The sequence below is a fragment of the Stegodyphus dumicola genome, chromosome 3, assembly GCF_044657685.1.
Source record: "Stegodyphus dumicola isolate Sdum_Otavi_A_Nest chromosome 3, ASM4465768v1".
NCBI lineage: Eukaryota > Metazoa > Arthropoda > Arachnida > Araneae > Eresidae > Stegodyphus > Stegodyphus dumicola.
In genome coordinates, this window is record NC_140770.1 from 112,236,773 (window position 1) to 112,297,720 (window position 60,948).

Consider the following 60,948-nt stretch of genomic DNA (forward strand, 5'->3'; position numbering starts at 1 on the left):
AACCTAAGAAATAAGTTAAAGTTTCATTTAAAACTAGAGGCTTTTTTACCTGAATCTGAATGTATCACATCAGCTTAGTGGTTAAAATCTTCAAACTACTGAGCTGGTGAGATATTTTGTTTGAGAGTTCAATTCTATATTTTGAATAATAGAACATTTAAAAAAAAAAAAGAAAAAAAAAAAAAGAAACTTCTAAAATAGATTATTTTCTTTTTTCGTCCCTAGAGGATGCCATAAGCAATTCCTAAATAAATTTTCTTTTTTCGTCCCTAGAGGACGCCATGACTCCGTTGCCAAATTAAAAAAACTAACTTTAAATGAAAAGCAGGAGGTCTACAACTCAACCAGCAGTCTACCAACAACTCAACTCCACTCGAAACCACGCCTCCTAGTGTGATGACGTTGCCTTTGGCCCCGCCCTCTGTGATGTCATTGACCACGCCCCCTGATCCACTGATCCACCTGCCGCAGAACGCCCATTTTCATGCTACTAGCACATAATTTTATTTTCGTAATAGTGCAAGCCTTTATAAGCATAAAAGGATACACAAGCATCATTTATGGGTACGACATTTGTACCCCACAAATTTGTACAGCTTACATCTTCTTAGACAATGGACGAAGCGGAAGGTAAACTCTGCGTGGCTTAGGCTAGCGACAAGGCGAAGCAAGGGAAGAAGGGGGACAATAAATAAATAAATAAATAAAATAGAGCGAGAGAAGAGACAGACCAGGGTGCGTAGGTTTTTGATCTTACTCCCAATCGAATAAATTAAGAATTTCGAAAGTACAAACTTTGCATGTAAATTAGTACTGCCAAAATAACTGGACAAAATTCTATAATTAAATAAAAGGTAAATTAAAAAAGTATGGCTATTAGATTTTTTTAAATATATATAAGCTCGAAAAAGAGCAATTTAATGCAGCAAAGACTTTTTATTTAGACTACATTTTTGATCACATTAAGAGAATGTTTACATTAAGCAAATTAAATTTCAGATACATTAACAGATTTAATATTCGGATGCTGGGTAAAAATTGCATCTCATTCCAGGAATAATTGCGCAATAGAGATCAGATGATGGATCACTTTTCAAAATTACAGGAAGTAAAGATTATATTGCTTTTCAATTTTCAAAATAAAGACAGGAGCGGAATTAAAGAGCTGTTGTCAATTTAGTATTAGAAAGATCGATATTTTATATTTTACATATATACGATATATATATATATATATATAAATGCAAGAGGAGTAGATGAAATTGATTTCAAATGAAAGCAGGGATTACAAAGAAATTTCAGCTCAAAAATTAGCAAATGAATATCGATTTTTTATTTTTTCTCAAGATAGGGTGTTATTGACTAATATCATTGGCTGGCTGTTAATGATATTAGACTATACCATGCCATTATTCATGGCATGAATTTACCGCTTCCTAAAATATTATTATGGTTTACGTAATACATTTCCCTTGCATAAACGAAATGCGTTGAATTTTAGCTGAAATAAAATAAAGAAAACTGAGAATAATTTGAAAAAGGATAGTTTCCAAAGAAAAGATTAAGATTAAAGGGTCTGAAACTGAATTTAATATTTTCACATTAATTCTCCCCACGCACACACGGTCTGATTTAAAAATTCATGGCAAAAATGTAAAGGCAGATAGAGGAGACTGAAAGAAGCAAATTTTGTAATGGAATGTATGAGTGGAAATAGCGTATTGAGATCGTATAGAGTACTGTTGAATTGTAAGTAAAAGTGTTCTGCAGGCTTTAGTTGTCATTCATGTAGCGAATTTCGAGTGAGAACTTTATTTCGCTTATAAAAATTAGATAATTTTTACGCAATATGTAGTATAAAATATAGCTAATGACAAACATCAAAACTCTTTTTTAACAGCCAGCCATGGTTTTTAGTTATTTTTAGCTGCGTCTAAGGTCGTTATTTAATTAGTCTTACTGTTTAAATTGACATTTTTCTAATTATATATAAACTTTTCTTTGGTGAAAAAGATGGGGAAAAAACTATTTAAACATATGTCTATCTTTTCCAAAAAATAAAACAAATTGTACGATTATTATAAACCCTATCCCTCACTCATGGAAGGAAAAGTCTTGAATTTTTGTTATGATTGACTTTGAAACTTGCCGTCTAACTTCAAAAACTGTCATGCACATGCATTAAATTCAATAAATGTCTCTCCATCCAATTATTTTCTCCCGAGCATATTAACTTCAGTTACATAAATCGTCTAAATTCATGCCAAAAGTTCTATAACTATTCTGTCATTTAAGCTCAGTTTTTATTTTATTACAAATCAAAATAGCCTAAGAATTGGTCATGAACTTTTAGATAATTAAAAATGTAGGGCCTAACTGCTGCCTAGGCTCTACGTCTTAGAAGGATGCAAATCCTTACCGTAACGCCTCATGACTCTGTTTTTATTTGATAAAATGTATGAGAAAAATTATCTGTGTCGGCTTTAGTGAGAACCTGTACTTATAGTTTCTGTGTTAAAAATGGCATGATGAATAACTGACATTTGTTCTGAATGACATTAAGCAAAACCTAAGGTGTCTCATGGGTTACTTCAACTCTGGTTGTAGATAATAATAAGATACAAAAATTACTTCCAAAAACGTTTCTTATACCCTTTTTTCTTACATTAATAGCTCATATCCCTGTGTAGAAAATAACAGTATGTGCAAGTAAAAAAACGTAAGTACAAATGTGGGAAGGAACCAACTCTGATTGGCTACCGTAAAGATTTGAACTTCACGTTCAAGTATTTTTCGAACAGATTAAACGAATTATATATATATACGAATTATATATTAAACGAATTATATATTAAACGAATTATATATTAAACGAATATATATTAAACGAATTATATATATAAACGAATTATAGTATATTTTACGACGTTTGTTTCTTTAATTGTTTAACACTAAGCACTTTGCCAAACTTTGCGATAACGACACAAATCAGGAATCAGATCGCAACAATTTTCTTTACCCTAATTATTAGCTCAAGAAAAAGAACTCAGACATGCAAATGAAACTTTCTCATCGTCTTTAGGTTTTCAGGGATACCTCGCCTTAGCCCCCAGGGTATTAAAAATTAACAGTATGCTCAACCTCTCAACAGGCAGATATGCTGTGCTCCATCTGCCAGTTAAGAGGACAAAGAGAGAACGTTTGTTTGCCTGAAACTCCTGGAACTATAACATGATATCCGTTACTCACTTATATCGTTTAAACAGAATGTAAACAAAATACGTAATAAGCTACTGCCGACATTAGGTAGTCCGTCGGCAGTTGCTTACTTGCGTGAAAAGCTGTGAAAATTTTTGGAGTCTGAGGAGAACTCAAAAAATAATAAAAAACAGAGCAAACTTTTTGCCAACTTTGGTAAGTTGAAATAAAACAATGAGTTGCATTTGTTTAGAGGAGTGAAAGTGCACCTTCTTGTATGCTCCTCCCCATACTCATGATCTTCAATATTATTTTTAATATTCCAAAGTCTTTTAGTTGCACATAGATCTATATTCCTTTATGTTTATAATATTGCTGCAGTGAAATAGAATATTGTCTTAAAATATAAGAAAGCAAATTTAAAAACATTATTTAACTTTTATTTATTAGTTTAGTATTGTTCATAATTATTTATTTAATTTTTTACTGATCACCTAAGTGCGACATCTACCATGAGGTCGTTCCTCTTCACGCTACCATTGCCATAACGTTCTTCTTTCATTGCAACAGATGCATTGCTTTCAGATGTCGAATAATGAACTTATTTCACAGCTGGCACGATAGTTTGTTCTCGCAGTCACTGTTATTAATTGTTAGCAGAAGAGAAAGAAGACCCGACAATTGACAAAATAGACAATCTATCCTAGCAGCTGCTGCATATGTGCAATCAATCTCACTAGTTTGTTGTCAACTGATTTTTATTTGCTGTCATCATCTTCTTTTAAAATATGTTTCGTTTGTATTTTTCGAGATAACACGCACTGTTAAAAGGAAATAAAGCTTTTAAAATGAGGATGTTTTCAAGTGGATATAGAATAGGACTGGTTTTATATTAAAGGAACGTTGCTTATAAAAATGCAGACAATAGATTTAAGCGACAATGATGAATAATTAGTGAAGAAGGATTTTATACAATTTTAAAACTGACACAGAGGAAATGTTTACTAAAAATATAAATAGTTATGACCTAGAAGTGGAAACAGACACTTTGGTATATGTTAAATACAATTGGGAGTATAGTTTACCACTTCTCTAAATAATTAATATTATTATCATATCTATATTTCTTAACATCAGAGAAAATTTAAGATTTCCCCCGCCTGGACACTCTACCAGTAAGCAGTATGATTATACTGCAAGTCATTGATTTGCCCAGAGGATAGGACTGTATACCAGTAACTGTATATAAAGTATTTTGTATACCAGTAAGCAATACTTTAGAAGGAGTATTCAGTTTTCCTGCTGAAACTGCTAAATAATTATTTATGAAGTACATTTTCGGTAGAAAAAGTTAATGCACTGATAGTCTGCTTGTAGAATAAGATATTCTAAAATGTCTTTGTCATGAAGATATTATTAAAAAGTTTACAAATTCCATAATTATCAACAAAACTTTTAAATTTTCTAACACAATATTGATTTTTTTCCATTTTCATTTCATAGATTTATGTAATCTAAAACTAATAATGCAAATCAACAAACATTAAAAAATTGTGATTTTAATAGACATTATTATTTTTTTTTTCTTTAAGAAGACATCAAATTTTCATTTGTATGTCCTTAATCCTAAAAGTTCTTGATGCAGTCCTGAATAAAATCATGCTATCTATTTTGAGGCAGTGAGTCCTAAGTTTCACATAGAGGTCGCTATTTTGAAGAAACGTTTTGAGTACAAATTTGCCGAAGCTACAACTGAATATTTACTAAGTTGTTTCTAAAAGTGTAACCGTCTGTCCTAACGTAGTTGGATGTATCGCACTCTATGTTTTGTAAAACACTGCGTAGAGTAACTAGGTTTATATTGAAGCAAAAGACATGAAGATTGAACAAGGCCCTCGCCGGGACTCGAACCTGAACCTCTCGATTACCTTATAATTCTAATGTTTGTAAGGTGTTAGTTTTCCAAAGTGTTTATTTTGTAAAGTGCACTTGTAATATGTGTTATTGCAAAGTGTATTTCGCCACCTAAAATTGTGGAATCGAAAATAATGTTCTGTGTCAAAATGGCAACAATATCTTGCAGTGTTATTTGATATAATCCTGCAATAACACTGAGGTTTTTCATTCGACTTCGTAAGAACTGTTATAAGTTTTGGACTGTATTTTACTTATCTATTTAAAAATACAGTACATTAAAGAACTGTCCTTCATCTACGAAGGTTTCTTTCAACGCTCTGGGAAGTAGATAACAATTAGATCCAAATTAAAGGAGACTTCTTACATAAATCATTATATAGATTGACGTGATAAAGTTTATTTTTTATGAACTTTGCAATGAATTTCCTAACATGATAGATTCAAAATTAAAAGAGGTTAGCCAACCCCAAACAGGAACCAATACCGACAGCCAAATAACAACAGATAAAATTCGAGACAGATGAAGCACTGTGAAGTAAAATAGATTATACGTAACGTGCCATGGAAATTATAATAATAAATGTAATAATAACATAAATAAAATAACATAATAATTGCAACCGTGTATAAGAGGTATAACACAATAATAAAACAATTAAAGAATTAATCAATTAAAGAAAGAATTCATAGAAGAACAAACTGGAAAAATAAAAATGTGAAAGGAAAAATATACAAAATTATACAAAGAAATTAATCTCCTTTCAGTGAAAAACTCCAATTGAGAACTCATCAGGGGAAAATGAATTAAAGTTTCATAAAAGTCGATTAATATGTTTCGTTCTCCTGGTCCATTTGAGATCAAAAACGGTAAAAAGATTTCATCCAATTTTTATTAAAAATTTTAAAATTCATATAAAAACGGAAACACAAATTAAGAAACACCACGAAAATGCCCATTCACCCGCATTCGACGCCAGTAAATGGCCAAGTAAGATAGGACCGGTGAAGATTGGTAGTTTGATCCAGATTTGAACCTCGACAAACGGATTGACTTTACAGGTGTTTCCATGGTTTTTCCCATGCCTAGGTAAATACAGCTCAATTTCTGGTGGAAAAATCTTCAACGAAATTATCCTTTCTCTTAGGAAGTTTGTTCTAAGGGAAAGGATGACTGGGATAATCAAATAACACAATCCAAACCTAACTGAAATCGAAGTACAATATCGTATAATTTTATCAAGGTGTTTGTTATGTAAAATATAAAAGGGTAACAGGACTTCTAATAAATATTTCAGCTTTTAAATTTTAAAAACTCTTCGTTTAAAATGTTAAAACTTGATTTTGAGCGATTATAATTGTTAAAAATTTGAAAGTTAAAGTTGTTTCCTCATGCTGAAGTTGTCTGTTTCAAAGTGAATTCTGATCTAAATCTTTAAAGCATTTATTATCAATGCAGAAAATAATCGAGACCATAGTTTGAAACTTGAAGGGATTTAATAAAAACAAGAAGTAATGGAAAATGTTCTCAAATGGCTCTCAAATAAACGTGGTTTCGATTATTTGATTATAGGATCTAGGATCGTATCTTTTCTTCTGGCATCAACTTCTAGGAGTTCTAACCAGTAGTTAAACATTTTACCAAAGGCCCTTAGTAATCATAATAAAATAAGAGGTGTATTGAAAAACACACCACACCCGAAGGCGAGATCGAAGTCATGAGATAAACTCAGTAAATAGCAATTTTTAAATGCAATTAAGTGGCATGTCATTAGCAGTGGTCGGTGCAAAATAAGTCCTAAGTTTCATAAAATTGCTGAATAACGTAAAATAAGACTATAGAAATTCAAAAAGGCGAATTTGAAGAGATAATAATGTCCTTATTCTTCAGAAATACAATTCGAATACAGTAATAATTAATTAATCACACAAGAAAATTTATTTCCTTAAAGTTGCAGAGTAAACACCACGTGATGCGAAATGGCCAGTAGCGAGTGAAGGAATCATAATACCGCGAACTAAAATTTTTCACTGTAAGCAAAATCTTTGCTATAAAACACTTTACAGTACTAAATAAATTCTTGGTTAAATAGAAATAATAAGTAAAATAAGTAACTAATATACGTGAAATAAGTAGAATAAAATATATATACTGTACACTACCACCATAATGCTTTATGATGGAGAGTTCGTGGTCTTTTTACTACATGTTCCTCTGTGGGATGTTTGTGAGTTCTTTAATAGCCGGGTATTGCGAGTTTTTCATTTTTTCAAAGAAGTTGTGTGCAGTAGTTAGTATTTGATAGTGAATCGGCAGAATCTTTAAATCCTTATAAATTTGCGCGTTACGCACAAACCAAGGTGCTTTGTTAATGCTTCGAAGAATCTTATTCTGTAAGACGTTTATTTTCTGGCGTTCAGTTTTTCCAGCAGTCGCCCATGCAGGAACCGCATAAAGTAGAATTTGTCTGATGAGAGTGATGTAAAGTTTTCTCTTGATGTTTAGATTTAATTTAGATTTCCTTCCAAGCACGGAGTAAAGAGACATGAATGCTGCATTAAGATGGTATACTGGATATGATCCTTGAAATTTAAAGCTTTGTCGACGTACACTCCTAAGTATTTATATGAGCTTGCTACAGGAACTGGTGAATTATCTATTTTTATATTGTAGTTAACAGGATAGTTTTTCTTGTATCTGCGGTATAAAACAACACAACATTTAGCTGCGTTAAGTTTAATTTTCCAATCTTCACAGTATTTGTTGATTAGATTAGCTTGCATTTGGAGTTTGTCAAGAGCATTTTGTGGATTTCTAGAACTGGTTAAGATAACTGTATCGTCAGCATATTTATAAATACTTGAGTGTAGTGGGCCAGGCATGTCATTTATGAAAATATTTCGGTCGATGACTTCGTAGTTTAATAAGGCACCATTTAGCAAGACGAAACGAACATTTATTAGGAAAATATGATTAAAAGCATAATAGTAACTCAGAGCAGTACGTCGCTTCTACCGCATAGTACAATCTGTTAAAAATCGAGATTAGTCGTGGGTTAAAGAAATGACATAGTCCAGGTCGAACAAATAAAAATATATTGGGATTATCAGGTTACATGGGAACAAGCAACCACAGCTATGCACATCAGACAGGGATAGAATGACAACAAAACTGTTGTTGCCAATTCTCATAAAGTAAATATTGGGACTGGCACATTTACATATATTTTTAACACGCCCCCTTGCCAGTCACACTATTTGCAAGATACTTACATACTTCCACAAAAATTTATCACGCTGTGGTTGTACACATTTACAGGAAAACAATGTAGCTGCTATTACATGCTTAAACACTATTGACTTCTACTTATGAATTACATCATTAAATGAACACATATTAAGTTATACTAGGAAACACAATGTTTACATAAAAGCAATTAAGAAAAATTTGTATCTAGGCTTCTTTCTGAAATTTTAAGTCAAGTCTCTACACAGACACTATCAGTCGTAAACTTCAAAGGAGATCATTTTTACGTACAAGTCCCGGCATAGTTCATGTCACGTAAAAGTCTTTTTGAGGTCTGCTTAGTTAGGAGATCAGCGAGATTGTCGCTGGATCGCACATGATCAAATATAATCACATTTTCCTTCACTAGGTCTCTCAGAAAATGAAATTTAATATCAATGTGCTTACTTCTTTCAGAAGTAACATGGTTCTTTGCTAAGAAGATTGCTCCCTGGTTGTCGACTAGCACTTTTTGAGGTGAAGCAGCTAATTCACTACAGATTTCCTTGATCAAATTTTTAATCCATAGGATTTCCTTGGCAGTGTGACACATTGCCACATACTCTGCTTCTGTCGTCGATAAAGCTGTTGTGGATTGCTTCTTGCTCGACCATGAGATTGGAGCACCTGCGAGTAGCATTATATAACCACTATAAGATTTACGGTCAGTTCTGTCACCTCCCCAGTCAGCGTCTGAGTAGACTTGAAGTGGCTCACCTGTCTTCTGGAATCTCAACTTTCTGTGTCGTGTTCCCTTTAGGTATCTTAGAATGTGCTTCACACCTCTCCAATGTTCTTCCGTGTGTTTTTCATTGAACTGGCTCATATAAGTGGAAGAATAAGCCATGTCTGGGCGAGTACCACAAGTCAAATATAGAATACTTCCTATAGCTTGTCTATAAGGGATTCCCTTGCTGTTTTCTTTGATTTCTTCCCACTGCTGTTCATCTACATTTTTATATTTTATGCTGGGGTCCAGTGGTGTGGATGCACATTTTGCTTCAGTCATTTTAAATGCTTCTAAGATTTCTGATGCATAAGCGATTTGATCTAGTGTGTATGACCCATTTATCTTCTTTGCATATTCGCATGGATAAGATCTGGCTTGCAGGACCTAGGTCCTTGACACTGAACCTTTTCTTAATGCCTTCCTTGAATTCATTTATCTCTGGCATGCTTCCAACTATCAGGAGGTCATCAACATAAACTCCAATTATGATGTTCTTCTCATGGCAAAAGTAAATACAAGGTTCTGCATTTGATCTTTTCAATCCATACTGGATCAGAAAGTCATTCAAGCAAGTATTCCATGCACGTCCTGATTGTCGAAGACCATAGATGCTTTTCGAAGACCATAGATGCTTTTGGCAGACAAGGTGTTCTTTCCCTTTCTCAATGCAGCCTTCTGGCTGTGCCATATATATGTCCTCTTCTAGGATTCCATTAAGGTATGCAGCTGTTACATCCATTTGGTGAACTTCTAGGTTTTTCTCTGCAGCTACGGCAAGCAATAATCTTACAGATTTGAGTTTGATGACTGGTGAGAAGGTGTCTTGAAAGTCCACTCCAGGCATTTCCAGATAGCCTTTTGCTACCAATCTGGCTTTGAACTTTGCTCGGTTCCCAATCTCGTCTTTTTTCTTACGAAACAACCATCTGGATGGTATTACCTTAGCTCCTGGTGGTTTTGTAGTTAGTTCCCAGGTTTGAGCTTGAGTGAGGTTCTGAATTTCTTCCTCCATGGCTTTTAACCACATGTCAGCTTCGGGTGATTTCAGGACATCTTTTAGGGTTACTGGGTCCTTTTCTTCAGATTGTTGTATCTCTTGGGCATCGTACAGATAGAAGTCTTCGAAACGTTTAGGAATTTTGGTTTTTCTTTTTTCACCTCTCTCACTTCCACGGGTAGGATTTCTGGCTGCTACTTCGATTTCAGGGTCTAGGTTATTAGCAACGTCTTGTATTTGAGCAACTGATTGACCTTCATCTTTGTAATCTGGAGTATTTTCAAGCTGTATGTCTGGACATCTTTCGGAATTTCGGTAAATTGGATCTGTATTGGGACATTCGGTTTCATCCAAGTTATTTACATCAGGAGTTATATAATCTAGAGATGAGTCACGAGCTTCTGTTTCAGGTAGGTCCAAAGGATATTCTGATTCAAAGTCTTGAATTTTAAGGGTAGCTTCTTCTGCAGGATTGTCACACTTGCTCAGTTTTAAAGGGAAAACATTTTCTTCAAATATGACATCTCTGCTGACGAAAAAATGTTTCTTCTTCAGATCATACAATTTGTAGCCTTTAACTCCTTTAGGATATCCCACAAAAACACATTCTGTAGCTTTAGGATCAAGCTTGCTTCCTCTTGAGTGTGAGCGAACATGGCTCCAGGCTCTGCATCCAAAAACTCTGAGGTGGTCTGTTTTGCTTCCATACCCTGACCATCGTTCCTCCGGAATATCGCCATCAATTGCCATAGATGGCCGCTTGTTGTGGAGATAGGCCGCAGTGGCCATTGCTTCAGCCCAAAACCTGTGATCTGCTCCGGACTCAATAAGCAAGCACCTCGTTGTGTTTATGAATGTTTGGTTCAGTCTTTCAGCCAGACCATTTTGTTGAGGCGTGTCGGGTACAGTTAGTTGTCTTTGGATCCCATGCGCAGCAAGGTACTTGTCAAACTTTCCACTTATATATTCCCCACCATTGTCACTTCTCAAGAATTTGATTTTTCTGTTTTGGAGATTTTCTACCATGCAACGGTACTCCTCAAATTTTTCTAGTACGTCACTTTTGGCTTTCATAGGGAATGCCGTGGTATAGTGAGAAAATTCATCCGTGAAAGTCACAAAGTAATTTGAGCCTCCAAAGGAAGGGGGAGAAATTTTGCCAACAACATCTGAATGTATAACTTCTAGGATGTCTTTAGCTTTTGTACTAGCGGCTTTTGGAAATTTCTTCCTTTTCATTTTTCCCTGAATACAAACTTGGCAAAGTTCATTTGCTAATACTGTTGATTTCAGGTTTCTGTCGATGGGGACAATATTGTTTGTTGTACAAGAATGTGGATGACCAAGTCTACGATGCAGCAAGTCGGCACTTTCAGTTTTCGTAGCGTAGGCAGTTGCCATTTTTTCTTCGATTATGTATAGTCTTCCTTTTTTCTCACCAGATAAAAGAGTATCTCCATTCTTATCAATCACTTTGGCTTTTCCTTCAGCAAATGCTATTTTTAAGCCTCTTTCTTCAACTCTACCAATGGATAATAGTTTTCCTCCTAGTTCTGGAACATATAGGACATTTTCAATAGTGATGTTTTTTTCTCCGTCTTCTTCTCCAACAGAAAATGAAATATTTCCAATTCCAGTGACCTTTATTCTTTCTGAATTAGCAACTTCAACTTCAGATGTGTACTTCTTAAGGACTGAGAATTTTCCTTTATCAGAGGTCATGTGTTCTGTAGCTCCGCTGTCTAAAATCCACAAATTACTTTTTCTTGATTTTTCTTCATTTGCCAGAAGTACAATGTTTGTCTTGAGGTCAACTGCAGTTTTGGCGCTGTTTTGTTTCTGATATTTGGCCTCTTCACAATTTTTAGATATGTGCCCCCACTGGCCACAGCTGAAGCATTTAGTATTTCTTCCTCTGTTAGTTTCTTCTTCATTTGGCTTTTTAGCTGCATACTTCTTCATGGGTTTTCCAAATGCAGGCTTCTTCTGGTTAGTGGCAAAACTTTTAGTGTGAAGAGCTTGTTCTTCATGATACACTTTGGCTGAACTCTCATTTCTGACTATACGTTTCTCTTCTACGAGTAACCTTGGTTTCACAATTGTAGTTGTCAGATTTGCTTCATCTTTTCCCAAACTTAGGATAAGCGATTCATAACTTCTAGGCAGTCCCAACAGCATCACTAGGGCCACTTCTCTATCTGTGAATGCATATCCACCATTAGCTAATTTTCTATGTAAGTCCATTAATCTTGCTAGATAGGATTGGACAGACTCATTTGGCTTCATATTTATGTTAAAAAATTCTCTCATAAGCTGCAGTACGTGAAGCAAACCGAATTTTGTATGCATTTCTTTTAAACAGTTCCAGGCGTCTCTGGCTCTAATACAATCTCCGATATCATCTAGAAATGTATCTTCAACTATGAGGAATAATAGGGTAAGAGCTTCGTCATTCTTTTTCCTCTCCGCTTCATTCATTTCAATTCCATATCCGGGTTCCACTGCTTCCCAACATCTCTTCTGCACCAGCACGGCACGCGAACGTATACACCATGTGTGATAATTATCGCCGTTTAGTTTCGGCATTTTATAATCTTCAGATGTCATTTTTTAAGTAAGTATATCGAGCTAAATTAACCAAAACAATTTTTATTTACTTCGTTAAAGAATGGTTATCCAGCTCACTTCAGATTCACAACGTGGTTAGGCTTCGGCGATCGGCGCGGTTAGGCTTCGGTGCGATCTTCAATCCTGGATCATAATGGCATTTCCTTTTGAGCTTTTCGTGCTGATAACGTGTTAAAAATCGAAATTAGTCGTGGGTTAAAGAAATGACATAGTCCAGGTCGAACAAATAAAAATATATTGGGAATATCAGGTTACATGGGAACAAGCAACCACAGCTATGCACACCAGACAGGGATAGAATGACAACAAAACTGTTGTTGCCAATTCTCATAAAGTAAATATTGGGACTGGCACATTTACATATATTTTTAACACAATCTACAACCTTCCTCTTCCGATGCTAACATGCAACTCCCTTCTAATACATTAACCCTTCTTGGAGAAGAGCTACATGCGTCAAGCACGCTCTGTTGATCGCCAAACAGTCGCCAGATATCACACCCCCGTCGTAAGATTGAAGATTTTTGTTGATATTATTTACAAATCAATCAGCAATCTGGAAACTAAAATCTAGCAACTGTTTGGGATCAACGAAAAAAAAAAAAAAACTACATATACATTTATACATTCTTTAACCATAATTTTCAAATCTCATCTACTAAAGACATTTGCAATGTAATACCTACAATTACACATCAATTTACTACATAAACACATATAAACATAGATAACACATTTTTAACTTCATTTGTTTCGAACATTATTATTATTGTAACAATTTATCAATTCTTAACTCAAAGAAACCAAGTTCATATTTTTTCTTTTATAAACATGTTAGAATATACAATAGTATTATTCCAATGATGACAGTAAAATTATTAAGTTGCTTATATATATATAAAATTATATTCCTAACGTTCTCTTTAGCAAAGCAGACTAGGGCTATCCTTGAAGGGCTTATTAAAAAAAGTGGTTGATATTTTCTTTACTCGTGAGAAAAATCATAAAAACTTAATACGGCAAAAAGAGATTTGGAAGAGCCAGGAGAGAACTATATTAGTCGTAAGTACAGAATACGTATATGAATATTACATACACAGTCACTAGTCAGTGTGAACATGATTTAATTTACATAAAACCAAATGTAATATTTAATGACTGTCTTACAGAGATACTAATTTTAAAATGATAGTAATTGAAAACATAAGTAAAATTTAAAGACATAAAGTCGCCGGAAGAAAAGAATTAAATGATATATTTCTTAATGAGAAGTCCCACATCGGTTTCATTACTGAAGATAATTACATCATCAGTAATGTTGCGATAGAAGGTAAGAAAAGCATCTGGCATATACTTTAAACTTTTCTGGTTTTAGAATATGTCTTAATTTTGGTACGTTTCTCAATTTCACTAACAGCTGTTTTATAGATTCTTTCTTTGATTAATAGCAATATATTTTCCACGTTCTCTGGTTTTGGTATTTCATTTTTAACTGTTTTTCTTCAATGTATTTTTCTCAATTTTTTTTATGTTATTGTGAATATTTTGGGTCTTTTTTTTTTTTTTTTTTTTTTTTTTTTTAAAGCTAAATAGGGTCTTTCATCAATGAAGGTTTAAGTTCATTTCGGGCCCTGGGCGCAGAAAATCTACTGGTCCCCTTGGCACTGGCCCAAGGAGGGGGCTCTTGAATCCGCTAACAAATGAAACAAAATTTTAATGTTTAATTTTTACTGTAAAGTATATATAAAAATAAAAAACAAGACAGTATTCTTATAAAAAATATCAAAAATAAAAACATTAACAGGTGCGGATTATTTTCGCAAAATCATATACTATTTTTCTAAAGAATTTTTATCTTCAACTGTCGAAATTTATAACCAGAAATTCTGGTTGCATCCAGCTTATCCGGGCGCCTCCAGGCCTTGGACCCTGCGCTCCCGCCCAAGCTCCCAATGGATAAACCTGCACTGTCTTCCATATAATACACATTTAGCATAGTGTTTTTTCTTTTATTACTGGATAACTTCCAATGAAAACGCACATATGTTACAAGTTTAGTAAGGTTATAATAGGTGAAATGTGTTATACCTTTATTGTTCCCAATTATGACATCTTCTAGCTTTCTTTTCGGTCTATAACTTTAAAGCATATCATTAGATACACATGATACTTCTGTGATTAGCAACACATTTACCTTTTACATTTATTGAATTCTACTGAAGGGGGAAAAAAGGGGGAAAGTCGGTTGCTTTTCTACCTTGGAATTAAGTGAATTGTTTAGCGTAGACAACAGGTATATTGTTTTCTTTAAAGGCCTTCTGCTATTTTCCTCTCTTAGAAGTATTTTATACATTTTTATGTTTTTAATTTTCTGTCGATTTATATGCCTGGAATGGTATTTTTCATTTTGAAACTTATCAGCAAATTTAGTCTTCTATAGAGTAGAGTAGAGTCCAATGCATAAATGCACACTTTCAGAGATGAGTTAACCATTAAAAGCAAAATAAGCACGGACATAAAGTAGAAAGAAGGTGGCATTACAAAATGGTGCTTAAGGATTAGGAAAGAGGGCACACCAAAAATTTCTTATTGATAATTTTAAAGGGTTTTATGATGCAGTTATATCAAGACCGAGAAAAAGAACGGGGAAAAACTGGCGTAATGTATGTGGAGGCAACAAAAGCTTTAGTGTCTTTTAAGATATCTAAAAATTCAATTCAACCTTGTTTACATTTTAAACTTTCCCCTTCCGCTTGGTGTCCGTTAGTGATACCAAGTTTCTAAATTTTAAGACAGTTGTGTTACCAGTTTTGAACGTGGAAGGGATAAATTCCAGAATTTCTGCAAGTTTAAATTTAAAATTTCCTAATATTTATAAAATCAGCTACCTTTATACTATTATGTTAGTGATAAACACCATTACGTTTCTAGTACTTTATCTTGATCTTCACTAAGTCACACTATGTTACGAATACGATTATTTATAATTATAATAGTATATTTTAGAGAGTGTGTATTTCAAGGGAAGAATCGGAAACCGTGATTTTTATGCTAAGTAATTTATCCTGTGAAATTAACTCGTGAAACTGAAAGAGAATAAAATAACATATTTAATAATTGTACATAATATTTTTTAATTAAATTATTATTAATTTCCGTTTATAGATGTGACTATGCTAGCCAGTTTCTTTTGAACTTATCAGTCAGTTTTTGTACTTTTTCCTTAGAAAACCTATTTTTCTTGTAGATCGGATATAGTGAACCGAATGTTTGATCTCTTGAAGTCAGTTATAATAGAGTTTGACAGTATTTAAAAAATAATTAAAAGAAAATATAACTATTTGTGGGAGTTCAAAAATAGCATTCTTTCCCAGTGCCAAAGAAAACAAGCATGGAAGGCTTGATTGCGCCACGGAAATTCGGCGTCTCACAGATATATAAGTTTTTAATTTAATTTGATAATTATGACACTGTAAAAAATAATGCGCGAAAAATTAAAACAGAAAAAATGCAACAATACAAACCCTACATTTCCGGAAAAACCTTCCTAGTCTCCAGAAATCAATTTTTTTCTAGCTGGATCGGGCCACAAATCATTCATCTCGCGTGTCCATGGCTTTTTGAAGAGAACTCTTCCTAAATAGACTCATATCTAAACACGGTGACATCTCATAGTCTGCAAGATCCCAAATTTGTCCAAATCTGACTTTTTTCTTTTGGGTATTTCTAAAGAGAACGGTGTACATTGATAGAGCTCAAACCCAAACCAGAATTAAAACGAATATCAGGTAAGAAATGGATTCAACTTGACCTATTTTATCAAGTGATGGAAAATTTTCAGTCAAGTTTAGAAGAAGGATTTTACCCAGAAATCGCTCTCACTTCAGCGACTTTATTTTCAAAATGTAAAAAGACATACTTTACCCAACTCAAATAGGGGGAAAAAAAAAAAAAATCCGCATGAAAACAATTGCGTACTTTTAAAATTTCCCGCTTTACTAGCGGACCCTGTGTATTTTACACCGCTTTGTGAAAAAAAAAAAAAAAAAAAGCGAGTTGCAATGGTGACTGTTTAGTAGTTAACTTTGAAAAGTCACATATGCTGCATCGTCCAATCCTGAAGTGGAGCGTTTTGAGAGTAGGTGAAAAATATCATGTTTTAGTAATCTCTGGTATAATTTGAAAGAGAGCAAAATCAGTTAAAATTAGCTATAGATAATTTAAAAAATTACTAAATAGGAAGCCTTCGGATTAAAAATTTAGCAACATTCTTAAATTTGGTAAGTAACAAAATAATGTTTCTTTGACATTTAGCTATTTTTATTATTCCAATTAAGTTTAACTGTCTGTATCAGGAACTAATTTCTAACACTAATAATTTTAAATGAATAGGATGATTTCAAAGTTAACAAAGTTAACTTCTGGCTGATTCAGATCCTGCTGGCAAAATAAGCCGTATAACTTCTATAACACGTTGTGTAAGTAACTTGAAACACATTTTCTAATACCAGAAGAAAAGCGTGCATTCGAGAGCGCGGGAAACAGCATATGGAAATTCTGCAAAAACGCAAAATAATCCTATATCACATTTTATCATCATCTTAAAGATATTTTTGTTGCTGTTTATCGACAGGAGGTAATTTTTATCAATGCGTAACAAATAGATTCTGTACATATTTATAGGAATATTCTGAGTTCAAGATTTAAAGACATTTCTTAAAAGCTACACATGTACCCTGCTTTTCTCTTATTTTTGAAAATTAGTTCTTATTCACTTTACTTTCAGTATACTGAAGACGCTACGTATAAAACATTTATCATGATCTAAATAATGTACTCCTAATGTAAATTTAATTAAATGATGTATATTTCTGAGCTTCGATGCTAAATTTCTACAGAAAATATTTAAATATTTCTACCATGCAAAGCTATAAAAAAATTCTGAGAGAATATGAATCAGAACATGTAGACGAACTTGAGATGTGTTTGATATCTTATAAACAATGAATAACTTTCTCTGGGATTTACAGTGTAAATATCCTGAAAACAAAATTCGATACAGTTGTGTATAAATGTATTATCCCAGGTAAATTGATTTTACTTAATATGCAAGTTTAAGACCCTTGATATAACCTTTTAGATGTTTTACCTTCTAAAATCACAATTAGCCCTATATTTGCCTAAAATCTGCGCAAATGCAATGACCCTCTTTAACTACCTAAAACGACCTCATTTGTAAGTGAACAACACTTCTAAAAACCTAAATAACTTACTGAAAAACTAAATAAAACAGATACTAAATAAATTAAATTAATAAACTAAATAAAATAGCTACTAAACATCACCTCTATAAGATAACCACGTTCACAAAAATCGAAATCATATGAAGCGCTTATGGTCGTCTTACAGAAGGTCTTATATATTCTAAAACTGCAATTTTTATTATGTTTTAACTCTTACTTTTACACATTATTTCTTAAAAATGCATAGTTATTAAATGTAAGAGCTAACCGCCTTCCGCCCAGTACCTGTCTCATAATTAGAGTTTTACATTATCTGCAAACGCATATACAGAAAGGGGGCTATCGTTAAATAGAATATTTGAAAAAGTTTTTTTTTTTTTTTTTTTTTTCTGTTGATAGGTGATCCATACTATTAGTTTAGCGTACTATTTTTTAAATCTTAGTTTAAAATTAATAAATGGATTGAAAACAAATAAATTATTTTCAAAATCTTAATTAATGATTGAAGAAAAGAGCCTAAGGCTTCTAGAGACATTAGGTCATTTTGAAGTACAAGACATGAAAAATAAGCAATGCCCTCACAGGCACGCGAACCACGGACCTCTCGAATACGCACCGAGTGTACTGGCCATTACACCACGAAGGCATGCTAAGAAGGCGGGAGAAATACCTTATATACCTCTCTTTTAAAGGGCGACTGAGGATTAGGGGACCCATTCGCCAAATCCTCCTCCTCCACCTTATATAGTTCGGGCATCACTGTATAGAGACATCAGGTTATTTCGAAAGCAGGAGAGATGAAAAATGAGCAATGCCCTCACCGGGACTCGAGCCCAAAACCTCTCAAATACGCGCCGACCGTGCTGACCACTACACCACGAAAACACGATAAGAAATGGGAGAAATACTTTATAGGTTATCTACTTGAGAGAAGAGAACCTTCGCATATGGCTTTTTAACTATTAGGTTCTTTTAATACATGAAAGCATACCAAGGTTATCGCTTACGTGAAAGGCTGCTATCCTGGAGGACACTCAAAAGGAAACTAGTTCGTATTCACTTTATACGTGAAGAAAGCGAAGGAAAACACCCCACACAGCCCGCCTTTTTACGTATTTTCAAACTCTGTTGATGAACAGTTAGCGACCTTAATAACTCGGCCACGAGTGGTATTGGTTTATGATACGCATGTATTATAGGTATGCAAGCCTGTGGCCCGATTCAGCCATTAGTCGCTCATTAAACTCTTGCTTAAAAATCCACGACCTTGGAAGTTCGATGAGACGAAAGCTCCAAAGAATAGGAGATTGATGAAAAGTGGAAACTTTTGTCTCCATGCAGTAATGACGTTGCGAGGTTGTTCCAGGGATAATATTTCAAATATATAAATATATAAAACTAATGAAAATAGACTAGTTAATTGAATCTGTTTCGTGTTTTTGTTATGCATGTTTATGTTCCGTGTTTATGTTGTGTACGCTGCTAATAAAGGTTATCAGGTTCAATGTTTCTTCTAACCCTCTTCGGAAACATACAATGACCTGACTAGAACAGAGAGCTTACTAAAGCTATGTTCACTAATTGTAGTAAGTAGACAGGATACAGACGAAGGATACACAAAACCCTTTATTTTTTCTTTATATACAGTGACTTCCGTACTTCGGAATACAATGACCCTCCACTCGGGGTCTAACTTAAAAGATATCAAAATAAAACTAAACTCTAATTTAACTTTAGAATAAGATTGGCCTTATAATAACAGGAAGCGTATGTAGCACAGAGACTGTGAACACTACAATACGTTTAATTTATCAAGAGGATTAAAACCTTTGGCCTGGAAGGCAAAGTAGCAACTGCGTAACTTCTAAGGTAAGCGGCCTGCTTCGAACTCACGGCTTCCTCTCTTCTGCTTGGCAAAAAGGCCACACTTAAATACTTGGCGTTCGCCAGACAACTTTGCATAAACTCCTTCACGCTTATAATTCTGGCCGGAAGTAGAAAATAAGAAGTGATAGTAAAGATTTAAAATAAAATAAACGTTAGTAAAACTTAAGATCCTTACAAGGTAACCTCGTGTATTTAAATTTATCGAGAGACTAAATATACTTCTGGCTTCGACTGAAACGAAATACAATAAAAATCATGAAGTGTCCTTAAAAAGAGATACCTGTACCACGCACTTCGACGAAATTAAATCAAAATAATTCTGAAACCTAAATCAAAAAATTATTAATGCCTAATTCGAAGAAAAGTAAGGAATGCAGATTTCGAAGATTTAGCCAGATATTGGAGATAAATTATGAATAGTCTTAGCAGAAAATGCAATGTCTTTAGGACAAAAATATATATTATATAGTATTTCCAAAACATATTCATACATGCAAATTTGAGGAAAAGTATATTAAAACAGTAAAATGGTAAATGCAAAGATGATATCAAAAAACATGATTAATTATTTATCTGCTTTCAAATTTGTTATACACTTTTCACAACTGCTAAGAATTACAGCCTTAAAAGGCAAAATATCAAAATTGACAAAACTTTTAAGCAGGTATGCAACAACTCTGAAATTGATAGTATTATCTTATGAAAAATGAAAATACTATCAATTTTCAAACGCACCGCATATCTGAAATTAAACGAACTGCTTTTGAATACTGTGTGCAGTTAATTGAATATGTTCGTATGATTGAACCTAGAAATAAAATAACCTAAAAAACGAGATTCTATAAAACAAACATATTTATTAGACTATACAATAAGGTAACGTAACATAAAATAAAGGAAACAAAAGGAGATGTGGTCCGCAGTTTCATGCAATTTACAGTAAATCCAGTACCGGACTTTCTAGAATAGAAGCAATGCAGCCGTAAGAGTGGCTATTTATAATAATAGATAGCAGCTTAGCTAAGGATTAGTTGCAAAGATTGCTTAGGATTAGTTGCAAAGAGAAATGCAAGCATCGCTCCCAAGTAGCGCATCAACAGGCTATATACCTGCGGCATTTCACCATTACTCCCAACCTCACAAACTAGATGCTTAACATTTAGACAAGAAGATTAGCTTCTTTAACACGGCTTAAAAAGTCCGAATTTTAGCCACGCGAAGAAACCTATCCTGGATATACCTCTACATTTGTGCTCAACGGCGATGTAGCTGGAGAAAATTGAGCTTTTGACAGAAAGATATCTCCAGTTTTCGGCCGATAATTTGTCCATTTTGATCTTGATTGTTGGTATTCAATGCGCTATCTCTTCCATAATCTCTGCTTTATTTTTTGCATCAGATTCCACCTGGAACGAAAGCTCCAGGTATACCAATTCTTAAACGCCGGCGCAGCTATATTCAGAAACGTCTTTAATAACTTTTCCTATAAGGATATGAAAAGGTGTTAGTACATCTAAATTTGATACTCCTAAAGAAATGGGAATTAGAAGCCTAAAATTTAAAACATCCTCTGTTTCTGCAAGTAAAGTTGTAGAGATATTAGGTATTTTTTGAAAGCAGAAGTGATGAAAAATGAGCAATGTCCTTGCCGGGAATAAAACCACGGACCTCTCGAATTCGCGTCGAGGGTGCTGACCACTACCCCACGAAGGCATGCTAAGAAGTCGGGAGAAACAATTTATATACTCGGTTTTAGGGGACCCAATCGCCAAATCCTGGTAGTGAACAACCATCATTCACCATCTTTTAGTTCGGGTGCCACTGTAGAGATATTAGGTTATTTCGAAACAAGACAGATGAAAAATGAGCAATGCCTTCGCCGGGAGTTGAACCACCGACCTCTCGGATTCGAGTTGAGCGTGCTGACCACTACACCATGAAGGCATGTTAAGAAGGCGAGAGAAATACTTTATAAATTAACTAGCTCTTTAAATGTGAAAAGTCTCTCCTATAACTCTTCCGAAGTGAAACTTTATTCATTGAAATCCACTTCCCCATGTACCAAGTGTGGAGAGGGGGGAAGAATCGTATGCCACTGAAGCATGGGTGTAGCCAGGGAGATGCAGGGAAGTGCACTTGCATACCCTCCCCCCCCAAACGAATGCAACTATTTTTTTTTTATTTCAACTAACAAGTTAGCGAAAAAATGTTCTCTGTTTCTTATATTAATCTTTAAGAATGTCTGTCTTTTTAAAATCCCTTTGAATCTTTAGTATCCCTTTATTCTCTTTGAATCCCCTGTCTTCTTTAGAATCTCTTAGCGGAACGACTTGAATCTTTTCACAGTCGGTCATGCAAATAAGGACCACCAAGTGTCGGGACATCCTTTTGCTTACCTTACCCATATAAATAAGTAGCGGATGTCTGATTGTAATTCAAAGAGTTTTCTTAAACAAGCTTTCCCTCTTTGTCTTAATTTACCTTAAAATATGAAACTTGCATTTCCTTACATTTAATTACATATCGTTGCGATCTTCATCAATCATTTGAATATAAATAACTATTGAAAGATTTTAAATGCATGTATTATGGCCATTTTGCCCTTCTGTTTCTTTATACGCAGGCAGGCTATCCATTTCGTTCACAGCTAGAATTTATTTACATTTGTAACAGTATTATAATGAAAAAAGTATCAATTTTAGAATGTATGAAATGCTTTTTTAAATATTTTGATTGAAAGTTGTCTAAGTATCATTCGCTTAAATGCGGGAGATAACTTATATAGACCTTTTATTGTAAAATTTTATTTACCTCTACAAGTAACCCTCGTATAACACGGTAGATAGGTTCCTAGAAAAGGCCGTGTTGTGTGAAACCGTGTTGTATGAGACCCAGAGCCAGTATAAAAAGGGGAGGGGGTTACGTTCCGAAAACTTATTACAAACAAATATTTTCTTGAATAATATATAAACAACTTAATTTTTATTAAAAATATGTATGTATGTACAACAACAACAAAAATTACAAATTTTAATTTAATGCTCTTTAAGTTAATAGATTTCTTCGTTGTCATTGCTCAGTATAATCAACAGAGAATGTTTTTTCGGTGGAATGAGATCGCTTTCACTTTCAGAATTTCTTTCTTCATTTAAAGTTCTTGCATTTTCTTCCCTTTTTAAAAAATCTGTACGTTTACTTTGCTTACTAGTTCTTACCGGGTCATTTTAAATTTCTGGCTATAGAGCTAGTTTTTTTTTTTTTTTTTTTTTTTTTTTTTTGAGGAGTTTTGAAGCTTCTTTTTGAATTTTTGGCTTATTTCAGCGGAAAGGTCTGCACTCAAGAGAAATAACTCGAGATTTTTTAATCTTAAATTGTTAACTACACAATCTTCATCATTGGTAGTGTCCTCAGAAGCGATTTGATTTTCTGAGGATTCACGCACGTTTTCTATTTCAACTGAAGAGGGTTATATCTTTTTCTAACATGCATTTAACGTTGGTATTTTCAGTTCTTTCGGCAACAAAGATACGATGTCGATTCAGTTCTTGATTGAAAATGTCTTCCAAGCTTCCATTACATTAATTGATTTTGAATCGGTTACATCTAAAATCTAATGTAATGCTCTTCTTATGTAATATTTTTTTTAAGTAAAAATAATACCTTGATCCAATAGTTGGAGTTACGAAGTAGTGTTAGGTGGTAAGAACACTATTTTGACAATGGGATGATTCAAATCTTGTGGGTGACATGGAGTATTATTTAATAGTAATAAGCGCCTTGAAGCTCAACTTTTTCTGCCTTAAATAACGTTCAGCGTCTAGCACAAAACAATTTAAAAACAAATCTTTAAATATATTCCCAGCTACCCAAGCTCTTGGATTTGCTTTCTAACAAGCTTCCATTACATTAATTTACCTATACCGGTAAGGTGATTTTATTTACATCTTTAAGTACACGAAGATTTAAAGATCTGTAAACTGACAAGGGTTTTGTCATAAAGTCCAAAGTCATACTGCACAAGATGGGCCCACCAGTGGCCGAGCGGTAAAGTCGTTGAACACTGGTAGTTCGGTCCGAGGTTCGAATCCCGCGAACGGTCCGGCTGCATGGGCGCTTTCATGGTTTTCCCCATGTGTAACGTGTATACGAGCCTGTTTCCCTTAGAAAGTCCTCCATGAAGGCATTCCTCCCCTTAGGCAGATAGCCCTCGTGTGCTTTGCCATAACTCAACACGCCGCCATACCGCACAAAAGTAGCGTTAGACAATTTTTTAGACACCTTAAATCAGGATGCAGTTTTTTTTTCTTTTTTCGATATAAAGTTACTACTGGGCTACTGGGCATTTTTTCCCACCAAAGCCTAGTTTTGTCGGCATCGAAAACGTGATTTGCTGTGAAACCTTCTTCAATAATATTTAAAATTTAAATAAATATAATAAAGTTTTTTCAGGAAACAGCCTAGCAGCTTCATAATCAGCCGATGCAGATTCTCCTTGAATTCTTATGCTATGAATTGCAAAATGCTTTTTGAAATTTTAGAACCAACCTTTACTTACCAGAAAATCTGGGTTGACAGAGGGTTCTCCGTGTTCTTTGAAGTGTTTGAAAATTTTGAGTGCTTTTTATTTAATGATATTACCATTCAACGAAATTCTTTGTTGACAGCTATCATCAATCCAAATGCTGAATGCCTTTTCCATCTTCTCAATTAGTGCCGTCCCGGGGACAAACTACATGTTTTGCGGTTGTCGATGATGCTGTAGCAACTGCACGTCTTATTTCTTTTTCATATTTCTTAATAATCCAGACTGTTTCTTCATTCCCATTAAAACTTTTGCTAATGCCTTTAAACCTAAGGATAATTATTCCTTTTAATCAGCGTACTACTGAAATATGTGATATCACGTTTGTTTCGAAGTTCTTTTCCGTGTATCTGATGTCGTAAGTTTGCATTCATTCGAACTCTGATTTAGAAACTTGATTTCCTCTTCACTTAAATTCTGGGTTTGCCAGCAATGAAAGATTAATTTTTTTACTTAAAAACACATAATTTTCGTCTACTGAAAAATAACTAAAAAGTTCGAGCATTTTTCAAAAGCCGTTAAAACTCGTTATTTGAGCTATAAATTCCGAAAACCTTCAATTACAAAGTTTTTTTTTTTTTTTTTTTTTTTCATCAAGACCGAGGCCATAACAAACAAACTACTTCCCTCACCACTTATCAACGTGAGCGAGCCACATACAAACGTATGATTATCAACGCCAAGATACAATCATAGATACGATTCTGTACAGAATCAAGAGAACTCTATGGCATCCACCATAAGATTGCCACTGTTAAACTCTTCAAGCCCGTCCAAACCTACATTCTTCATTCCCAGCAGCACTCTCAAGAATTCACTGCAACATTGCTACAAGCAATACTTGACACAGTCCTTTACCAAAACACCGTCTAACCAGCTCCAAGCACACACACCCAGGTAACATTATCCAAGAATGAAGGCACCTGGCCCGGATCGCATCGACTACAGTATCATTAAAGTAGCAATGACCGCGTCCCTCACTTTCTTCACAAACTACTTCAGCAAGCTCCTGGCAATACATACCTTCCCCAGAGTGTTTAAAATCGACCAAGCAGTCCTGTTTCTCAAGAAAAACCGAGAACCTACAGACCCAGGCTCGTATCGCCCCATTTGCCTGCTCTCAGCGCTAGGGAACATTTACGAAAAGCTCCTCATGAACCGTATAAGGTACCACATCCATCAAATCAATTACCTTAGCCCAAGACAATATGGTTTCCGATCAGGTACCTCCACCCTGCACGCACTTCACGACACACAGGAAGCAATAATGGCCAACAGAAACAGCGGGCACCCTACAGCCATTATCAGCATCAACCTCAAGAGCACCTTCGATACTCTATGGTGGGCGGTCATCAAGAAAGCCCTGAGAGATGCCACATGCCCAAAAATATTTACAGGAATATCTAAAGAATTATCTGCCCCCGCTTTTGATATCTGGGACTGTTCTAGTTAATGGTGGACGTGGTGCTGTACTGATTAACCAGCATGGTAGAGGCACAGTGCAGACGTCCCCCGTCACTTGTACTTGGGGTGCTCTCCATCAAAAATAAGGAGCGGAACTGAACTAAATCGCACTATCACCTGTAAGGCGCTCAAGGCTGTTGCCAGGCGTAAACGTGCGGTCCTTGCCATGAGGAATTTCGTGTTCTTGGGCTGACTAGAGGTCAGACAAGTGAGCATTAGCAACAAAAACAACAGGCAACTGTTTCCCGACTTCCTTAATTAAAAATCTCTAGCTTCTAATGCATTACATAACTGCCTGCAAATATCAAAAGCTCTTTAGCACATTTCTAACGAAATAAAATGTCATCCATGTAAAAGTCATTTTTTATTATCTCGGAGATACCCGGCAATCTCTATTAGTTTCAAGCATCCCGTTGCCAAAAATGAAGAAGAAGATATACCGTAAGTTGAGTGTTTAATCGATATTCCTATGTTTTTTTCCCGAGCTGTTTCGGACTCCAGCAGTCAAGCGGTAAGGTCTCTTAACACTGATAGTTCAGTCCGAGCCAGGATTCCTCGTCGAACTCGGGCAAACGGACTGGCTGCATGCGCATTTTCGCGGTTTTCCCCAAGTGTAACGTGGATACGAGTCAGTTTTCCTTAGATAGTTCTCCATGAAAGCATTCCTTCCCTCAGGCATATAACCTTCGTGTGCTTTGTTATAATCAAATACACCAAAAGAAACTAAAATCAAGTTGTTTCGCTATACAGTTCTTTGGAAGTTTCTGCCTTTTTCCGAAATAAAAATCTGCTAGTACACTTTGGTGATATCAGTCGTAAATGTTACAGCATGTGTTCTGAAACTTGCAGGCACAGACACTACACCATGCTGGATATTTTGAGCTAAACATAATATAGAATTCAGGAATTTTCCGCTAGCATTTTACACGAAGCATCGAACACCACATGCAATTTTGTTGTACCGCTATCCGGCTTAATTATAGAATGATGTGGAAGGTAACACACATTTTTAGAAAACCCAATTCGTGATTTAACTAGATCTAGTCACTCAAATCTTCACATTCTGCTTTAAATTCTTTATAACCCTTTTCCAAGCTAGGATTTTGCTTAAATTTGCGTTGCATGGCAGATGGACCTGTATCTGTTGCTCCTCTTGTATCTCTTAGTTTTTCAGTGCAATCTCGAAATGGAAGCTTGACAACGAATCTACCTTTAGAGTTGACATGGTAATTTCTTGAAAATACTTTTCAGAATAATCCTCTTCATCTCTTAACCCAGTAACCCTTCGAGCCAATTTTGCAGTTTCCAAAAACCGCTTCAGGGCTCCGTGAATGTTTAGCTCAGGATGAAAGCTATGTAATGAAACAGATGCTTAATTATCATGAGCTGATATTTAAATAATTCCTGCGAGAATCCAGCCGAAATACGTACTTTGAGCTGTTATTGAATCTTTAATTATGTCTGGCAATGAAAGTGAAAAAAATAATCACCGCCAACAATAAGATCAATTAGTTTTTCCTTATCAAACTCAGGACCAGCTAAAGTAATAGAACCTATGAATAGCATAGCATTGAGTTCAATATTGCGTATTGATCGATGGAAGGGGAGAGGTTAACTTATTTAACATTTAAGCCTCAATTACAAAATTCTTCTCAGAATTAAATTTTGGAATTATGGACAGTTTAATTATACCTGTAACAGTACCGGCATGCCTGGGTGCTAAACCCTTCACATAAAATTGAGCATCAGTTCTTCGCAGGGCCAAGCTTTGTGTACAAGACTCTAAAAGGAAACTAGATTCGTACCGCTTCCTCAAAGAATAGAACAACTATGGTGTTTGGCAAACAAGTCGATTACGGGAATGATATTTGTGCGAAGGAATACTTGTGCGAATACTACTTTCAGATTCTTTCCACTAGAATAAAATGCCACATTAGAATTTATATCACCAGAGTCTGAGATCGCAACTGGATCCTCTTCAGCTGTTACCAAAGCTGTCTACTTCATTAAATATTATGCATTTAAATGCAATATTATGCATGAAAGACTGAGTACCATTACAGCATTTACACTTAATTTCTTTATATTTGTAAACTATATTTCTCATTGCATTTGGATTGGAAACAGCTTTAGAAATACTTTGGTGTTTCTCCAAGGTTTCCTTTTACTTTCAAGATTACAAATTTACAATGAAGCATATCTTTTAATCAAAAATCCTCGAAAGCGATCCCATGCATGAAAGTCCTTATTAATTATATTTTGAGACCATATTTTCAGATATTTCATAGTATAAGGGTCAACCTTTTGTAAAAACATAAGTATTAATTACGGCTCTCTTTCCGAAGCGTTTGTATGCTGGGAATCTAAACCGCACATTACTTCGTCAGAAATATCCGCTAACAGCCTTAAGATTAAACGGCTAGCTCGATTTATGGATGGTTGATACAAGAAGGTTTTCAATAACAATATGACTATTTGCTTTTTGACATTATACTGCTTAAACAGCTTATCCCAATCTCCCTCATAAGTATCTTCCGAAACAGTAATGTGTTTAATCGATTTCGCTGAATTTTCAAGAAACAAACCTCTATGATAATAAAAATTCTGAATTTTAAATAGTGATTGATTATTAGGAACTGTTGACACATGAAGAGGATAAATATTTAATCGCGACATCTTTACATCGTTTTTTTTATTAGCGTTTTTACTTCCTTGTACGAAGTAAAAAGGAAGTATTGTAATCGTAAAAAGTTTCAGGCAGCATATTTCAACAAAAATATCCATTTTGACCGCTATCGAATGCAGTTTAACGATGTTTTTGCGTGATATCTGTACGTAAAGACAGAATAAAATACTCTTTTCCTTCAAAAAAAATATAAAACTGCTTTAAAATTAATTCTGACGAGAATTTTTCGTGGCGTCTGTACGAACGTACATACGTTCGTGCGTGCGTACGTACGTATCTCGCATAACTCAGAAACGAGTAGTCTCAGAACGTTGAAATTTTGTATATAGGACTGTTATAACATGTAGATGTGCACCTCGTATTTTGGTTGCAATCGGCCGCACCAAACGTATATAAATATATTTATATATATATCCACTCTATTACCCGGCTCAGTGATCTCAGTTTCTTTACTCTTATATGTTGGTAAATTGTACATTTTTTGCTTTAAAAATGATTGTATTATGTTGTTTTTATCTTCCGGTTAAGGTTTTTATGCCTTTAGTAAATCTGTGTGCAATATTTTTAGAATTATCAACAATTTTAAAGTTGTCTAAGTGTCGCTAAGCCTTTTTTTAATGGCTGCCATTGATATTTACATTTGAAACAGGAGACTAGTGGATTTGTTGCCAATCTAGAGAAACTTAGCTTCACAACAACAAAGATAACGCTTTCATTTACTATTGCCAATTAAATCATGCTTAATTCTTTCTGGAATTTTTTCGAGGAAATAAGTGTTTAAGATTTACTTCGTAATTTTTAATATAGATATTTTGAGTTTTTATGTATTTTTGCCTTCTCGCGAAGTGAGAACTGAATTAATTAAATGAGAAATACTCAATCGTCTGTAAAAACTGTTTCTTTTTTTGTTTTGTTTGCTTAATTTCTTTTATACATCATTCTAGCTTTATTATAGTATTTGAATAGAACATGTGGCAACGATTAGATAATTCTATTCTTTAAATGATATAAATTTTGTGCATTATGAGTTATAATATGAACAAAATATATAAGTTAACTGTTATATAATTATTGGATTATACAACAGTTAACTTAGTTTCCGGTATATAATTATTATATAAGTTAACTGTTATATAATTATTAATACTGTTAAGTGAATCTAGCGCGAGTTTCGCTATGGTAAACAAATACTAGAGTGAATTTTAAAGAATGCATTTATACTATTGTGGTTTATGCGCTGTCGGCGAAGTAGATTTAATTCAATTCAATAAGTTTAAATGAAATGCAAGAAAAAATGCGTATAATTTAATATTCCAATTTAATATTCCAATACAAGGAAATCATGTGGTGTACACATCAGATTTTTTTCTATAGGCCTCCTTGTTTTCCTCTCTCTATTACTTATGGGCCATAGTTTTTAATTTTACTTGTCCCATCTTTTCTTTCTGGCCTTTCGAACTCGTGTAAAAATGTACGAAGTTCCTTTTTACTCTCCTCTATAATACAAAATACGCATCCAGAAATAAGTTTCAAAAGTAGCTAGTTAGCTGATACATATGTAGAGCATATGGGCAGGAATGTGATATATTAAACATATGAAATCGGATTTAAAAGTAATTTCCCTCCGTTTTTGCAATAAACGCACATTACTCGACTTTTAATGCTATTCAGATATAAAAAATGTACTCAGATATATATGTTCTGCTTTACCACTCAGCAATACTTGAGCGAATTTTGTGGCATGGGCTATGCTTTCACATCATTTTGAGTTTATTAACTTTCTTTAGAATATGGTCACTTTTATCTGGTTGCAATCAATATAACGGAACCAAATTAGCAATCAGATACCATACAAATATTAACACGTTTTAATCCCGCTTTTCCCCATATATTTTCCTTTTCTGCCTAGCGCCTATTCCTCATATGATATTTACATTCGTTGGTATAATGAAATGTTTCCCATATCCTTAAAGGAGCCAAGTTGGCGCAACCAAGGCTGTTCTCCGGAATTTACTCCTATATACTTTTCCTTCGCACCTAAGCTTGAACTTTCGCCCATCAGCGCAAAAAGACTTAGCGCGTGCAAAACCAGACATCTGTCTACTTTGTATGTTTGTCTGCAACGGCTAGCGGCTATTTCAAAATCTGATTTGATTTGTTTTGCTTTTGATATGATGTTTGGAATACATTCAAACCAAATAAAACCTGCTGTGCCATGAACTTGGGAAACTCGTATGCAGTATGCTCTGTATGCAATATTAAATTGTTGAATGACTGAAAAATTTAATTTCGTACATCAAGTCATCATATTGCAAGGTACGTAAACTGTTCACACTTCTAACGTCACTGTGCAAAATATCATTGCTGTAAATTATTTTTTTGTGTAAAGACGTTATGGATGCCAATAACGTTGTAACAGCGTTCCTAGAATCAGCCAACAAATACGCTTTGTCTCAAACGGATGATAATATTAAACATTTACAACGGAATTTGCAAATACTAGTTTGCTTGACAGCTGATAAATCTCATCATAATTTTTTTAAAATTCGTTCTCCCATCGCTTCCCAATGCATAACGCATATTGTAAATGTATTTCTGGATGGTAATACAAAGAGCTGTTTGATATCACGTTCTGTATCTGTGCTTCAAAATTTATCAAAGGATGTTTATTTAAATAGAACTTTGCAGACTACATTTCATCTGCATTCTGCAATATCCATATTTTTGCAAAATTATGGTATTAATGTTAAAGATGCATTAGTTTTACAGTGTTTTCATTTACTCGAAAATGTTACTTATGGTGTTAAAATCGATTACATAGAAAGTCAGTTTGAAAATTTAATTGGTGTCCTTTTAAAATCTTTGGAAGATGAATCATCACAACTCAGGAAAACTTGTATACATATTTTATCAAATGTATGTCGTCAGAATACAAGAGTTCAGAACTATATCTGTAGTATACCTGATATCAAACAAGTGATAAAAAGGCTTGTTACCATGCTTGATAATGAAGAACATAGTATTATATTGTATGCCTTATCAATACTCGCAACTTTGACTCCTCACATTTCTATTGGAAATAAGTTATGGACTGAGGAGCATCTAATGATGACCTTTGATCTTATCATCAAAGTTTTATTTAGTATGGATGAAAAATGTGCCACTGCCGCCTTAGACCTTTTTCTTGACTTAATGGAGGTGCCAAAATATCAGCAATGTTTTATCCAGTCTCTGAAATTCACAAGATGCCTGAAAAAAATTTCTAAGGCTTTATATGCTGATGCCACTCCTCATACCGTTTTATATTTAAAACTTCTTCTTTCTTTAATTAAATTATCTGAGAGTTCGGAAAAATTATTTTCCATTTTGTGTTTTCCTGATACCATTGATGGCAAGTCTGGACGAATTTTAGTAATCCATCCAAAATTGGGCAAATGGTGTGTTGAAAGTAATAATGTGGATCAGACTATGTTGAAAATTTCTTTACAGCTGTTACAATTTATAATTAATTTTTATTTAGACAAGAATTTTGAATGTATTGAAGGTAGTGTGAAAAGTATATTGAAGGATATTTTAGAAAGAATGTGTGTGCCTTTAGTTGGAGATTTTTATTCATTTGAAGAAGAATTACAGACTAAACTTGTGACTTTTGAAATTATGCTTTCACTGTGTCAAAAGACTGATTTCAAAAATTTTATTTCTGAGCATTTAAACATCCATGTTCTTGAAGAAATGGCTGAAATATTACTAAGTAAACAAACCATAGATGATTGTGATTCTCGAGATTTGGGTACAGATCTGTTTCTGGTTATTGTTGAAATTATTTCTTTATTTTCAAATCCAGACTCTAATCAGTTTCTTTGCAGACTTTATAATAATATAAACGTGATGCAATTACTTGCATGTGCATTAACTTCAAACAGTGCTCAACGTATTAATAGAGGCTTATTATTATTATCATTAAGCAATGGTAAATGTCCATTGAATATCCTTAGTGAACGTTTGCTTGTTCGAAATTCAAGTGTTCAGCGCAGTGGTAATCGAAATTCTGATGTAACAGATTCACCCTCCTTTCCAAGTGAAAATTTACAGCCATCTGTAAAGAACTCAAATAATAGTGATAAAGAAAAAGTTTTTGATTCATTAATAAAGAAAATGGAAAAAGGATTTAAGATTAAAGAATTAAAATCATCTGAAATAATGGAAATATATGAATATAAAATTGCTATGTTAACGTTGAGGGAGCAAGAACTGCAGAGCTATGTAGATGCTAAATCTGCATCATTATTAGAAGCTGACAGAGTTATTACTCAGTATAAATGTCGCCAAGCTGATGCAGAAGCAGAAGCTTTGAAATTGAGAAGTATGTTAAAAGACTATGAAAAGCTGAATGAAATATCTGTTGAAAAACTCACACAAATTGAACAAAGGAAAAAAGACCTTGAAACAGAACTAGAAACGGCATTTTATGAAATTAAAGTTTTACAGGCAAATTTGACTGAACAGAAAGAACTAATGGACGTTCAGATGGCTAGAGTATGCGATCAAAAGAGAGTAATTGAAGAAGAAAAAATAAAATTATTTGAACAGATAGCTCTCAAAGATCAAGAAAAAAAATTATTCATAAGTCAACTTCAGCAAGTAAGAGAAGAACTGAAAAGTAAAAATGAAGCATATGAAGATTTAAAAGAATCTCATGAAGACTTACAAAAGTTGTTAGAAGAGTCAAAGAAGTCTTTAGAAAAGCTGAAGCAAAATTCTGAGCAAAAGCAGTCAAGCTTGCAGAAAACCATTGATGCTGCTCAAGAAGCAATTAGTCAACTAGAAGAAAAAAATGAGACCTTAAGAAAGGACATGGTTAAAAAAGAAGAAGACTTTTCTAACAGAATCTTAGATCTAGAAGATGAAAAAGAAAAATTTACTGAAATGATAAAACTAAAAAATGCAAAACTTGAAGATCTAAACGAAGCTGTTAAAAAATTAAACGAATCAATAAATGTTAAAAACATAGCACTACAGGAATTGGAAATTCATTCTGAAAAACTTAGAAGTACATTGAAAGAAACAGATAACCAGAGAGTTAAATTAGAGAATGACATCAAAATTTTGGAAGTACTTTGCAAGCAGTATGAATCATCTTTGGAAGAAAAAGATTCTCGAATCAATGATATGACAAATGAACTAGAATTATTACAAAAAAATTATGAAGATGTAATGCAAGAGAAAGACTCAGAAATTAATGATTTAAAAGCTGAACTTGAAAAGCATAAGCAAATAACAGGAATGATTCATCAGTTAACTAGTGGAAAAATTTGCCCTCCAAAATCTGAAGGAAAGTAATGCCATTTTAATCTTTTTTTTTATATTTTCCTTTTAGTTTAAAAGAACTAATATAGGGACTGCATTTGAAAAATTCTTTTTATATTTTTAGAAAAAAAATTGTTATTCTCTTTAAAAGAAAACTACTATGCTTGTAATATTTATGTTTTCCTCAAGCACATCAATAAAATTATTTTTTATAAAATATATAAATACATAAAATTATTTTAAATAATGATCAGGATTAAAATTTTTGCTTCTTAAAAAAAGGAACTGTGATTAACAAAATATGAAGTTCAAATATGAAATTTTTTTTTAAATTTAATTTTTAGTTTGATAAAGAAAGAACTGATGATGTAATTTAATATAAATAATAAGATGTCTTAGCTAAAAAAATGGTTAACTGTTTAGAATTTGAGAAATTTCAAAATACTGTTGTATTTATTTATTTGGAAGAATAAATATTTAACACAAGTATCTCAGAGCTTTCAGCTGTAAATTAGGTGATTTTTAGGAAAAAAGTATGAGAATTTTATTTTTTTCTATGAGAATAGCCATTATATTCAGAATTACTTTATCTTCAAAATTAAGCATCTGTTAAGGTCTGTTTTGCAAGACAAACTTACAAAAGTAATCAAAGATTACAAATTTTTAGCACTTTTTAAAGTTTTGTTTTATACTTAAAATTATAGATGATGTAAGTCAAAATATCTTATGTTTACTAAATGTCTAGTATCGAAATAACTACTGATGCAGTAAAAATAATTAACATTTTTCTGTTAAATCCATTACATAACTCTTTATTGCCGAGTCAAGTAAATGCTGTCAAACATGATGCCTATCATTTAGGTTAAAATAACACGTTGAATAATGATTATTGGATAAGTTAAAAAACAAGAATCAGCATAATCTTTGCATATTTTTCAGACTAGTTATGATAGTTTGACCACAAAACCATCTTCTTCAGCTGCCTAAATGCAAATGAACGTCTCTAGTGATATCTATCAGTTTAATTTAATCTTTTCTATCAATTCTTTATTATGTCATTATTCTATTCTAGTTTTTGATCTTATTAGCGTATGTTAAATGCATTAATAAGAAAATTTTTTAATCCTTTATGAATTTTTTTTTTTTCCATGAAAAATGGACATCATTTGCTGCAAATACTTATACATTTGCAATTTTGATTGTTGTCCATATATCTTACAAATATTGCAAAGAAATTAATTTTGAAACATTTTGTTTATGATCACTGTTATTGCTTTTTTAATTTAATTCCTACTACTGCTTTAAATTTCTGTTATACTTTGAAAAAAGTATTTTATTTTCAGTTAGCATGTAAAATCCTGTTTTGGCAAAATCTGTAGACATGATTATACCTTGAGAAACTATGTATGAGTGAATGGAGAAGCTGCATTTGTCAGATATTGCCACTGTGCAGATCATATAAACTGCTAGAGAATATTGCCATTCAGCAAAGCATAAGATCTTTAGAGCTTTTGTATTTAATCAAGTCCATAGCAGCCAAATGGTAAAGTCACCAAACACTGGCAGTTCTTGGATAGAGTGGTAGAAGTGGGGATCAAGTCCTGGCAAATGAGCTGGCTACATGGCTGGTTTTCCTGGTCTTTCCGAGGTGTTACGTGGAAACATAGATATGAGCCAGTTTTGCTTAAAACATCCTCCACAATCGCATCCCTCCCTATAGGCAAACAGCCCTCGAGTTGCTTTGCCTTAATCTATTAACCTTTTAACTGTCATGCCCGAGATTATCTCGGGCACAGCACTGGTTTTCGAAAATGTCACGCCCGAGTATTTCTTGGGGTAATTTTTTTTTTTTTTTTGAGTGCATCGTATTGTCATACCCGAATATATATCGGGAGATGTTTATTTCGGCTACATTTGGTTTTTCCAATAAAAAAATTTGACAATTTGTGTATCCAAATTATCAAAATAACTTGACAGTTAAAGGGTTAACTACTATGATCCCCATTTGGAGATTTGTCTTAGTGGAAATTTGGTAACTTTAATTAGGTTGGCGGTTAGAGTAGATTTAAGGGTGCCCCTTGTATTATCGCAAAGTTGTTTCATTTATGGTAATCTGAGTAGTTGAATCTTATGGAAACCCTATTATGACATAATTGGTTGCATGATTGTGGTGAATTTGAATGATGGGAAAAGATTTGTAAGGGCTTGTGGTGTGTGTGTGTTGGTTAGGAAGTGTGTTGCTATTTTGTGGTTTAAATAGTAAAATGGCTGAATGTTGTAAGATTAATTTGAAGTTTCTGTATGATTTAGAACGAAAGGATCAAAGAGCATTAATTGACCGGTGTGTAAATAAAGGTTACTTAGTAGTCATTATAAGGTTCCTGCTTGTTGGAAGGAAATGCGTATGGTCGAACTTTGGAGCATATTTTTTACTCTTTGTGAATTTATGTGGCAATACCAGTATACAGATTCTAATTCAGATAATTTTAGGAAATTTTTGGATGCTGCTAAGAAATTTTGTTTGACTGAAGACAGGGAAACTTCTAAATGAGGTAAGTGGATATTTCCTTTGTGTAGTGCTAAGATGAATTTCCTTTTTTATATTATTTGATTGTTTGATTTAAAATATAGTTTATTGACATTATATATTTTGGTTGGCTGCTCCTTTAACTTTTTAATGCTATATAGGACTTATTAACTGATTTTTTTAATTGCATGGAAGTACTTACCTTCAGATATAAAATTATTTTTAATTCTTTATTTTGTATCATTTAAATTCCAGCAAGTAAACAGATTTTTAATATTTGTCCCTTGAGACATTTATTACAACCTATGTATCTTCAAAATCTGCCATTTAATTGCATTCTTCCTAAATTTTATTTATGGTAATTTGTCTTTTAAAATAATATGTATTTTCTGGAATAATTAATAAGAGGGTGATTGGTTAATACAATCTAACTTGTCATATTTGAGAACTCGTTTATTTTGCATTTTGAGAATATGCTTTTTCTAAAATTTATTGTTAATGAATAGTCTTGATAGAGCTCATTATTATAATGCTAATGCAGGTGGATTCTTTTTAATTGCCTCATGCTCAGGTTGATTCACAGAGTTATTAAAGATTTTCAGATAATGAACAGTACTCAAAGCCATAAGGAAGAAAAGTGTGCTGATTACATTTAGTATGCAATCTCATCTAGAGATTACTCACCAAATACTAATATTTCTGACTGGGACAGCATTTCATAAATCTTATGATGGTTTTCATATACTATACAGTTATTCTGTGGGCTGATCTACCATTCATTAAATGAAACCAAGCTTCATCTGACCACCATGTTATGTTTAACAGTAGTTCGTTATTTTTGTTAAGATGCACATAATATGCCATTCTCCTCTGTGAATCTAACAGCTTTAATTATTTTATGACAGTAGTACAGTAAAATTGCAACTTTGCCACTTTCTGATTGATTGAGTAACACAAACTAGTTTCTTGAGAGTATCTGTGTAAGGATTTCTTTGAGGATTAGTGTAAGTGTTTTACATCCACTACTGTTTGATCTAATATTGGTGATTTGCTGCTTGCATTATAGTATAAGCCAACCTCTGAACTTTTTTATGAGATCTTCAATAGGCTGCTTTGTTGAGGGCTAGAAATATACACTTCTATTGTGAACACCATTCTTTTTCAGGATGATGGATGTTTATTTTCACTCCACATAGTGCTAGTTGATGGCAGCTGTCAGTAGTTACCCTAATAATAACAAGATGTCTTTCATTCCTTTGGCACAAAATTCATACATTAAGACAGAGCTTGGGAACTTTTTTATTATTAAGAACATAATATAAATTCAAAAGTTATAGGGAGCACATAAAAAAACTTTATAATGTTAAATATTTTATTTAAAAAAATGTAATTATGCACTTAAATTATAAATGCAAAACAAACAATGACAAATAGACTGAATATTGCAAACCATCTGCTAATTTGTTATATAATTGTGAGTGTGATTAAAATTATGTATACTCAAACAGTTATCTAAATTAGAATCGATATTTTGTTTTTAGATACAAAATATTTGAAAACGGGTATGTTCCTATTTTCTTAAAACAGGATATTTATTTTTATACACTAAATCACAAAGCATGTTAATGTTATCATTATGATGTGATTTTAAAACAATATTAATTCCGCAGATTTATTTCTAATTCTATTTCATCTGTATTTCTAATCTCAAAAGATTTGCTAAGCAGCATATACATTATCAGAAGACACTTTAAATGGGTTAACAAAAAATATTACAACAGATTCTAATTTTGTAAAATCAGGAAGAAGATTCTCCATAATTTTCATATATGATGTAGCATTAAATGTTTTGTTGACCAAACTACCAGTAATATGTTTCACATTTGGAAAATGCATAAGCAAATTTGTTAGTAAATGTTATTTCAGGAATGCTAATTTAGATCTAAATATGTTTACTACACTAATCATATCAGCAATTTTCTGCTTCTTTCCTTGCAACTTTATATTTAATTCAACTTGGCTGAAATATCAGATAAAAATCACAAATTGATTAATAGTAATAATCACACCCTTGATTAAAGAAATTCTTTTATTTGTGGCAAAAGGTTGATTAAAACTTTTAAGTAATTTACCTAGAGCTGGATTAAGACCTTTACATGGCCTAAACACTTAATACTCCTACACATATTTACAATTTAATGCCTATTATCTGAAAATTCTAGTTTCAATAAATTGCAAATAACAGTAATTAGGTGAGGTATGTTATGACCTAGGCAGTTAAAAGGGGGAAACATGAATGATAATAGAACTGAGAAATGTGATAATGAACATTAACAATACAAAATGAATTATGATGGAAATAAAAGAATAAAAATTAAGTGTCACTTCAAATGATCTTGGATACTGATTTTTAAATGATGTTCAGATCCATATTATCTATTTAAGGAAAAGTAAACAAAGAAAATTGAAATGACTGTTAGTATAATGAGCTAAATTCATGATATACTTATGCCTTTAAATATTTATAAGCAACTATGAAGTAGTTAGAATGGTAGAAAAGCTGTTATCTCGTTTGATTTCTATGCCCAGAAATAGTAATTCACAGTATGACTACATACAAAAACAATTTTCTTTAAAAAGTTGGAAAGAGGTATTAAAAATTTCATATTAAATAATAATAAAAAACATTATCTCAATGATGAGAGAATACATTCCCATTCAGCAATAAATTATTTTCAGATATTTTTACTGATAACTTAAAAATTACATTTTATAAAATATGGTATGTATTTAAGAAAATATTGATATTATTGTAAGACATCACTGAGACTGAGCTGCATTGGTCAGAAATAAATTTTACATTGTTTATTCCATTTTGCTTATATGAACTGATGTCGTCCTAGTAAACTCAGACTATCATCTTCCTGTAATTCAGTATACTAAAGCAAAATTTTGAAATGAAGCAAAATTTGGATGGAAAATTGTGCTTATTTTGATACATTTTGTTAATTTTTATCCCCTCTAAATGCATATTTGATAATTTCCTTTAAAATTATTTCATAACGCACCTGCTTCTGTACTTAGAGGATAATAAAGCTTGCAACTTGCCTTATAGCATAGTTATTCTTTTGCAATTTTTAGTATATAAATATTTGTATACTAAAGTATATTTTAGTATATACATATGCATTGGCCGCAAACACCATCTTATGCCGAGGTGTGTCATATGAATTTTCATTTAAAGACTCTGATGATGGGTGTAGCACATATGAATTTTTAAGTAGAACATTTAACTAGTATTTTATTTTCCTCCGCTAGATGTAGCCTTATGACTATTATAATTAAGGTGACCAATCGTCCTCCTTTAGAAACGACAGTCTTCCTTTGGTAGTCTCTGTCCTTCCCCAAGAAGTGTCCTCCCAACTGTCCTCCTTTTCAATATTTTACAACTAATCTGTTTATCTCTGTATTATTTAAAGATGCCGCGTCGAAATGTTATGCGTCAATCGTCATGTGATGGTGCAGTTCGAAAAAACATGATTATAAAATGCATATACAGCACATTCTGGACATATCAAAACTTCACGCAGCCACACTTGTCTCGTACCCTCACACTTTGAGCCCACTTTACTTTGTTTATTTTAACGTGTCTATAATATTATAGTTTGCGTTTACATCTGACACAAATATAAATTTCTTTCTTTCCCTGTATAATTATTATACTCAGGTAAGTGTTTTACTAAGTAGAATTCACGTTTTATTTGTTCATTAATATAATTTTATTATACAACTCTGTTTTCAACACAAGTATAAAATAATTTAGAAGAGGAAAAACAGTTAGCTGTAATGGAGGGAACATTTTCATTTCATACAATAATTCATAATCAAAGTTCTCGTAGTATGGATTGTACAACGAAATTATTGAAAAAGTTTCACAATCCTAAATTTTCATGTGCCAGAACAAAGTGTGAGGCTATTATTAAATCAGTATTCAAAAATTAATGCGATAATATATTTGCAGGAGACTTGAAAAATGTAGCATTTGTAATGGTTTTATCTGATGCATCAAATCGTATCCAATAGTAGTAAGATATTATAATGTTAACTAGGACATTCATGTAAATGTTTTTAATTTAGAGTCCATTGAAAGTGAAACTGCTGAAATTTTGGCTAACCACCTATACAGAGTAATAAATGAAAACAATTTGAAATATTAAAAATTTGTTGTCCTCCTTTTCATTGTAAAAAAATTGGTCACCTTCACCACATGGAAATCAAACGAGATAACAGCTTTTCTACCATTCTAACTACTTCATAGTTGCCTATAAATATTTAAAGGCATAAGTATATCATGAATTTAGCTCATTATACTAACAGTCATTTCAATTTTCTTTGTTTACTTTTCCTTAAATAGGTAAAAAAATTGGTCACCTTATTTTATAATAGAATTTATTAAGACTGGATAAATTTGGTTCTTTGTGTTGGAATGAAAGGGTTAATTGTGGGGATGAGTGATGTAAATAAACAGAGCTGGCTATTAACTATGTCAGCTGATATAAGCACATGCATGTATTCCCGAGTCATTAGTTTATTTTTGTTTTTGTTTCTGGTGATATGTGGGTAGATGATCTATGGTTTTAAATGTTTTATTCATTTCTCTTAAGAGTCTGGATTAAGATAAATATTTCATTTTTCATGTAGTGAAATACTTTTTATACTTCAAATGGGTATACAAAAACATTATTTAAGAGAACATATGATGAATGAGTCATTTTCTAACAGTAATGATAATAATATTTCTAAATTTGGAAAGTGATAGCTGATAGTTATGGTAATTCTAATACCAACGCACAATCAGATACAGAAATCATAGCATGCATGCTTTCCGAACAGCAACCCAGGAGGCAGATTTTGCTTTAGGACAATTCAAGATTTTGTAGGAGCATCAAATATTAGTAATGGAAGTGCTATCAAAGAATTGATTTTGTTATTGTTATTTAATGATCTTATAAATAAATTGTGAAAGAAACAACTAGTTTTGCACTAAGTCATCTTAGAGTTGCCCTACCTTCTTCAGAGTAGACGGAAATTTTCATACTTGACACCAGAGCAAATGAAAGTTTTTTTTTTTTTTTTTTTTTTTTTTTTGATGGGACTGATTGGAAAGCCTAATTCACTTTTTGGAATATTGCTTTTTTATTGTTTCTATGCTGGTTTTTTTTTATGAAAGAAATTTTTATTTTTATTAATATCGTAGAAAAATATGCTTTTGTGCTATTTTTCCCACATGTATTTATTTAAGCAAAGTCAGAAATGTTATTGTTCTAGAATTGATTTTATAAAATTTTTAAGAAAAATAATAATGATAAAGTTTTAAACTTAATAGTGATAACTACTTGAGTGTTCCTCTATTGTGTCAAAAATGAGAGCAATTGGACCACAAAATTAATTTCTATGATTTTTTTTTCAAAGTTCAACTTAGCAATAAACTTGCCTATTCTCACAAGACAATGAATGCATTCTGTTAGTGCAGTGCCTCAGATCGATTCGGTGACTGACACATCTGCCAGGAAAGACATTGCATTTTAGCGGACAGTTCCTTAATCCCCAAACTCTCAAATATGTTCCTGTTAAGCCAAGCACTCCAATTATAACGAACAAAAGTATTGGGCCTATAACAGACTTGACTGTTTATGACTTTTAATAATTGCAAATAATGATTTCCTAAATATTTAGCTTTAAATGTTAATGATGTTATGATGGTTATTTTAATTTTCATGAACTCTTGCATCATAAATCTAGTTAACAGAAGATGTTTCTAACAACTTGGTACAGATCTTGTGTCAGGCTTAATTATTTGTAAAAGGAATTATTTGAAACTATTTGTAAAGAAGAGGGTGGTTAAATGATTCTAATAATACTTCTGACTATTGAAATTTATTAATAAGAGTTCATGTGATTTAAAACATACCTCATTTATAATTTTTATAAAAAAATTTTAATGTTATACATTTAGATCTCAATGATTTAGATTGCCATTTTCCCCTCGTTGATGCTTTTATGTAACATTCCTAATATTTCATAATGACATACAGATAAGTTTAACTCATGTGCCAAAAATGTAAATCTATGAGACCTGCACAAAAATGAAGAAAGACCTTTACAAATAAACGAACTGAACTAAAACTCATCTTATGGGGCTAATTACTTGCTCATATTTGTGATGACAATATTTTAATAACAATACTGTATTCTAAACGTAAAAGTTTTATATGCAGTAATATCCTGATTATCCAACATAAGTGAAACTTTGTTAGAGTCGAATGACACAGACTACCAAAATACATCTGCTGAACAAAGGGTATTTAGAATTTCACTCATGTAAATTTGTCCTTGAGTTTAGCAGTACACATATTCGCTCACTGCATTAACATTTTCAGCATTGACCAAACGGAGATAATACACCTTCATTATAAATCATACTTTAGTATTATTTCGAAGTTAAGTTTTTTGAATATAACAAAAGCACACAAGTCTGAGGCTAGGGATAGCTTTGTGGAGAAATTTCTTTGGAAAACTGGTTTATATTCATTGTGCACATGAACAAAACAAACCATGCAGCCAGCCCATTTGCCTGAATTCGAACCCGGTTGAACTACCAGTATATTGAGATCTTAAAGCACTCGACCACTAGTGGGGTCATTACTTTTTGGGTGAATTAATTGCAAATATTTTTATGGCTAACAATTGAAATTTCTTTTTTTAACTATATAGTTTATTTTCTTTTTCCTTATATTTTCCTAAGGAAAACTATTTTCACCTCTGATTCAGTTGGGAAAGTGCACTGGATATATTTGAAACAGCAAGCTTGAGCTCCAACTTGTTTCCCGTAGTTAGCTTCATCAGTCTGCTTAAACTTCTACAAGCAAAGAATATAGACATTTATCACTGTATAGCTCAAATAATGAGCCATTTCATTATTAATAATGAGCCATTTTATTATTCCTTTCAATGCAATACTAAAAATGAAAAATTCATTTTCGTCATATTATGCTCTTTTATTTTAAAAAAGGAAAAAAGTGCTAGTCAAACATCTTGTAAAATTTTTGTTTTGTATGGAAAAAATACTGTTTTTGTTGACATATTTCGAAAGCGGGTTGAAAAGCTTGCAAATTTGAGTCTTGAAGGTGATGCCTACTCTGACTACCACCCTTTGTAAACAATGACCTATCAAGAGAAACAAATAGCTGAAAATCCAAATTATACAATTCTGAAACTATCTGACAAAATAAATACACAGTACATGGTCATTTGAAGAAAACTGGATATGTAAGCTGTTGTGATGTACGTGTGCTGCATAACAGAGCAGTATATGCCTACTTTTGTATGTATACTGTATAATAATGTTATTAAAAGAAAAATCAAGAGGTAAGCCAGAAGAGTCTCTTTTAATAACATCAAGAGGGGGGGCTGCATCCCGAAAAAAGTATTGCTTTGTATATGGTGGGACTACAGAGGAACTGCTGATGCCAAACCAGAGAATAAATTCAGAAAAATACTGTTCCCAAATAGCAGTTTTAAAAGGAGAAATCGAAGCAAAACGTCCAGAACTGACCAATCTTCAAGGTGTTGTCTTCCATCGTAACAATGTTGAGCCATACACTTTGATAAATGTTAGACAAAGACTATTTGAGTATATCTGGGATGTTTTGTCTCACCTTACATATTCATCAAACCTTGCCCTCTCGGATTTTCATCTCTTCAGAAGACTCTGAAATTCTCTAAACGGCCTGGAGTTCACTTCTTTGGAGACTGACAAACAGCTCGTCGATAACTTTTAAAAAATGGAATTTTCGGTCTTCCTGAGAAATGGCAAAATGTGACTGAATAAAATAATACTTATATGATTCAATGAAAGTTTCTTATGCTTTTGTAGTACCTTTCATTTGTAATTATCTTCAAGAAGCCGCATAACTTTTTGGATGACCTAATTTGATGACTGGGCAAAATGTGCCATTCGACATGTTTTGACGAAGTTATAAAGAAGGATCACGGGACATAAATTAGAAAAATAAAAAGAATTTTTGTTATTAGTTACCTTTGTATAAATATACATAATAAGGGTTAAATGGGAGTTTTTTTCCTTTTATAAAGCTGCAGTAGTGTAGGAATAGAATTATCAGCTTACAGAAGTTATTTTACTTTGGTATATAAATATGAAAACTGTCAAAGAATTATAAACTACATAAAAGTATTTTTTAAGTAAGATGTGTTAACAAATATCATTTAAAGTTTTTTGCATGCTTGATACTGAGTGTGGGTGCAGGCTTCCATCATTGGTTGCGAAGAATCCGACACCGCTTATGTTTATGATGTTGGTCTGCATGCTTCGTAACGTGAGATTAAAATTTTGCAGAAAATCGAGTAACCCATTGAGTGCGAAATACATTTACACAGTTCCTAATAGCAATAAACATTAAAAAAAATGCGGATATTAATCCTAGATAAGTGAAGTGTATGATGGCAATGCAATGGGTGCTAACGAATTACAAGGCGGCAGCGTTTTTTTTAAAAGGGTAAGCAAAAACTTATTGTTCACATGAAGAAAAATAGATAATTTATATGTTAATTCAGAAAAAAAAAAAAATTATTTTGAAAATTCGTTATTTGTTTTGCTTTTAGTTGCAAAACTAAAAAATAACATTTATATAATAAGAAATTTTAAGGAGTTAAAAATTCCAGTGTGCATTTTTATTATTTAACTTTGCATTGTTATTGGAGATATTACTTTGTGAAAAAAATTACATCACAGCAAGGCTTACAAAATGTTAGGTATTTAGATTATCTAGCTGAGAAATTTTGAGTGGATTTTCTGTGTACTTAATATATAATTCAAAGTTTCATCAATTAACCCATTAACTCATACTCAGTAAAAAAAGTTTATTTGATAGTCGCAAAAACAAATTCACATATTGGTAATGATTAATAGAAACAACAAAATTTTTATTGATTGTTTTTTTAATATTAAAAATATGATGCGTACATTACAATACCCCTAGACCTGTACGCCTTGATTTATTTTTGATGACACTGTAGAAAACTGTTCTTATCCTTTAAACAGAGACAAACATTGCGAACTGCGCATTGCCATTTTGTGCAATGGGGTTCAGCTTAACCACATTGCAAAGATGCTTCTTGTTCACGAATCTCAAACAGAAGGAAACATCTCCGACACATGTGCTGAAGTTTTCACATATCCCCCCAAAAAAAAGATTTATTTATTTATTGTTTTATTTTTATTTTGCTGTAGAAATATTTCATTTATAAGTAGTGATTGTCATTTGTGATAAAGAACGATATATACGAATTTCTAGCTGTCACATCAACAAAATGTCAAAATATACAAAGGCACTAAGTTGAGAAAATAACTTACCAGCCATTGCACAAACCCTATTGAAATTTTATTGCACAAATTTCACAAAAAGCGAGGTTACATGTCACACCAAGAAAATGCCGATATTGATGAAACGCTGCTTTTGATCTTGAAATTCTGCTACATGCCAAAAGATGCTGTCTTACACTATTTATGAAAAGGGTAAGCAAACACTTATTGTTCACATGAAGAAAAATAGATAATTTATATGTTAATTCTGAAATTTCTTGGGCAACCATATATTTTGCCAAATTGCCAAAATATGTGGTTGCCCAAGAAAACTCCAACTTAAATTCTATAAAATTCTGAATAGGTGATTTCAGTGTTAGACCACTGGAAGCGAAAGGTTTAACTTGGATTCATCTTAGGCAAAGTGAAAAAAAAGACAGCAAATATAAATTATTGTGCAAAAAAGAAAGCATAAAAAAGACAGCAAATATAAATTATTGTGAAAAAAGGAAAGCATTTAACTTTTTTTCTTAGTTAAAAAAAAATTACAAAATATCCAAAAATTTACACAGTATAATGAGCGATTTCAAAATGAAGGTTCAATGACCTCAGTACAAATGTTAAATTGATTTAGTAATAATTTATTTACTGACATCTCTCATTGGAAAATTAAACAATGAGATTTCATTGCATTAACTTGCTGTTTAGCAATTTTATACCTAACAAGAAATTTATTGCCAACAGATAGTATTTTCTAATATCTGCTTAAATTTTAAGTTACCTGCAATGAATTAAAACAAATTTAAATAAAAATCTACAGGAAGAGAAAGACTATAACAAGTCAAATAATGAAATAAACAAGAAAGCGAAAAGAATAGGGGGGCTTTCAAATTAGAAATTTAACAAAGGGTTCAAATTTAACATAGTTGAAAGCTTCTTAAAGCTTACCACTCATAGCAAAATGCCTACATAAAGCAACTTATTATGACTCACATATACATGGATGCTCTGTATGGAAGAAAGGGAGAATTCTAGAATATAATGCAATAAAGAAATATAATGATAGGCAAATATGACGACCACTCCTATACAATAACCATCTCTAAATGTTACCTGTATTTCTCAGAACATAAATAAACATTAATATAAAAGTATAATAAACTTAACAATATACAAAATATGATAATACTTTAATCAAACAAACCTAAAAAAATTTACGTCTCTCAACAAACACCGATTGTCAGCTCAAAGTTTAGGAATTACTGAAATACCTTATAGTAATATAATATATATTACCTGATCCTGTATTTCACTTTTTAGTGGTAAATAATCTTCCACGTACTTTATATACTGATTTTATACAAATAAAATCTATAACATAACAGGTATTCATACAATATATGCACTGGTGGACAAAATTAAGAGATGGAACACATTTTCCCAAATATCTGGAGAAATACTGGATAGAAATAAATGAAATTAGATAGGGATCTAACTTATTGTATGAAACAATATGTACAAAATAACAATGAAAATGCCAATCATTAACGGCCAAGAGTGTAATGTTGTTCAAACTTGAAGTTGAAAGAAGGCAGTGGAAATGTGGTTAGTATGGTGTGTGGTCGTCTCTTGCAAACAGAACAGTAGCTATGCTGTTAACAAGAGAGTTCAGGAGTGCCTGTGGCAAATCACACCCACTTCTCCACCAGAGCAGTTTCCAACTCATGAATGGTTCTCAGGGGGGAGTTGTTAGCGTATTGCAATAGTTCTCTCAGAAGCATCCGAAGCATGTTCAATGGGACTAGGGACTAGAGCCACGAGATTTGGCTGGCCAATCCATTCCATGAATATCCTTGCTTTCCAGATAATCATCAACCAGGTGGGCCTATGTGGTCGTGCATTGTTGTCCATAAAAATGAACTCAGGATCAACATCTTCCCTAAAAAGTCACACATAGGGCTCTGGGATCTCCTGCCTCTCCCTTTGGGCATTCACAGAACCAGTGTCAAACACGTGGAGCGGTATTTGGGTATTTTGCATGATCCCTATCCAGACCGTCACTCCTCCACCACCGTAATGGCCCCTTTCCATGATGCTTCTGGGATGGTATCGGGTCCCAGGTCCTCTCTATATCAGTAATCACCGAAAATGAGGTTGTAGACTGTAGAATAATTTGAAAGGAAAAAAGACTAGAGGGCGCGAATGCTCGCATTGTTGTGAATGAATAAAGTTTATTTATGTTGAAGGCGACGATCTAAGAATACGCTCTTTACACATAGTGAATTAAAATATTGTTAAAATTAGTAAACTACTGAACCACCATCATCTGATTTAGAAACGTGCAATATTAAATGGTGCAGCGGCCGAGAATCGAACCCGGCCCGCCCGCGTGCAGGCAAGCATTCTACCACTGAACCACCATGTACTCCGATAATGCTAAGACTTTTAAAAGAGCTGACAAAGAACTAAAACATATTTTCAAAAGTTTGAGTGACTTATCTGTGAAAGAATTTTTTTCTGCTAGAGGCATAAATTGGAAATTTATTATTGAGAGAGGTCCATATTGGGGAGGGTTTTGGGAGCGTATGGTACGAACCATAAAATCCACTTTACGCAAAATTATTGGTTGATCATCCCTTATTGTGAAAGAGCTTGAAACAGTGCTCATTGAAATCGAGGCAATGATTAATTGTAGACAAATTACCTACGTGTTTAGCGATCCCGATGAACCTTCTCCATTAACGCCCTCTTATTTTCTGGTTGGTAGATGATTACTATCTCTGCCTGCTAATAAAATAACATCCCAGAAATCTTTGAACAATAGGTAAAATTTTGGAATTAATGCCAGGCAGAGATGGTAAAATAAGATCTTGCATAATTAAAACACCTACTGGTACCTTAAAAAGGCCTATATAATTTTTATATAATATGGAACTTAACTAATGTTTGTATTTTTAGGTTTGATTCTCCTGACGCTGATAGGTATCATTTAATGTTTTGTGAAATTTATGTGCTTATAATTATGTACGCATGTTTATTATATTTAACCATTTCTCTAGGATTGATTGTCGAAATATTAATTGAATATTCTAGAATATATTATTGAAAGATGAACTCTCCACCGAGTTCAGGTGGGGAGTGTAGAATAATTTGAAAGGAAAAAAGGCTAGAGGGTGCTGATGCTCGCATTGTTGTGAGTGAATAAAGTTTGATTATGTTGAAGGCGGCGGCTTAAGAATACGCTCTGTACACACAGTGAATTAAAATATTGTTAAAAATTAGTAAACCACTGAACTACCATCATCTGATTTAGAAACGTGCACTATTAAATAGACTGAGTATAGACTCATTCATGAAGAGAAACATTTGCCCACTGAACCTTTGTCCAGTGTTGATGTAGTATGCACCATTGTAAACCGTCTCTTCTGTGGAATGGAGTAAGTGGGATGCAAATAGCGGGCTTTGTGCCATACAGTCTTGTCTCATGGAGTTTTCTAACAACTTTCTTAGCTGAAACTGATGCTCCTGTGGCAGTAGCTAGGTCACAAGACAGTTGGGTGCTGTAGACGTCCTCTGGCGCTTGGCAGAAAGTACCAAATACTGGTTTTAGTTAATCTCTGGGGCTCTCAGGCGATCTTGTACTTGTCTTTTGGACACTGCCCCGCTGATTTTAAACTGATTCCACAAATTAGAAATGACACTTGGTGTTACATGTAGTTCTTGTGAAATCTCAGCTCGGGATTGCCCTGCCTCAAGCCTACCCACGATTCTCCATCTCGTACCTTTGTCTAAGCGATGATGTGTACTCATTTCACCCAAAAAAAAACAGCAAGATTATTCAAGAAAGATAATAAAAATCAATATTGTGTTGCAAAACGGAATGAACTGAGTAGATGGATGGGATTTTTATATCTCCTGCTGGCGTAGCGATGCACACAGGAACACATAAACTCATCTCAGCGACACAGTGATATTATATGGCAATCAAATACGTAGGCTTTGTCTGGTATTTAAGGAGGAATGTGGGAAAATGTTTTCCATTGCTTAATTTTGTCGACTAGTATAGTTCTCGATGCAAAAAAGCTTAATTATTAACTTTTATACTGTAAAAATTCCATCTTTGTGAATAAGTATGAATGTAATCACACTCATGTATACGTAATAATAAGTATTTGTTTATTAAATAACATATTTAACAAAAGTAAATTTCTATGGAAAAAACTATGCAAGTAAAATTCAATACGTGCTAAGCGTTTCCTGTATTTACACCACCATATGAAAATAGTTCTATTGATACCAATAAATGGAAAACATTAAATCCCAAACAAAACAGTAGAAAGTTCTGTTGACATTGATGGTGTTTGCATGTGTATCAATTGATACCAGTAAGAAAAACCTACAGAGATCAACAGAACTCTCTAGAATTCTATGGATACCAGTAGAAAGCTTTACTGGTGTCTATGGGGAATTTTGATACCAGTAAGAAAAACAGTAGAGATCAATAGAAAACAGTAAAAGTCAGTAGAAACCCATAGAATACTATGGGTACTTATAAGACGTTTTACTAGTTTCTATAGAATACTTGCCCATCAGCGGCCGAGCGGTAAAGTCACTGAACACTGGTAGTTCGGTCCAAGGTTCGAATCCCGCGAACGGGCTGTCTACATGGGTGTTTCCGTGGTTTCCCCATGTGTAATGTATGGTTTCCTTTAGAAAATACTCCACGAAGGGCATCCCTTCCCTTAGGCAGATAGCTCTCGAGGCATAGCCATAAAAGCACAAACCCAAACCAATGGAATATTTTAGCAGGGATATTTTCAGTAAAATTACAAAATACAAATGCTGGGAAGACTTTCCTTAATTATATTTTGAAATACTGAGTTTACATAATAAATGTTTCCTTAAATTTAGCCCAGTATAATGTGGAATTTATTATTTGTGCATTAGTGTGCGAAACTTAACTTTTCTGATTTTAGCCGTAATTCCGCAAAAATTTTACTGGCAGACATAAAATTCATGCTGCAGAGGTACAATATAGTCCTTATAAGACGAGGAAAGTCTTGTAGCGAAAAAAAGAATGAATTGGACGCATACAGTACGAAACGAAGAATTAGCTGTCCGGCCTGTTAGTCATGTCGCTTGGATAGTTGGTGTGTGATTTTTAAAATGCTTGTTTCTTAGTGCATATTTAATTTTGTGTTGTGAAACTACTTTCAAAGGATTCCTTAGGCATTCCGGTTTAAGAAAAGGTATTACTTTGTATTGGATGCTGGATATTTACGAAGATTGAGGAAGTTTAAATTTTGAAGCTTTCGACGTGGCTTATTAGCATATGTAAATACTTTTGAAAGCTATTTTGGCCTTTTAAGCTCGTACGAACTGGGATTTCTTGATGTGTCTTTATTATATGAGCTTCAATCTATCTTTAAGTAAATTTATGCACGTTTTTGAACGATATTTTTAAAGATTTGGATACTTTTAGATCTATCACTTGAAGTTAGGCTTAGCACAGCGGCCAAATGTTTACATTTTGACTTTCTTGTTTTGCACCAGTACTCTTTAGTCTTTTCGCCAAGTGAAAAAGTTGTTTTGTATTTTATTAATTACTAGGATATATTTAATGATTTTTTGGTGTAACAGCGTTGGTCGAATAATTAGAATTGCTTTATTTCCTTGCAGAACTTTAATTTTATATTGTGTTTTGAGGAATTTTGAATAATTTATAGTGTAATTTATTGTAATTTAAAAATATTTAAGGATATTTGTGAATTTTATATTAGAAATTTAATGCGATATTGGAATTGAATAATTTTGTTGGAATTTGTTTATTTTTAACTTATTTTAGAGTTGATTGTGTTATGTAAATGTATGTGTTAGGTTTATTTGTCTCCTTCCGTGGTGCGTTAGTAAAACTAAACGAATTTAAATATGTCTTCTTTGGAAAATAAGGAAAGTTTTAATAAGAGTATCATTGATACAGATCAGGATATGGATAAAACAGAGGTATTGACAGTAATACCAAGGTCTTTTTGATACAATTGATGTGATGAAAGAGAAACGCATAGCAAAAAATATAATTCATGATCTGTCATCTGGATTGACATTTATAGCTCGATGGGTAGAGCGTTTCTGCTCCAATGAACTCAATTTAGATAAAACTAGGCAAAGAGAAGATGGTATTAGTGAGATACTGAATGAGATTAGAGAAATAAAGAATAGGTTAGATTCCAAAGATGACAACGCTCATATTAATAACTAAAATAAGAACATGGTTGATGAAAATGTTGTTGAGGTGAATAATCAGAGTCCAGAGAGGAAAACACGAAGAGAGAAAAATCGAGATAATGAACTTTTGTTGAGAGCAATAGATAAACAGAAAGATGTTTATGAGGAGATCACTCAACAACTTGATCCTAGTAAATTGGGCATTGGGGTTGTATATGCCTTTACTAAGAGGAATGATGATGATGTTGTTAAGTTAAAAGATAAATATGAGGTGGCAATTCTTGAGTGTGCAATTTCTAAGGAGGATAAACTTAAGAATGTTGTAAAAACCAGAAAATATAAATACATCAAACCTAAGATAATTATGTATAACATTGGAGATTGTGTAGAAGATGAAGATCTATTAAAAAGAATAAAAGAAGATTGCAGTTGTACGGGTGATTGTGCGAGAGCACTTTTTAGAATTCCGGCATCTGAAAAGGCTGTGACACATCGAGTTTTTGCTGTTTCCTCGGAATGCCAGGGTTACATTTTGGAGGACGGACGTGTTTCCCTGGGATGGAAATCGTATGTTGCTAAACTATACTTGAATCCTAGAAGATGTTCCAAATGCTTGCGTTTTGGCCGCACAAGAAAATTTTGCAAATTTGAGTTGAGATGTGCTGGCTGCTCCCTTTCACATGAAAAGAAAGAATGTAAAAGTGAGGAGAGAAATTGTGGTAACTGTTTGGAACATAATGATCGTTTTGGGACCAAATATGACTGTGCACATGATGCCTTTTCGCGTACATGCTCTGTGTTTAAAGAATATGTTAAATATCTTAGGGATCATTTAGATATATGATTGTTTTTTTAATGAGCACTACGGCGGGGACTTTTATTTGTATATTTATTTTTGTATTTTAAATACTTTTGTCCATATAAAGTCGAAAATTTTTGTGAATTGTTTAGTAGATCTGAAGATTTAGTTGCCCTCACCTCCGGTAAGTATTTTAGAAGGTCCTTGTTTTATCTAATTATTGTTTTAACTGATATTGTTTAACTGTATATAGAAATTCATTGAATGAGATTGTGTTTTTTTAAAAAAAATTTGGAAAATTGATTTTATTTATTATATATATTTGATTTTGGTTATACTATTTTACCGAAAATTGTGATCTTGTATATACATATTTTGAATGGGATTGATTTTATATATACTTATTTTAACTGGATTTAAAAAAATATTTTTACACTTGATTTTAATCTTGTATATAGTTTTAGATATATGTTTTTAAAGAGATTGATTTTGTATTTTAATGTAAATATGAAGATTTTAAATATCAATTTGAATAATTGTGCCGCCGCAGCTTGCCAGCTCTCTGCTAATCATAATCTATTACAAGAGCCAATACCGGTTATAACACTGCAGGAGCCCTACTGTATTAAAGGAAAATTGGTAAATATTAATAGTGACTGGAGAGCGATCAATATAGAGAATGGAAGGACGGTTATTATTATTGCTAATAAGGATATTGATTATACCGTGGATGTGAAACAGGACTGTATAGTGGCAGTGACTATTTATCTTGATCAATTACGATTGGCCTTGATATCTGTATATTTTTCACCTGCTGAAGATTTGGATGTTCATCTTTGTCAATTGGAGATTGTTTTGAATTCATATAATCATGACTATGTTTTAATTGGAAATTTTAATTCAAAGAATTTTAACTTGGGGTGGGGCAGGTGAACTTGATCAAAGGGGTGTTTTAATATATGATTTTATAATACAAAATAATTTAAAACTTTTAAATATTAAAGATTTTGCCCCTACATTCACATCTTCGGTGGGAGTTGGTTGGACAGACTTAGCATTAAGTTCACCAGGAATAGATATTAATGATACAGACTTTACAGTTTTGGATATTGATTCCCTGAGCGATCATAGATTTATACTTGTTGAGATTGATGGTGTTCAGGTTGTACAGAATACAAAGAAAAGATATTCAAGAGATATTAATAGAATTATAAATTTTACTAAAAGAGGTGGTAGAAATATAATTGAAATGGAGAAAACAATTAGTGTGGTTGTGACAAAAAAACAACTAAATAAAATTGTTTTGGAGATCGAAGAGAAAATTGTAAAGAATATGGATAGATATTTAATGATTAAAAAGGATGTAAATTTGGGAAAAAATACTACCTGGTGGACTGATAAATTGAATATACAGAGGAGAGTTCTGAGAGCTTTGAGGAAGAGCTTTCAAGTAAGGAATATAACAGTTGAAGTACGATTACAACGAAAAATTGAATATAAAAGAAGATTGGCCTTATATAAGAAATTGATTAAGAAAACAAAAAGGAAGTACAGAGAGAATAAATTTATTGAGAGTAGAGTATATTATGATAGGTTTTACAAAATTGCTACTAATAAAACTAGACGTTGTATTACATTGAATAAAGATAATAATGATCGATTTACTAAAATTGAGGATTATCATGATGATATTATCAAGAACACATTGAAATTGGAGTCTAATGAAATAAATGTTGAGGAAGAGGATGTTAATATGGAAGATGATAATATAGTAGAGGAAGATTTTACTTATGAAGAAATATTTAATGTTGTAAATTCTATGCGGGCGGGTTCTGCCCCAGGTTTGGATAATATTAATACGGTGATTGTTAAAAAATTATTTGAATTTTATCCCTCGTTCTTCATCAGTTTATACAATAAGTGTTTACAGTTAACTGTTTTCCCTGACTGTTGAAAAGTCGGGAGGATTGTACTCATCCCAAAATCCGAAGATAAATATCGACCAATATGTTTGTTGAAAGATATTAGATAAATTAATTACTAAACGGATAAATTATATGTTGGAATTTAAGATGGTTATTAGTACTAAACAATATGGCTTTCGAAAGGGAAAATCCACGGATATAGCTTTGTACCACACTATGCAAATGGTGAGGGAAAAAAGAACACAATATCATGTTGCACTTATCTCTTTTGATGTACAGGGAGCGTTTGACTCCATCATATGGTCGTCACTGCTCTCCACACTAAAAGATGCTGGAATTACAAGCCAAATGTTTTATTTGATTAAGGATTATTTGAGAAACCGAGTTATCGTTTTTCAAGGAGAAAATGGGAAATTCCAACTTGAATATACAATTAAAAAAGGTTGTCCTCAGGGCTCGTGCAGTGCTCCCCTGTTCTGGAGCCTCATGATTAATCATATACTTGTTGATTTACCTAATACCGAAATTATTTGCTTTGCTGATGATGTTCTTGTAATTGTTTATGATCAATCATTAGAAAAGATAGAAAAAAGATTTTTTTTGGTGGAGGAACTTTTTGTCAATTGGAGTGAAAGACAGAGAATACAATTCAATCCAGACAAGACAAATGCGATTTTATTTCCAAGAGGAGGTGTGCAAATAAGACCTCCTAGATTAAAATTCAAAGGTAGAAATATAAAATTTAAAGAAGAAATTAAATATTTAGGAATAGTACTAGATAGAAAAATGAATTTTATTTCGCATTTTAAAGAAATACAGAGAAATATTGAAAGAATTTTCACATATTATATAAGTACCTTCACAGCAAATACTTTGATCAGTAAAAGTAAAATATTGGAAGAAATATATATGAACGTTATTTTACCCAAGATTACGTATGGTATTGGTGCATGGGGTCTTCGGGCGAGGGAATTAATAAGACTTAGAACGAAATTGGACTCTTTGCAGAGATGCTGGCTACTAGCTATTACAAGGGCCTTTCGAACTATCTCGATGGAAGTTCTATGCATTATAGCCGGTGTGCCCCCTCTCTCGATTTTTTATCAATATTACTATGATAAATTTTTATGTGAGCAATGGCCTAAAAGATTTTAATGTATATGATGATTTTAAAATTTATACAGATTATATTAAATATCCAATTTTTATTGATATTAACCCGAGAAATGTGTTTGGTGTTGGTTTTGATTATGAAGAACCAAATATGGGTGAAATAGAAATTTATACAGATGGCTCTGGGTTTGAGGGGGACGTCGGTGTAGCTTATACTGTTTACTTTCATGGCTTAGAAATAGATTCTATAAAATTGAAAATGAATGATACTAATTTTGTATACCAGGCTGAAGTAGCTGCTATAAGCGATAAGCAACGGAGGACGTGGGGACTGTCCTTTTACCAAAAGGTTAATCGGTATAGCACCACGTCCACCTATATCTAGAGCCTAAAGAGGAATCACAAGACGCCACGCACCAGAATCGTTGATCTGGGTAGATAAAAATTTAACAAAGAGACATTATATACATATTTATTCGGATGCACTTTCTGTCTTAACGGCGCTCTCCAGCCCGGAGCCAAAAAATAATTTGATAGAAGAAATACATTATATCGCAAGGCCAATGAGAGACATTATATAAAATTACATTGGATAAAAGCTCATATTGGTCACCTAGGTAATGAGAGGGCGGATACACTGACTAAAGAGGCTGCCCTGGGAGATGGTTTAGATTACAATATTATAAATCCGGCAAGAAGGAAAATGATTATAAAAATGAAAGACTACTATTATAAACAATGGAATCAAATGTGTGAAAATTCAACAAGACGAAAGTCTTATTTAAAAAATATTAAAATATATAGGAAAATGAAAACCTATACAGGTATAGATGTGAATCAACTTATCACAGGTCATGGAAGATTTCCACAATATTTAAAGCGATTCCACGTCCAGGGCAACGATAGATGCCTCAAATGTGATCTTATTGGAGATGCGGAACATTTCGTTGAGATATGTACTCTTACCCGGGGGGGATGAGGGCAAAATATGGAATAACAGGATTAGATATAACACAAATGAAATATGATAAATTATTGAAATTTTCACAAGATGTTATGGCTGTGATAAATGAAAATAAAAGTATTGTGGGCATTGGTAGTTAGGAGAATTAAAATTGGATGTTATGAGTTTTAAAAGAGATTTTAAAAGGCTTGCAACCATTTGAACCAGTTTTTTTTAGTTTGTTATGTTTCATTTTTCTACCTTTTTCGTTGCTCGGGGCCCGGGCCTGGTTTCGCGGGAGCATTTGATATTTTATGGCTTTAAAAATTAAGAATTTTTAAATTAAGAATTGTGTGTTTCTTTTTGGGGCACGGCTGGCTCGGTGGCTGCCTCGTTTTGTGTTAGACGGGCCTTCCCTAAGGCTCCTCTAAACCAGGCTGAATCACCAACTTTTCTCTCTTGGCGAGGGAGGGAACGCGCTACCAATTTTGGCGCGTTTATCGCACACGCTGGCTGAATGTCTGCTGTTTTTTTTTTAAAGATTTATTTTATAGACGCGCGGCATTCAGCGCACATAAACTTTTCGGATAATTAATTAATTCTCGAATAGTATATAGACGTTTTCACTTAAATAAAAATTTCGCGTATATTTTGTAAACATATTCAAAATAACTTATTCTTTAGATGTTTCAGTTTCGTTAGCAGACTAAAATAAATAAGATATGAATAAAAACTTTCAATAGTGTCAAATGGGGAAATAGTTAAAGCGTAGAGTGTGCAAATAAATTTATCTTAATGACATTTTAACAAAAATTTCCATAAAAACACTGTAAATTCATACTAAAAAAATAACTTAAGAATATGTTGTCATTTTAGTCTGAGGTATATGGAAATAATTGTGCAAGACTCTGAAGAAACACTTTCTTTTAAATGTGTGAAATATTTCATAACATATATGGAAGAAGAAAGTACAGCATTCTGTGTTTTGGATGACTTTCACCAAATGTAATATAAATACGAACTAGAAACCGTAATAAAAAGTCCTTCCTCTCCAATCAGATCACCTTTGTGTTGCATTGTATTTGTAATACTTCTAAAAATCCAATTTTTACCTAAATTAAAAAACAGTTATTCCATAAAAGATAATAAATTTGAACGTATATAGAATGAATTTTGTAATTTGAGTTATGTTACAAAATAATTCATAGTTTATATATTTTATACTAATAATTTAGATAAAACCTGTCCAATTTAAGAATGTGTGTTAACCACATTCTTAAATTGTAAAAGGACGACTTAACCACATGTAATTCATTTCAAAGCATAAAAGAAAGCTTATTTTTTATTTTACACAGCAACAGCATTTTCATGCAGTCAAGTTTTTTTAATTGTTAGTTATTATACATAATACTTAATTTTTAACACATTCTTATTAGAAAGCATAACTAAGAAACTTCTTTTTAAAGCCCCACAGTAATTGCAAAGAATGTCGTTAAATTTACAAAAGTATTGAAGATATATTGAACAGCATTATAACAAGAAACTACTGTACAAAATATGTAAATTTAACATAACTTCTTTTTTAGTATTTGCATAATTTCCTCCAAATGAACCTTAATGGGAAGTTATCTTGCAAAAATTTAAAAGTATTAAAATGGCCTCTATTTAAGATGTAACTGCATTTATAATTATTTTGTAATTGTGAATAGATTATATTATTGCAATTAGATTATGCACTTACAACATAATTGCATAAAGTAATGAAATTAAGAGTTCACAGATACAATGTAATATAATTACAAAGCAATTATCTAAATTGTAATTATAATCACTTATTTAATACCACAATATTATTACAATCACAATGTAATTTAAATTGGGTACTATATTTGTATACCCTCCACTCAAAAGGAGGTACTGATAAGCCTGGAAGTTATTATCAACAAAAAGCCTGTTCAGGACAGTTTGATGACAATTTCCACCGGGCGAAAAGTACATTCTTAAGCCCAGGCAAATCATGACAATAAAAATCATTTAGTCTCATGATTCACTATATTTCAAACCCTAAATTTGAATTCTGCACCAAATTATTTACCTATATTTTAATATACTTTATGAATTATTAGAAGCGATATGGCAAATATCTTCTAAAAATAACTGTAAAATATTTGTATCCATTAATTGATTCAGGTACACACTTTTATTATTTAAGTATATCAAAATAACAGTTTCATGTTCCTGAAATACAAAAGTTATGAAAAAAGTTAAAGTAATATTCTTAGAAGCATATGATATTAGTCACCAGCTGCAAAACAGTTAATTTTTTGCCCTAAATACAAGTTTATTACACAGTAGTCATACGTGTAACTTAATAACATGGTATATAAAAAATTAATGATAATAAGTTTATCAGAAATGAATTAATTCTGCAAATAAACTTTCTGCATTTGAAAATTTTCTACACCTGAGGGGAGGGAGAGATCTAGTAAAATTAGATTTATTATAACTTCAGTTGGACCAAATACCTTCTCTCTCTATATATATATGCATCACTAAAGAAATAAATAAAATTATCATGCTTAAAAAACAGATGTACCATACCAGTTTTTTTCCCCTTGTTACCCTTTACATTGAGAAATAACAAACAGTACAACTCTGAAAAATACTATCTTTGAAATTTTATTTAAATGAAGAAACACACACCATCTTTTTATTTAAGCATTACACTTCAAAAACAGATACACATACCAATTTATTTTCACTAGCCTTTATACTAATAACATGCCATATAAAAATGAAAAGAATTATCCTTGAAATTTAGATAAAATGAAGTAACACAATGAAAAATTTATGCACACGGACATCTTTTTTCTATTGCATGTTGTCTGACATGATCCACAAGTGCCTAAAAATGTACCCAAGGAAACACATTTCAATATTAACAAAAAATTGTTTACAGATTAAAATTCATTCATTTCATACCAGTATTATAAAGATCATGCATGAAACAAATCTGCTTTCCCATACTTTTAAGTAAAACTGAACTGAAATTTTATACTGGAAAATATGCTATATTTCTATATATTAGAAACAAGAAAATAATACCATAATAATATACTCATAGCCTAGCAGAAAGTAACATATATAACATCAAACACAGAAATTTATATACTCGTAGCCTAGGAAAAAGTAATACATATTACATAAAACACATAAATTATTTAATATAAAACATACATACCTTCTAAAATTATTTTACTTTTTGTTTCTTATTGGCCGATGCTGATGAATATGAAACGTTATGGGCTCTTTTGTTGATAAGATGCTGTGTAAGGCCTTTCCATCTAGTAATAAAAAAATTATCAATAATTACTTTCTTAAGATTACAGCATTCTGGCATGGCCACATGCGTACATTTATCAATTATTCTTTCAACTAATTCTTTTGTGATGGCTGATTGTAAACGAAGGAGTACATCTTTACATTTTTGAAATTCTCGTTCAGCTTCCCTACATATTTGATACATTCCTGAAGAGATGACCTTCAGTCCACCTTTATTGCTATGTTTTGTAAGAATTGTGCGATGTTCGGGTATGTCAGGTTCCAGCATGTTCTCTGAAATGGTCATAGCTGTTTTACAATTTTCACATATGCTTTTTTTTTTCAACAACTTATTATATATGGCTCCTGCGATGTAATGTATATCATTTTCTTCCACAGCTGGGGGCAAGCGACGTTTCACTGCCACTGCAGAAGAGGTAGATGGCACTACAGAATTGGAGATAGGATGCAAGACCTCCTTTCTGATAGCAACCTCTAATTCAGAAGCATCAAAGAGGCTGTGGTCACTTTCAGAACAATAATTTGGATTATTGATATCTGAAATGAACTGTGATAGGCACACTAATTTCAGTGCTCTCTTGGCTTGCAAAGCAGTAGGCTTTGCACCCAACTTTCGTCTAATCTGTGAAAAGGCATTTTCCAGCGCATCTTGTGTCAACCTGCCTGGTAAGAAAAATGTAAACCCCTCGGAAAATAATTCTTTTGAGAGTTTCACAACACTCAATGTGCTCATAATAATGCCAGTTTGAAATGGCTTCCATGCTTTCCCA

General features: G+C 32.8%; 1 protein-coding gene across 2 annotated transcripts; it reads left to right on the top strand.

Moving 5' to 3' along the window:
- The first annotated feature begins 30,714 nt into the window (after positions 1-30,714).
- Positions 30,715-60,691, top strand: LOC118205154 (protein CIP2A homolog L-like). 2 transcript variants are annotated; one of them, XM_035377443.2, is made up of 3 exons: positions 30,715-33,951; positions 36,413-36,474; positions 60,557-60,691. In XM_035377443.2, the coding sequence occupies exons 1-2, from the start codon at positions 31,010-31,012 to the stop codon at positions 36,471-36,473; spliced, it is 3,003 nt and encodes a 1,000-aa protein (XP_035233334.2). In that variant the 5' UTR covers positions 30,715-31,009; the 3' UTR covers position 36,474; positions 60,557-60,691. The 2 variants fall into 2 exon arrangements, with proteins under 2 accessions (XP_035233334.2, XP_085669331.1); XM_085813205.1 differs by lacking the exon at positions 60,557-60,691 and adding an exon at positions 43,255-44,484.
- Positions 60,692-60,948: the final 257 nt, after the last annotated feature.

Coding starts and splice junctions, on each gene's coding strand:
- LOC118205154 (XM_035377443.2), top strand. CDS start 31,010: ATGGATGCCAATAACGTTGTAACAGCGTTCCTAGAATCAGCCAACAAA. Junction 33,952..36,412: donor CCTCCAAAATCTGAAGGAAA/GTAATGCCATTT, acceptor AGATAATTTTAG/GAAATTTTTGGATGCTGCTA.